Source organism: Tachyglossus aculeatus, chromosome 17, assembly GCF_015852505.1.
Source record: "Tachyglossus aculeatus isolate mTacAcu1 chromosome 17, mTacAcu1.pri, whole genome shotgun sequence".
In the NCBI taxonomy this organism is placed as follows: Eukaryota; Metazoa; Chordata; class Mammalia; order Monotremata; family Tachyglossidae; genus Tachyglossus; species Tachyglossus aculeatus.
Genome location: NC_052082.1, coordinates 41416885 through 41488973, shown reverse-complemented (window position 1 = coordinate 41488973; position 72089 = coordinate 41416885). Strand labels below are relative to the sequence as shown.

The following is a 72089-nucleotide window of genomic DNA, read 5'->3' as shown; positions in this document are numbered from 1 at the left end:
AAGAACTTGGGAAGTACAAGTCAGCAACATATAGAGACGGTCCCTACCCAACAATGGGTTCACAGTCTAGAAGGGGGAGAGAGACAACAAAACAAGTAGACAGGTGTCAAAACCGTTGGAATAAATGGAATTATAGCTATATGCACATCATTAATAAAATATAGTAAACGTGTACAAGTAAAATGAAGAAATAAATATATACAAATATATACAGGTGCTGTGGGGAGGGGAAGGGGGTAGGGCAGAGGGAGGGAGGGGGGCGATGGAGAGGGGAGGAAGGGGCTCAGTCTGGGAAGGTCTCCTGGAGGAGGTGAGCTCTCAGTAGGGCTTTGAATGGAGGAAGAGAGCTAGCTTGGTGGATGTGTGGAGGGAGGGCATTCCGGGCCAGGAGAAGGACATGGGCCGGGGGTCAATGGCGAGACAGGCGAGGACAAGGCATGGTGAGGAGGTTAGCGGCAGAGGAGCAGAGGGTGCGGGCTGGGCTGTAGAAGGAGAGAAGGGAGGTGAGAACATAAGAGGTGTATCAAGAACAGTGCTTGGCACTTGACAAATACTGCAATAATAATAATAAGAAGAAGAAAAAGGATAAAAGAGGGCAAAAAATAAAACAGATACTAGGGAAATACTTCTTGGCGTAGGTGGGATTTCAGGGGAACTTTTTAACTGCTTACTTTTGTGTGGACGTTGTTACTTCTCTGTCTTTTGTTGTAAATTGTAAGCTGCTTGAGGGCAAGAACCACGTGTTTTACTTTGGTTAAATTTTCCCAAGCTTCTGATTTAGTCTTCTGCTCACAGTAGGCACAATAGGCACTCAATCAATGCTGTTGACAGTTCATCCTACTCCTCCGCACATACATCAATGAAACCTTGCCCTTTACATGCTGCATCTTGGTTTCCACAATACTTTTTTTCCCCATCACTGAAGACAACACCACCATCCTTCCTGCCTCAAGTTCACAGTCATCTCTCTCCTTCAACCAGTATATTCAGTCAGAAATGGAATCCTGTAGGTTCTACCTTCACAACACCTCCACGCCCTGCTCTGTCCTTTCCACCCAAACGGTTTCCACACAGGACCAAGCATTTATCCTATCCTGTCTTTACCACCGCATCAGCCTCCTTGCTGATCTCCCTGACTCCAGCCTCTTCCCTCTCCAGTCCACACTTCCCTCTTCTAAGTTTGAGTTGACAGGAGGATATCCAAGTAGAGGTGACTTGAAGGTAGGAGGAAATATAGCTTTATTTGTTCTGATGACTTGACAGCTGTCCACATATTTTGTTTTGTTGTCTGTCTCCCCCTTCTAGAGTGTGAGCCCGTTGTTGGGTAGGGACTGTCTCTATGTGTTGCCAACTTGTACTTCCCAAGCGCTTAGTACAGTGCCCTGCACACAGTAAGGGCTCAATAAATATGATTGAATGAATGAATGAATGAATATGAGCCTGCAAAGAATGTAAGAGCTCAGGGCTGGAGATGTAGATTTGGGTGTCATAAGCATGTGAGCGAATGAGTTTGCCAAGGGAGTGGGTATAGATGGAGAATACAATAATAATTATTATTATGATATTTGTTAAGAGCTATGTGCCAGGGACTGTACTAAGTGCTGGGGTGGATACAAGGTAATCAGGTTGGACACAGTCCCTGTCCCACGCTGGGCTCACAGTCTCAATCCCAATTTTACAGATGAGGTACCTGAGGCCCTGCGAATTCATTCATTCATTCATTCACTCAATCGTATTTATTGAGCACTTACTGTGTGCAGAACACTGTACTAAGCACTTGGAAAGTACAATTCAGCAATGAAGAGAGACAATCCTTGCCCACAAAGGGTTTACAGTCTGGGGGATGGGGGGAACAGACATCAGTACAAGTAAGCAGGCATCAATATAAATAGAATTATAGATGCATATACACATCAAAACAAGTAAACAGGCTTCAATATGAATAGAATTATAGATATATACCAAGGCCAGGAATAGAACCCATGACTGACATGCAGGCCCAAGCACTACCCCCTTAGCCACCTCCCCTTTCTAACTACAATTCCTGGAACAGCTGAGTTTCTCTTTCCCAGAAACCTGCCTCAAACTGAAAGGGAAACACAAAAAACAAAAAGGGGAAGGGGGAGGAGGGGGAGAAAAGTGGGGGCGGACAAGGGAAGGAAAAGGTCAGGGAGGGTGAGGCGAACCTGCCGGGGGAAATCTTGGCCTTTCCCCACTTCCTCTAATACTCCTGCAAGGGGGTCTCTCGGTCCCTGCCACACCAGCTCCGGGAATGAATGAATGATGATGGGATTTGTTGAGCGCTTTGTTGTGCCAAGCACTGTTCTAAGCACTGGGGGTGATACAAGGTCATCAGGTTGTCCCCACGTGGGGCTTGCAGTCTTCATCCCCATTTTACAGATGAGGGAGCTGAGGCCCAGGGAAGTTGTCCAAAGTCACACAGCAGACAAGTGGCGGGGGTGGGATGAGAACCCACAACCTCTGACTGCCAAACTCGGGCTTTCTTGCCACTACTACTATTAATAAAATGATGGTATTTGCTGAGTGCTTACTTTGTGCCAAGCACTGCTCTAAGAGCTGGGGGGCATACACGGTGATCAGGTTCATTCATTCATTCAATCGTATTTATTAGGCACTTACTGTGTGCAGAGCACTGTACTAAGCGCTTGGGAAGTACAAGTTGGCAACATATAGAGACGGTCCCTACCCAACAGTGGGCTCACAGTCTAGAAGGGGGAGACAGAGAACAAAACAAATTAACAAAATAAAATAAATAGAATAAATATGTACAAATAAAATTAGTAAATAGAGTAATAAATACGTATATATATATATACAGGTGCTGTGGGGAGGGCACCTGTGGAAGAGCCGGGATTGTCTTTCCAGGTCCTTCTGAAGCCCTTGCTCTACCCATTAGGCTGCTTCAATATTTTATAGCATCGAATAGTTGATAGCATTGAGGATTTTAGTGTTCAAAAAATACCTCCTATTAATATTTTACTAAGCGAACATTGATTTTATGGGTTTGATTATATATATCTTTCTGACCATCCCATTGCAGGGTATGTGTTTATGTGCATATGTTTTTCTTCAGGGTTCAAAGACAATGCTATCAATGGTGAGGTTTTATCTAGCAGGGTTACCATAGCAAATATACCCAACCATTCCTTACACTTTCTGTACAGAAAGACTACACTGTTGCTCTGTGCACAGTAAGTGTTCAGTAAATACCACTGATTACTTGATTAATTGCATTGGCTATCATTTTTCTATCTGCCTCTTGGTGTCATGATTTTGGCAAAGCCTTGCTCTAAGAAAGTCTTTATATTACCAATCGCCATTTGTTCTACCAGTCATCTCTTACCACTGTACCACTTGATTTTTGAGGTTTTGCTTCATTTAAAATGTGTCTCCTAAACACCCTTCTTTCAGTCCCTCTCCTCCTCCCCCACTTCTACTCACCGTACAGCAGCTATTGGACCATTCTCCTTTGACTCCCCTTCTAAACTCTGTCTCTCCCTCTAGACTATAAGCTTCTTGTAGACAACTTGTTAACCAACTCTACTGTACTGTCCAATCCTTTAGCACCTTGCTCCGCACAGAGTAAGTGCTCAGTTGATTCCACTGATTGACTAATTGGATCCTGTAAGTTTGCTCTGAAGTCGTAACTCTTATGGAAGGTGTATTTGTGCCCTAAAAGTTTGACATATAATCCAAATATTATTACTTTCATCATAGTGAAAGCGGGAACATAGCAAGTGCTGATCAGTGCCAGCAGACAGGAATCAGGCTCTCTTCCTTCCTTCAAGGCCCTACTGAGAGCTCACCTCCTCCAGGAGGCCTTCCCAGACTGAGCCCCTTCCTTCCTCTCCCCCTCTCCATCCCCCCATCTTACCTCCTTCCCTTCCCCACAGCACCTGTATATATGTATGTACATATTTATTATTCTATTTATTTTACTTGTACATATCTATCCTATTTATTTTATTTTGTTAGTATGTTTGGTTTTGTTCTCTGTCTCCCCCCCTTTTAGACTGTGAGCCCACTGTTGGGTAGGGACTGTCTCTATATGTTGCCAACTTGTACCTCCCAAGCGCTTAGTACAGTGCTCTGCACACAGTAAGCACTCAATAAATACGATTGATTGATTGCTTGAGGGGAAGGAGGTAAGGGGGGGGATGGGGAGGGGAAGGAGGGGGCTCAGTCTGGGAAGGCCTCCTGATAGGTGCCACAGTGGGTTGTGAGTATTTAAGGAATTATTCAACACGGCTAGACCAAAGAGGTATTTTGAAGGATATGTAGTGGGGAGATTAGAGATTAAGGGGAGAAGGCCTCCTGGAGGAATGATGATTTCAGAAGGTTGTCCCACGTGGGACTCACAGTCTTCATCCCCATTTTACAGATGAGGGAGCTGAGGCCCAGAGAAGTGATTTACCCAAGGTCCCAGAGCAGACAAGTGGCGGGGGCGGAATTCGAACCCACGACCCCGGGCTCTTTTGCAGCGGGAAGTTCGGCCTGCCGCCCCTCCTCCAAGGCCCGGGGCTTTCTCCCCCCTCACCCGCGGCGACCCCTGCCCCGATTCCCGGCTACTTTCTGGACGGTCACCACGCCACCCGCAGGAGCCGCCCCGCGCAGTCGCAGCTTAAGCAACGTGGCTCAGCGGAAAGAGCCCGGGTTTGGGCGTCACAGGTCATGGGTTCAAATCCCGACCCCGCCACTTGTCTGCTGGGTGGTCACTTCACTTCTCCGGGCCTCAGTTCCCTCCTCTGTAAAATGGGGATGAAGACTGTGAGCCCCCCGTGAGACAGCCTGATCACCTTGTATCCCCCCAGCGCTTAGAGCAGTGCTTTGCACATAGTAAGCGCTTAATAAATCATCATCAATCGTATTTATTGAGCGCTTACTATATGCAGAGCACTGTACTAAGCGCTTGGGAAGTACAAATTGGCAACATATAGAGACAGTCCCTACCCAACAGTGGGCTCACAGTCTAAAAGACTGTGATTAATAAAGATTAATAAATGCCACTATTATTACTATTATTATTACTAATCATAACCGCGGCGCAGGCGTCCCTGTACCTGCATCCCCCGGGTCCCGCGGCAGTCCCGCCCGGTGCGGCTCCTTCCCGGCGGGCTGGGGGTCGGGGGTCACCAACTGAGGCCCACCCTCCATCCTCCTCCCGCTGCGATAGCCGACCACCAAAGAGGAAAAGGGTCTCACGCAGACAGCACTTATACTGGCCGCCTTCCCAAGGCTAACGTCACCCGCCCCCTAATTTGCTTTTCTCTGTGGCCGGTCCCCATTGGTCCTTGTGCCCTCCCACTAACACTTAGAGGGTGACGCCCCCATCCCCAGTAAAACGCCCATCACAGCTCTACCCGGTGGCAGCGAGACTCAGTGGAAAGAGCACGGGCTTTGGAGTCAGAGGTCATGGCTTCAAATCCCGGCTCTGGCAGGTGTCAGCTGGGTGACTTTGGGCAAATACTTAGCTTCTCTGGGCCTCAGTTACCTCATCTGTAAAATGGGGATTAAGACTGTGAGTCCGCGTGGGACAAAAAGGCTGTCCCGTGAAGGAGTCAGAGGTCATGGGTTCTAATCCCGTCTCCGCCACACGTCTGCTGTATGTGACCTTGGGCAAGTCACTTACCTTCTCTGGGCCTCTGTTATCTCATCTGTAAAATGGGGATGAAGACTGTGAGCCCCACGTGGGACAACCTATGTTGTATCTCCCCCAGTGCTTAGAACAGTGCTGGGCACATAGCGCTTAACAAATGCAATTATTATTATTATTACCTCGTATCTACCCCAGTGCTTAGAACAGTGCTTGGCACATAGTAAGCGCTTAACAAATACCTTTATTATTATTATTAATAAACACCGGCCAGCTGTCACCCAGCCAAACCCTGTAACAACTGCATTTCTTCCAATCAATCAGTGGTGTTTGCTGAGCGCTGTAAGCAGAGCACTATGCTAAGTGCCTGGGAGAGTACAATGGAACAGATGGTATATATGTATATATGTTTGTACGTATTTATTACTCTATTTTATTTGTACATATTTATTCTATTTATTTTATTTTGTTAATATGTTTTGTTTTGTTCTCAAAGGTCACCAACCTCCTGCTTGCCAAATCCAACGGCTCATACTCTATCCTAATCCTCCTTGACCTCTCAGCTGCCTTCGACACTGTGGACCACCCCCTTCTCCTCAACACGCTATCCAACCTTGGCTTCACAGACTCCGTCCTCTCCTGGTTCTCCTCTTACCTCTCCGGTCGTTCATTCTTAGTCTCTTTTGCAGGCTCCTCCTCCCCCTCCCATCCTCTTACTGTGGGAGTTCCCCAAGGTTCAGTTCTCGGCCCCCTTCTGTTCTCGATCTACACTCACTCCCTTGGTGACCTCATTCACTCCCACGGCTTCAACTATCATCTCTATGCCGATGACACCCAAATCTACATCTCTGCCCCTGCTCTCTCCCCCTCCCTCCAGGCTCACATCTCCTCCTGCCTTCAGGACATCTCCATCTGGATGTCTGCCTGCCACCTAAGACTCAACATGTCCAAGACTGAACTCCTTGTCTTCCCTCCCAAACCCTGCCCTCTCCCTGACTTTCCCATCACTGTTGACGGCACTACCATCCTTCCCGTCTCACAAGCCTGCAAACTTGGTGTCATCCTCGACTCCGCTCTCTCATTCACCCCTCACATCCAAGCCGTCACCAAAACCTGCTGGTCTCAGCTCCGCAACATTGCCAAGATCCGCCCTTTCCTCTCCATCCAAACCACTACCCTGCTCATTCAAGCTCTCATCCTATCCCGTCTGGACTACTGCATCAGCCTTCTCTCTGATCTCCCATCCTCGTGTCTCTCCCCACTTCAATCCATACTTCATGCTGCTGCCAGGATTGTCCTTGTCCAGAAACGCTCTGGGCATGTTACTCCCCTCCTCAAAAATCTCCAGTGGCTACCAATCAATCTGCGCATCAGGCAGAAACTCCTCACCCTGGGCTTCAAGGCTCTCCATCACCTCGCCCCCTCCTACCTCACCTCCCTTCTCTCCTTCTACAGCACAGCTCGCACCCTCCGCTCCTCTGCCGCTAATCTCCTCACCGTGCCTTGTTCTCGCCTGTCCCGCCGTCGACCCCCAGCCCACGTCCTCCCCCTGTCTTGGAATGCCCTCCCTCTGCCCATCCGCCAAGCTAGCTCTCTTCCTCCCTTCAAGGCCCTACTGAGAGCTCACCTCCTCCAGTAGGCCTTCCCAGACTGAGCCCCTTCCTTCGTCTCCCCCTCGTCCCCCTCTGCATCCCCCCCATCTTACCTCCTTCTCTTCCCCACAGCACCTGTATATATGTATATATGTTTGTACATATTTATTACTCAATTTATTTATTTATTTATTTTACTTGTACATATCTAATCTATTTTATTTTGTTAGTATGTTTGGTTTTGTTCTCTGTCTCCCCCTTTTAGACTGTGAGCCCACTGTTGGGTAGGGACTGTCTCTATATGTTGCCAACTTGTACTTCCCAAGCGCTTAGTACAGTGCTCTGCACACAGTAAGCACTCAATAAATACGATTGATTGATTGATTGATTCTTGATCTAATTTTCCATTTTTCTATATAATTAGGCAAGGCTGCAAAGAGCCATGGCTAAGCAGACTTTTACTGAACTCAAGGATTTTGGACAATTGTTTTAAATGTTGCCTTCCTCTAAGGATTCCCTTCTTGTCTATCACGAGCATGGGGTCATTTGTACACTTCAAAGGGAACTAACCAAAGTAATGTATACTAATCTAGAGACCTGGTTCAGAGATGAGCAAAGCATGGGTCTCTGACTCAGGGGACCTGGGTTCTAATCCTACTCCTCCACGTGACTGTTATATGACCTTGGGCAAGTCACTTAACTTCTTTGTGCTACAATTTCCTCATCTGTTTCATCCCTTAGACATTGAGCTCCATGTGTGACTGATCTGATCATCTTCTATCTACTCCAATGCTTAGTAGAGGGCTTGGCTCATAGTAATCACTAAACAAATACCACACACACACATGTCTACCTATTTTATTGTATTGTTGAGCACAGTAAGTGCTCGATAAATACTGTGTATCACGTTATCATTATTATATTATTATATATTATTATTATTTTATTATTATCATTATAAGCAGCATGGCCTAGGGAAAGATCACAGGCCTGGAAGTCTCAGAATTAGTTCACCACTCAGCACAAAGCAAGTGAGCAGTAAATATCATCACTACTACTACTGCCAAAGCAAGTGAGCAGTAAAAACCACCACATCCAGGAGAAATGGGAAGTCCTGGGGAAATTGACAGCAATCATTGGCCATTCATCCCCCAGTTTTTCTCACCCTAATCCCCATCTTTAAGAAGGAAAGTGAGACCCACTGACTGGAGTTTCCTGAGGTTCCTCACACCTCCCCGTTGCCGACAGGATTCCCGCCAGAAGCCTCTGGGCAGGCACCTGAAGAAATCCATTCATTCCTTCAACCGTATCTATTGAGCGCTTACTGTGTGCAGAGCACTGTGCTAAGTGCTTGGAAAGTACAATTTGGCAACAAATAGAGACAATCCTTAACCAACAATGGGCTCACAGTCTTGAAGCGGGGGAGACAGACAACAAAACAAAACAAGTAGACAGGCATCAATATAAATAAATAGAATTATAGATATATGCACATCATTAATAAAATAAATAATAAATATGTACATATATACACAAGTGCTGTGGGGCAGGGAGAGGGGTAGAGCAGAGGGAGGGAGACGGGGCAATGGAGAGGGGAGGAGGAGCGGAAGAAAAGGGGAGCTCAGTCTGGGAGCTCACCTCCTACAGGAGGCCTTCCCAGACTGAGCCCCTTCCTTCCTCTCCCCCTCCTCTCCCTCCACACCCTGCCTTACCTCCTTCCCCTCCCCACAGCACCTGTATATACGTACATATGTTTGTACGTATTTATTACTCTATTTATTTATTTTACTTGTACATATTTATTCTGCTTATTTTATTTTGTTAATATGTTTTGTTTTGTCGTCTGTCTCCCCCTTCTAGACTGTGAGCCCGCTGTTGGGTAGGGACCGTCTCTATATGTTGCCAACTTGTACTTCCCAAGCTCTTAGTACAGTGCTCTGCACACAGTAAGCGCTCAATAAATGCGATTGAATGAATGAATTGGATGGCCTCCTGAAGGAGATGAGCTTTCAGTAGGGCTCTGAAGTGGGGAAATGTGCTAGTTTGAAATTCAGTAAGAAATCCAGTAGACACATGCTCCCTGCTCCCCGAATCGGAGTGCAGATGCGGACAAATCTGTGCTCAGCCGCCGTGGACAAACCCCTGCTCAGCCTCCACGATCCTTGGAGCGAGGCTGATACAGGATTGTGTGGATTGCTTCTGCAAGCACCTCTAGCCCCCTGGTTTAGCAGCATTGGCCATGCCTTTAACACAACGGAGCTCTGGAAATTCCAAAGCAGAGTTGATCTTCCCTGTGAAGCAACGTGGCCAGGTGGAGAGAACACAGGCCTGGGAGTGAGAAGGACCAGAGTTCTATTCCCAGCTCTGCCACTTGTCTGCTGAGCGACCTGGGACTCTGTGACTCAGTTAGCTCATCTGTAAAATGGGAATTAATACTGTGAGCACCATGTGGGACATGGATTCTGTCCAGCCTGATTAGCTTGTATCTAACCCAGCACTTATTATAGGGCCTGGAACATAGTAAGCGCTCAACAAATACCATAAAAAAGGCTACCAGGCTCCTAAAGTGTTGTTGGGTAGGGACCGACTCTATATGTTGCTGATTTGTACTTCCCAAGCTCTTAGAACAGTGCTCTGCACATAGTAACCACTCAATAAATACGATTGAATTGAATGAATGAATGAATGAATAAAGCTACTTTACAAGTACTGTGTGACTTTGGGCAAGTCACTTCTCTTCTCTGTGCCTCAGTTTTCTTATCTGTAAAATGGAGATTAAACCCTACTCCCCACTACTTAAACTGTGAGCCCCATGTGGGACAGGGACTGTGTCCAACCCAATTGTCTTTTATATACCCCAGCGCAGGGTGCATAGTAAATGCTTAATAAGTATCACATTATCATTATTCTTGTTAATAATGATAATAATAATAATAATAACAATCATAAGACCCCTTGTAATTCTTTAAGGCACCCATAGTGGAACATGTGTCTCTGGCTGTCAACCTCAGTGTTAGAAGAAAGTAACTCAGAAGTCTTGACAGTGAGATAAGGATATTTACAGTCTACACCTTAGAACAGTGCTTGTCACATAGTAAGTGCTTAACAAATGCCATCATCATTATTATTATTACCTAGCAGTGTGACCTAGTGGAAAGAGCATGAGGCTGGGAGTCAAAGGATCTGGGTTCTAATCCCAGCTCTGCCAATTGCTTGCTATGTGACCCTGGGCAAGTCACTCAACTTCTCTGTGCCTCAGTTTCTTTAGCTGTGAAATAGTGGCTCAATACCTGTTCTCCCTCTTACATAGACTGTTAGCCCCAGATGGGACAAACACTGTGTTCAACCTGATGAACTAGGACTTTTCCCAGTGTTTAGGACAGTGCTTGACACATAGAGTGCACTTAACAGACTCAGAAGTCCTGACAGTCAGATAAAGAGAGTTACCATCTGTACTTAGCAGCATTGGCTAGTGGATAGAGCACAGTTCTCAGGGTTAAAAGGACCTGGATTCTAATAATGCCTCCAAAATTTGTTTACTGTGTGACCTTTGGTAAGTCACTTCACTTTTCTGGGCATCGATGACCTCATCTGTAAAATGGGAATTAAGACTGTGAGCACTATGTGGTACAGAGACAGTGTCCAACCTGATTACCTTGTATTTATTCCAGTGCTAAGAACAGTGCCTGGAACATAGTAAGTGCCTAACAAATACTATTAAAAAAACAGAACTAAAGAAACCAACCAAATACCATAGTGGTAATATGGACCGTCAGGTCAGAATTGAATGTAACTTTTTGACCCTTTCCTATCACCATGAGAGTAAACAAAGCTGGGCACCTGAGTGCTTAGTACACTGTTCTGCACACAGTTAAGTGCTCAATAAATACAATTGAATAAAGTACTTTGCTGTTGAGATTATTGTGCTGTCTTCAGTGGACAAGGGACTCATTTATCAAGCTTTATCAGCATTTAATCAAGGCTGCCCTAGACAGCATAATCAGCTGCTGGGTAACTCGTGAGCTTGTGGATCAGAGGGTTGGAAATGGGTTCATGGACTCAAGGGTTATGGGTGATGGAAGCAGGTTTATTAAGATGATAGCACAAAGGACCCGCGATAGGTAACCCTCAGGAGCAAAGTTATTCCTAGGCTAATAAGCAATAAGTACACTGGCCAGCCTGGTAACCCACTTCTAGCAGCTGGTAAGACTGGGAAGGAGACAGCTCACAAACCTTCCCAAACTTCAAGTAGCCCCAGGATGGGCTTCCTTTCAAGTAACCCCAAACGGGCTACCTCTCAAACCACCCCAAACATACTTCATTTCAAGTTCCTAGGTCAAGTTCCTGGAATATTCACTCCTAGCTTCAATGAGGAGGTCCAATCGGTCTCTCGGCACCACACAAGGTCTGATATATTGTTATATTGTATTGTTTATTGTACTTCCCCAAGCACTTAGTACAGTGCTCTGCACACAATAAGAACTCAATAAATATGTTTGAATAAGTGAATGAATGAATGACAGAGTGGGCGTCCCCGATTCTGGGTAGAGGCAACTCACTACATCGGTGACAGAGTTCCAACCTACCACCAAGAGTTTGTGGAGACCCCTCCCAGATAGACCTTGCTACTTCCTGATCCTCTTCCCTTCCATTGGCCATGTTTGGGTGGAAGAAGGATTGTGGGGCTAGACCCAGTGAAATTTTCTCATATTTCATATGGTATTTCGTATGATATGCCAGCTCCTTAGGTTCTAGTGAGCTAAACTCTTTAGCCTGGTCAGGGTGTGACTAGTCAAAGCAAGCAAGTTAGGAAAATGACCTTTCAGTGGCTACCACAAGTGGCCGGCCTGCTCCTGTGTTGATTCTCATAGAAAACTCATCCAATCAATTGATGGTATTTACTGAGCACTTACTGTGTGCAGAGGACTGTTTGAAGTGCTTAAGAGAGTACCATACAACAGACTTAGCAGACGTGTTCCCTGACCATATTGAGCTTGCAGACTAGAGGGGGAATTCAATTGTCTCCATCCCTGGCCTACCTCAGAAGGACTCAGCTTTTTGTCTCCATGGGAATGGGCCCAGGGTAGGCAGGGAATCTATCAACTCTGCTATATCGTACTCTCCCAAGGGCTTAGTACAGTGCTCTGCACACAGTAAGCACTCAATAAATATGACTGATTGATTGATTGATTGATTGACCCAAGGCCAGGGACATTTATCCTTTCAGATTATAAGCACCCCTGAGGGACAGGGACAATGTTTAATTCCCAGATGTGTATTCTCTCCCAGCACTTGAGAGTGTTCTATACATGGTAAGTCCTTAATAAATACTACTACTATTTTTAAAATTAACGTTGAGCTCGGTTCCTGGGGATCTAAACTCTTTCCCTTTATTTTTGCTGATAACTACTGAAACTTCTTTATTTGTTGCTCTGGAAATAACCACCCTCCCCCAAGTCAAAACAGGAAAGAGATGGGCAGCACATTCACAGCGTAAAATAACCATGTAATTTTGAAAAAACAATAGTCTGTGCTTTCATGGCAACACTAGCACTTCCTTTCATCATGCCCCCACTGACATTTTCCTCTCCCGCTCTGTCTTAATAATAATAATTGCATTTATTAAGCATTTACTATGTTCAAAGCACTGTTCTAAGCACTGGGGAGGTTACAAGGTGATTAGGTTGTCCCACAGGGGACTCACAGTCTTAATCCCCATTTTCCAGATGAGATAACTGAGGCACAGAGAAGTTAAGTGACTTGCCCAAAGTCACACAGCTGACAATTGGTGGAGCCAGGATTTGAACCCCTGACTTCTGACTCCAAAGCTCGTGCTCTTTCCACTGTGCCACGCTGCTTCCCTGTCTTCACACAAACTCCACCAAGCTGGTACCCTGTTAGATGCCACTCCCCTCATGTGCCCTCTGGGCATGCAGGCCTCCAGAGCAGAGTGAGCAGGCATCGAGTTCCCCAGGGTGTCTTAAAGGACTGGTCAGAAACTACCACCCCTGCCCTCCTGGAGAAAAGTGGCCCAGATATAAGTATGCGGGGGAATCTCTTAAAGGCAAAAATGCAGATTTCAACAGCTTTTAATTTTCCTTTTTGTCATTTTTCCTTCTTGCTGAGGGCCAGTGGGGGACAAAGGGTAGAGCGGGGAGGGGGCAGGGTGGAGGGGAAGGCCGTGAACTCTGGGCTGCAGGGGCGGCGGGGAGAGGAAGGATGGTGGGGACAACAACAAAGGGGTAACAAGTAAGGATGAGAACGTTTAGCTCTCAAATCAACCTTCTCACACCATCTCAGACCTTCTCAGCCTCCTCAAGCCCCAGGAGATACAGAGGGTCCCAGAAGTGACTGTGGAGTTGGGAATCCCCTCCCTTCCTTCTCGCCATCATGGCTTTGTCCCTACAAGTGTCTCCATCACTCAGGATGTTTGCCGTTGCTCTTTCCCAGTTGCCACATGGTTCTTTGTCGTCCCAGTTCTGTCTGAAAAGTCAGTGTGGAAGGGGTAGATCCATCTTGAGGGGGTGCCCTGTTGTTGGTTGCTAGGGCTCTATACCATAATTGGTTTTCAGGGAGGGTTGGCTTGGGCTCCAGGCACATCTGAGACATTATCCAACTTACAGGACACTCACATGGTGTTAAGACGAAACATTTTTCTGGCAAATCCAGTTAATTTCACTTTCACAGCTGTCCGAATAAACTCCTCTCTTTGACAGCTGAACACAGAAGTCCACATTTGGGCCCCCTGTGATGGCGAACCTATGGAGTTAAAGACAAAATCTCGGTTGAAGCTCACGGGGACTCTTTCCGCTGTCGGAGAATTTGACCTCTACCTCAGTACCTCTACCTTGTCAGGCCCAAGAAACAGAGGTGATCAGGTGGGAACAGAGCTAAGGGCTCAGAATGCATATGTCTGCAGCCTGATTCTTCCCGTGGGGGAATCTCTTCGCACCCCTGGTATATGGTACTTGCCACCCCATCAGCCCCACAACATTTACATACATATGCATAAATTTTGTATTATAAACTATTTATTTATATTAATGTCTGTCTCCTCCCCTAGACTGTGAGCCTGTTGGGATTATGGGTACCAACTCTGTTGAACTGTACTCTCCCAAATGCTTAATACAGTGCTTTGCATTCAGTAAGTGCTTAATAAATGCCACACTTTGATTAATTAAGGAGATATGATTTTTGGACAAAGCAGGAATCGGGCCCTCATTTGTTGTAATGGAGTAGTTGGCAGGAGAATGAGCTGGTTGTCCCAAACTTGCTTATCCAAAGCTTGGGAAGTTGGAATTGTAATAATAATAATAATAATGATAATGATGGCATTTATTAAGCACTTACTATGTGCAAAGCACTGTTCTAAGCACGGGGGAGGTACAAGGTGATCAAGTTGTCCCATGGGGGCTCACAGTCTTAATCCCCATTTTATAGATGAGGAAACTGAGGCACAGAGAAGTTAAGTGACTTGCCCAAAGTCACACAGCTGACAATTGGCGGAGCCGGGATTTGAACCCATGACCTCTGACTCCAAAGCCCGTGCTCTTTCCACTGAGCCACGCTGCTTCTCTAGATCCCAGAATTTCTTCATCTCCCTCCTTTTCTAGGATTACCAGGCATCCAGTATTCCTCAGCCAACCATGGAGAGGCCTCCTTTAAGCTTACCTTTCCCCTTGAATGCTTCCATCAACAGAGGCAAACACACACACACCCATTCTACCTGTATCTGATTTATCTGGAGACAGCGTGGCTTAGTGGAAACTGTTGGGTGTGAGAGACTCGAGTTCTAATCCCAGCTCTGCCACTGGTTTGCTGTGAGACCTTGAACAGGTCACTTGATCTCTCTGGGACTCAGCTGCCTGACTTGTCAAATGGGAATATGACACCTGCTCTTGAGACTCCTTTGACTGTGAGCCTCGTTGGGGATTAGGGACTGGGCCCGATGCCTTGCTGGCCCATTCTTTACTCCTCGCTCTACCAGAGAGCCACCCCCACCAAGCGCTCACAGAGACTGGTTATATGGAGAATGGTCAATCCATGTCCAGGCCGTCCCCGAGGAGGAAGCTCTGAGTCCAATCCAAAACATGGCTCCTGTGAGGATCGTGTTCTGTACAAATTCCTGCAAAAGGGAACCATAGGGACACTTTATGAGAGCAGAAGAGCATGGGGAAGTTCTCTGGCTAATGGAAACTCTGACATAGTACCCGGCTGCACAGATTAGCCCCTTCTGCCTTGGACTATTTCCCTGGAAAGTGAGAAGGGATGAGTTGGAAAGTTTTTCATGGCCAGGAGGTATCATTGAGAAACGCTTATGGGGAAACTCTTTTGGGGAGCCACATAATTTTTGATAATATTAATTGAGAGCTTTCTGTGAGCAAAGAACTGTACTAAACACTTGGGAGAGTGCAGTATAACAGGGGTGGTAGATGTGTTCCCTGCCCACAAGTTGTTTGCAGCACAGAGAGTGGAATGGGGAATGGAATCAAAGAAGCAGCAGGGCTCAGTGGAAAGAGCATGGGCTTGGGAGTCAGAGGTCATGGGTTCTAATCCCAGCTCCGCCACTTGTCAGCTGGGTGACTTTGGGCAAGTCACTTCGCTTCTTTGGGCCTCAGCTACCTCATCTGTAGAATGGGGATTAAGACCGTGAGCCCCACATGGGACAACCTGATTACCTTGTATACCCCCAGTGCTTTGAACAGTGCTTGGCACATAGTCAGCACTTAACAAATACCATAATTAATTAATTAATCAAAGCACTTGGGAAACATGGGAAAGGGTCAGGAGGATGCATCTGCTGAAAACTGCTGGGACCTCCAGCCCGGGGAGTGAGGGAAGCCAGGGGCACTGTAGGAGGTGAAGTGGTTGAAATGAGTGTGGAGGAATCAGTAGGTTTAAAATGGGTTGGGATATAGCATCTGGGGGAAGGGTTAAGCTGGAGGGCTCCAGGTGACACAGTCAAAAGTCAGAGGAGAGGAGTTAGGAGAGTTCTTTCTTGTCTATCTTACTTCCCTCAGCTTGGCCTAGTGAATAAAGCACAGGCCTGTGAGTCAGAGGACCTGGATTCTAATCCTGGCTCTGCCACTTCCTTACTGTGTGACCTTGGGAAGTCACTTCAATTCTCTGTGCCTCAGTTATGTCACCCGTAAAATGGGGATTCGATACCTGCTCTCCATCTCACTTAGACTGTAAGCCCCCTGTGGGTCAAGGACTGCTTCTGACCTAATTATCTTGAATCTATTCTAGGCTGAGGGCAGTGCTTGGCACATAATAAGCTCTTAACAAAATCACAATCATTACTCCATCATTCAATCATATTTATTGAGCTCTTACTGTGTGCAGAGCACTGTATTAAGCGCTTGGGAGAGTACAATATAACAGAGTTGGTAAACAACTTCCCTGCCCATAATGGGCTTACAGTCTGGAGTCCACAGTGACGAAGGCCGCTGAGAGGTTGGGAAGGAGTAGAATGGAGTACAGGCTGTTTGATTTGGCAAGAGGGAGATCATCGGTGACCTTTGAAGGCAGTTTCTGTGTAATGAAGGGAGTGGAAGCCGGATTGGAGGAGGTTAAGGAGAAAATTGGAGAAGAAGTAGATGTAGCAGATGTAAGCTACTTGCTGAAGGAGAGTCTTCTCTCCTATTGAGGGTCCTATTACCAAAAAGTGAATCCACTGCTCACCAGGTCACGTACATCTTGAATCAACACCATACTTGACTCCTTCTCTGTGCAATCTGCTTGACTCTCAGCCCAGTTTTTCTCCCCTCTGGAAAATAGATAGCATTTCCCTTGGTGAAACTTCCACTGGGAAGGGCAGTTTTGTGGCTCAGCATCTTTTGGGAGGGAAAGAACAAAGAGAAAATTCATGAGAAATTCAGAAAGCAGCGTGGCTGGATGGAGCTAGTGGATGAAGCATGGACTTGGGACTCAGGAACTGGGTTTTAATCCCAGCTCCACGACAAAACAGATGTTTTGTGACCTTGGGCAAGTCATTTCCCTTCTCCTCAATGATCTCATCTGTAAAATGGGGATTAAGACTATGAGCCCCATATGAGACATGGACTTTGTCCAACCTGATTATCTTGTATCTGACCTTGGGCAAGCCACTTCACCTCTCTGTGCCTCAGTTACCTCATCTGTAAAATGGGGATTAAGCCCTACATGGGACAACCTGATTACCTTGTATCTCCCCCAGTGCTTAGAACAGTGCTTGGCACACAGTAAGTGCTTAACAAATATCATCATTACTATTATTATTATTATTATTTTTATTATTACCCTAGCTTCTTAGTACAGTGCCTGGCATATAATAAGCACTTAACAAATACCATTAAGAAAAAAAAAGGATGGGAAGTATTATCTAAAATACAGTAGTAGGAATATTTATTGATTGTCCACTGGGTGCAATGCACTGAACTGAACAGTTGGACAACACAAAGGAAAAACACATTCCCTGTCCACAAGGAACTTACAGTAATGGAGGAAGAGAGAAAACAATATTTAGAGTAAACCAAACATCATGTCACATGTTGTCAGTGGTTAACTGGGCATGCACAGAGTTGTTATGGGATCCCTAAGTGAGACATAGATAGGAAACGGCATGGCCTAGTGGAAAGAGCAGCAGCCTGAGAGTCAGAAGACCTGAGTTCATTCATTCATTCATTCAATTGTATTTATTGAGCACTTAGGGTGTGCAGAGCACTGTACTAAATACTTGCGAGCACACAATACAACAATAAAAAGACACACTCTCTGCCCTCAATGAGCTTACAGTCTAGCATGGAAGACAGACATCAATGTAAATAAATATATTCTAATGCTGGCTCTGCCACCTGCCTCCTGTGTGACCTTGGGAAAATCACTTCACTTCTCTGTGCCTCAGTTTCTTTCAATTGTAAAAATCTACTCCCTCCTGCTTAGACTGTGAGCCCCATGTGGACAAGTGACTGAGACCACTTTGATAATCTTGTATCTACCCCAGTGCTTAATAAATACTATAATTATTATCAATTATTAATATCACTAGTAATGTTATTGCACATACATCCCAACAGGCTTAAATCCAGCAAGACAAACTTATTTTGCTACAAGGAAACGTTTCCTGGCTATATGTAAACTCATAGGCAAACCTAGAAAAACAGGAACAACATTCCAAGTGTCTGTGACACATCAGAGAAATATTCACTGAAAATAGGAAGAAAGTCAGTGGGATAAGAATGAGAATGACTAACAATTGGTACAGTTTCCTGTGACTTATAATAAGAATATCCACCCTTGTAGAGGTTCCTAGGAGCAATAACCATCTGTAATGAATCAAGCATCACGCTCAATGCAACAATCAACGGTATTTATTGAGCACTTACTCTGTGCAGAGCACTGTACAAAGCACTTGATAGAGTACAATATAACAGTTGGTAAACATGTTCCCTGCCCACAAGGAGCTTACAGTCTAAAGGGGGAGACAGACATTAATATAAATAAAGATGCTTTTTAACTCTCTTGGGCCCAAGATTCTAAAATCTCAGGAATTTGCCTATATTTTCTTCGAACAATCAGTTATACTGCATGAGATGTTTACTGAAAATGATCAGACTGAGTCATTAGGGAAACATGAAATTTGGGTAAGAGCAGATTAAAGAGGGACTGGTTACCTGCGGAGCTGGAGTTTGTAGTGTTTGCGTTGTTTAGATAATTACAACCGGCTTGAATTTTGCTTGAAGAGAAACTTCTTAGGTAAATAACTGATCCGTGAAAATAAAAGGGTAAAATTAAGTAAATTCTAAAGAGCAAAACTTTTGGAAAAGAGAACTGAAAAAATGAACCTTGGTTATTAAATGAATGTTCTTTTTAGCTCTGCAACTTAAAGTCAGGTTGTTCAAGGAGTTTAATGTAAACAACTAAAACTCCACCACATTCTTATAAAACACAGTTACGGTGGCTTGGTAATAATTGTTGCAAGGGGAAGAATAAATCCATCAATCAGTGGTATTTATTGAGTGCTTACTGTATGAAGAGTACTATAATAAGCCCTTGGAAGAGTAAAATAAAGTAGACAGGATTCCTACCTTCAAAGAACTTACAATCTAGCAGAGGAAATAGATAGTAAAATGAATTACAGGTAGGGCAAGCAACGGAATATAAGGATTTGGACATAAGCGCTTATGATTGATTGATTGGAGTACAAACTCCAGTGCATAGGTGAGGCGGTAGAGAGGGAGGGTAGGGTTGGGAGGTGAGAGATTAGTCTGGGAAGAGTTCCTGGAGGAGATATGATTTTAGTAGTGCTTTGAAGCTGGGTAGAGTGGTGGTCTGGCGGATAAGAATTCAAAACAAAACTGAAATGGGATCCCGAGTTTCTGAAAGGTTCATGTTACACCTTTCTCTTTTCATACAGTTAGAAAAATGATCTAACACAACTCACCCCAGGTGCTCAGCCCTATCACAGCTGCAATGAGTATAATGATTCCAGAAGCTAATAATTTCAGAACAGTCAGATGCGCTGAGGAATCCTGAAAGGAGCCTGTGGAGGTGAGATTTTGGAAATGGGCATTGACAAATGAGGACATTTCTCAGTGGATTGGACCAAGCCCATGAATAGGCTATGTAGTATTCATTCATGGGGATTGGTAAGGAAAGAACGAGTAACCACTTGTTCGGTAGAATTTCATCAAACACCTTCATTCCCCCACTCAGACTGATATGAGAAAGAAACAGTATCCAATCTCATTGTCTTGTATTTTACCCCAGGGCTTAGTACAGTACTTGTCACTTAGCAATCACTTAACAAATGCCCAAAATAATAAATGCCTTCTGGTGGTAGTGGACTGGACCAGCGATCATTTGACCATCTTTCCAATTGATTACTCACTGGTATTTATTGAATGCCTACTGTGTGCAGAGCACTGTACTAAACACTTGGGACAATACAATACCACAGAGTTGATAGACACATTCCCTGTCACCAACGAGCTTACAGGCTATCAATAAATCAATCAATGGTATTTATTGTGTGCTTATTCTGTGCAGAGTACTGTACTAAACACTTGGGAGAATACAATACCACAGAGTTGACAGACATGTTCCCTGTCATCAATGAGCTTACAGGCTATCAATAAATCAATCAGAGGCATTTATTGTACGCTTATTCTGTACAGAGCACTGTACTAAATGCGTGGGAAGGTAAATACTACAGAATTAACAGATACGTTCCCTGCCCGTAACAAGCTAACAGTCTAAAGGGGAGACAGACATTAATATAAATAAATCAGTTATGGATACGTACATAAGTTCTGTGGGGTTGAGGGTGGGGTGAATATCAAGTGTTTATGCAGGTTTTGGGTGTGATGATCTCCCTTTTTTATTACAAGACTGTAAGCTTGTTGTGGGCAAGGAATATGTCTGCCAACTCTGTTATATTGTAGTTTCCAAAGTGCTTAGTAGAGTGCTCTGCGCAGAGTAAGCGCTCAATAAATAGCATTGATGTTTATGGTGATGATGATGAGTTCGGTACTTTAGAATGTCCACTAGATGGGGGCCCTGGCCCTCTTCAGTTCCTTACCCATCATGATATTGTAATTAGAAAAAACTCAGACTATTTCAAATTAATACTGTCTAATGATGGCAGCAGTAATTGTTTCAGCATTTTGCACAACATAATCGTTTAAAGGAAAGAGACTGATCAGTTATTTTATATAGCACCTAGCCAAGATTTTATGAGTCAAACCTTAAAAAGCTATTTTCTTATGATGGTAAAAGATTTAAAACAATAATAATAATAATTTTGGTATTTGTTAAGCGCTTACTATGTTCTAAGCACTGGGGGAAGATACAAGGTAAAACAAGCCTCTATAACTAAGTCATCTGAATAACCCAGGCTACAAACTATTGCTGCCTGCAGTTTTGAAAAGAAACTGGAAGCACAAACAATTCGCAGTTCAATCAACGGTATTATTGAGTGTTCATTGCATGCAAAGCACTATGTTATTCATTTTAGAGAGTACAATACAAATAGTAGACACAATCTCTACCCTCGGAGAGGTAATATAGCATGCAAAAAGATGATAATTAATATTTGTTAAGCACTTACTATGTTCCAAGCACTCCACTAAGCGCTGGGGTAAATACAAGATAATCAGGTCCCACATGAGGCTCACGGTTTGAGTACAAGAGAGAAGAGGTGTTGAATCCTCATTCTGCAGATCAGTGAACTGAGGCACAGAGTAGTCAAGTGACTTACCCAAGTCACAGAACTTCTCCTCCATACCAAATAAAAAACTCCTCACCATTGGATTTAAAGCCCTCCACCACCTTGCCCCCTCCTAGCTCATCTCACATACTTCACTCCCTTAGTGCTAACTTTCTCACTGTGCCTCAATCTCACCTGTCTTTCATTCAATCTTATTTATTGAGGGCTTACTGTGTGCAGGGCACTGTACTAAGCGCTTTGGAAGTACAAACTGGCAACATATAGAGATGGTCCCTACACAGCAATGGGCACCGCTGACCACTGGCCCACGTCCTACCTCTGTCCTGGAACACCTTCCTTCCTCAAACCAGACAGACAATTCAAAGCCCTACTGAAGGTACACCTCCTCTAAGAGGCCTTCCCAGACTAAGCCCCATATTTCCTCAACTACAACTCCCTTCTGTGTCAGGGTGACTTGCTCCCTTTGTTTCTTCCCCTGGATCCCAGGCCCACAGCATATATATCTATGTATATGTATATCTGTATATCTATATCTATCTATATATCTATATATATCTATATATATATATCTATATATATATATGTAATTGTATTTATTTGTATTGATGTCTGTCTCCCCTGCCTCTAGACTGTGAGATCACTATGGGTAGGGAATGTCACCGTTTATTGTTGTATTGCACTTTCCCGACCACTTAGTACTGTGCTCTGCACACAGTAAGCGCTTAATAAATAAGACTGGATAAAAAAATGAATGAAAATAAGCGGCAGAGCCAGGATTAGGACCCAAGTCCTCTGATTCCCAAGCCCATGCTCTTTCCGTTAGGCCAGGCTGCTTCTCAGAACTTCACTTATCACTGTGTCTGATTTTAGACTACCGTGCACATAATTTTCGCTGCATGTCTGATACAGAATCAGCATGACCTAATGGATAATGCACGGGCTTGGGAGTCAGAAGGACCTGAGTTCTAATCCCAGCTCTGTCACTTGTCTGCTGTGTGACCTTGGGCAAGTCACTTCACTTCTCTTTGACTCAGTTACTTCATCTGTAAAATGGGGGATTAAAATTGTGAGCCCCATGTGGGACAAGGACTATGCCCAACCTGATTATTTTGTATCTACTCCAGCACTTATAACAGTTCCTGGCGCATAGTAAGCACTTGACAAATACCATAAAAAACCCCCAAACTTATACCCATTGACCATAGTTGTCACAAAATATTTGACATCAGCCAGTAGACATGGGCTCTGGCAATTACTAAAGAAAAAAATGACTACTTGACTACCCAGGAAAGTTTATCACGATCCTAATATTATGCCGCTCCTCTCAGGATCGCAGCTGGAGAGTTTTCAGTGATCTCCAAGCCAGGCTATGGGAAGGAGAGTCAAGCAGAGGCCTACCCATTCCATTCCTAGCTTGGCAGTGGCTAGCGAGTGGAAGGCAATCTGCTACAAGTCAAAACTCACCGGTGCTGGACAGAAGTGGTAAAGGAAAGAGTTGAGGGCAGAGACTCAAGTTTACTGCGTGGAAGGCGGCAATGGTAAACCTCCCATGTATTTTTATCAAGAAAATCTATGGATACACTGCCAGAATTATTGCAGATGGGATTCTGGCGTTCTGGGAGAGATGTGTCCACGCAGTCGTTATGAGTCGAAGACGACTCCAAAGCATCAGACAAGATGAGGCAAGGTTATGCCACGTTGGCATGACTAGCCACAGCAAAATCAGAGGGTACTTTCATGTCTGGAATTTATTTTAATGCCCATCTTCCCCAGGAGATTATTAGTTCCTTAAGCATAATAATAATAATTATTACGGTATTTGTTAAGTGCTTACTATGTGCTAAGCACTGTTCTAAGGTAATCTGGTTGTCCCACGTGGGGCTCGCAGTCTTAATCCCCATTAAATCAGAGGACCTGGGTTCTAATCCATGGTCTACCACTTGTCTTCTGTATGATTTTAAGTAAGTCACTTAACTTCTCTATGTCTCAGTTTTTTCAACTGCAAAATGGGGATTGTCCCTCCTACTTTGACTGTGAGCCCCACGTGGGACAGGGACTGTTTCCGGCCTGATTAACTTATGTATCAACCTCAGAGCCTGAACAGTGCTTGACACATAGTAAGTGCTTAACAAATACCATAAAAACAAGCAAATGAAAAAAAAAACCTAACGGTTTGTTTCTGACAGTGCCAACAGAAAGTTTGGAGAACTCATGTAATGGATGCTGGCCTTGGTATTGATTCTAATGTTTAGGAATGAGCCAAATAAAATTCCTAACTTTTTCCCTCTACATTTCAGACAGAACCTCTTGGAACCACTCATCTATCCCTCTCAAATGCCCCAATATTTTCTGTCTGTGCCACCTCCCACAGAAATTAACTGCATACGCCTCCCATCCACTGTGTGAAGAAGTTTTGTTTGACCCTACCAGGCTCCAGGCTCAATAGATGTCTGATCACCCTGGGGCTATGGAGTTTAGTGAAGAGTAGTTCTGTGTTTGCCTGGACCACACTCTTCATGACCCAATAAGTGAGGCTGATTTCAGGCAATAATCAAGGTAAGCCTTTATCTCAAGGTACAGAGTAGTAAGGGTGAGTGCAAGGACTACCCAAAGAAGGCTGCTGCTTTAGGACTGAAATGATAATGGAGCATAAATTGGGATCTTCAGGCCCACCTGTTGGGGGTAATTGTTTTAGAAACAGCTCTGGCAGTGATATGATTGAGAAGCAGCAGGTCTAATCCCAGTTTTACCACTTACCTGCTTTGTGACATTGGGCAAGCCACTTCATTTCTCTAGGCCTCAGTTACCTGCTTTGTAAAATGGGAATTAAGACTATGAGCTGCATGTGGGACAGGGACTGTGTCCAACCTGATTGGCTTGTATCTTTCCTCCGCTTCATACAGGGCCTGGCACATAGTAAGTGCTTAACAAATAACACAAAAAATGGGAATATCCAGCATTCTCTCTCATACCTGATTCTGTAATATGATTATAAGCTCCTTAAAGGCCGGGGCTAAGTCTAGTCGGTCTATTTTTCTCTTCCAACTGCTTAGTACAGGGCTCTGCACACAGTAGACACCCCATCAACATTTCTGATTGACTGGTTACTGCAGTGGCTGGTGAAATAAGTCTTAGAGTTCTTGTCATGCTCTGCGTCTCCCAACTACAGTTCATACTTCCCTCCTCTGCCCGGATTATCTTTCTATAGAAACATTCAGGACATGTCACCCCTGCTCCTCAAAAATCTCCAGTGGTTGCCCATCCACCTCTGTATCAAACACTACTCACCATTTGCTTTAAAGCACTCCCATCACCTCGCCCCCTCCTAGCTCACTTTGCTTCTCTCCTCTACAACCCAGCCCACATACTTCACTTCTCTGTGCTAACCTTCTCACTGTGCCTCCATCTCCCCTGTCTCACTGCCGACCACTGGCCTACGTCCCGCCTCTGGCCTGAAACGCCCTATCTCCTCCTCAAATCCGACAGACAATTACTCTCTCCTGCTTCAAAGCCTTACTGAAGGCACATCTCCTCCAAGAGACCTTCCCAGAGTAAGCCCCATTTTTTCTCATCTCTCACTCCCTTCTGCTCCCTTTCTCCCTTTGTTCTTCCCCCCTCTCCCGGCCCCTCAGCACTTATGTATATATCTGTATATTTCTAGACTGTGAGCCCACTGTTGGGTAGGGACCGTCTCTGTGTGTTGCCAACTTGTACTTCCCAAGCGCTCAGTACAGTGCTCTGCACACAGTAAGTGCTCAATAAATACGATTGATTGATTGTAATTTTATTTATTTATACTGATGTCTGTTTGTTTGTATTGATGTTTGTCTCCTCCCCTGTGGACTGTGAGCTCATTGTTTGCATGGATTGTCTCTCTTGATTGCTATATTGTACTTTCCCAAGCCGCTTTAGTACAGTGCCCTGCATACAGTAAATGTTCAATAAATAAGATTGAACAAATAAATGTGGGTGAATGGAATTAGCACTTGTGACATTTGGTAAGCACTGGGGTAGGTACAAGGTTATAGGCAAGGAATATGTATTGTAATTACCCCAGCATGTAGTACAGTTTTTGCCACATAATAAGCACTTAAAAACACCACACATTATTACTGAATACGGAGCTTTGAAAAGACAGAAACCAAAATGGGTTTCCAGAGACATCTGTGAGCCCTGTGTGGAATCAATCACTCAACCAAATTTATTGAGTGCTTACTGATTGCAGAACACTGTACTAAGCATCGGGGAAAGTAGAATATGGATTGTGTTCTGTCTGATTCTCTTTCATTAATTTAATCTTATTTATTGAGTGCTTATCATGTACAAAGCACTGTACTAAGCTCTTGGAAAGTGCAATTCAGAAATAGAGATGATCCCTGTCCACAACGGGCTAACAGTCTAGAAGGAGGAGACAGACATCAAAACAAGTAAACAGGCATCATAGCATCAATATAAATAAATAGAATTATAGCTATATACACATTAAAACAAGTAGAGAGGCATTAATATAAATACATAGAATTATAGATATGTACATATGTACCCAAGTGCTGTGGGGCAGGGATGGGGGGGTAGAGCAAAGGGAGCAAGTCAGGGTGCTGGGGAGCGGAGAGGGAGCTTAGGAAAAGGGGGGGCTTAGTCTCGGAAGGCTTCTTGGAGGAGGTGAGCCTTCGGTACAGCTTTGACAGGAGGAAGTGTGATTGTTTGGCAGATCTGAAGAGGGAGGGCATTCTAGGCCGGAGGTAGGACTTGGACCAGGTTTCGATGGTGGGCCAGGCGAAAACGAGGCACAGTGAGAAGGTTCTCTTGTATCTATCCAACTTGGTTCATAGTAAGTTCCAATAAATATAATCATTATTAAGAAAATTTAGCCAGGCTGAAGTATTTTGGAAATTGACTTTATTTTTTATGAACTTCCCCTATCCAACTGGTCAGGCCTATCTGGGCATGGAGATCGGAAGAGCAGATTCCCAGAGTTGGGTGCCATGTATATTTTGGTGATTTGGGAGAATGATTGGGAGAGTATAATACAATGGAGTTGGCAGATATATTCCCTGCCCACAGTGAGTTTGCAGTGTAGAGGGTGAGACAGACATTAAAAAAAATTTACGATATATAATTTAAAGATATGTACATAAGTGTTGTGGGGCTGAGGGTGGGAGAATATCAACTACTCAAAGGTCACAGATCCAAGTACGTAGATGATGCAGAAGAGACAGGGAGTCAGGGAAAAGAGAGACAGCATGGCCATGGATAGAGCCTGGTCCTGGGAGTCAGAAGGAGCTGGGTTCTAATCCCGGCGCCGCCACTTGTCTGCAGTGTGACCTTGGGCAAGTCATTTAATTTCTCTGGGCTTCAGTTACCTCATCTGTATAATGGAGATTAAGACTGTGAGCCCCACGTGGGACATGGACTAGTCCAACCTGATTAGCTTGTATCTACCCCTGTGCTTAGTACAGTGCTTGGCACATAGTAAGTGCTTAACAGAGCACCATAAAAAAAGAGAAGGCCTCTTGGAGGAGATGTGACCTTAATAAGACCCTGAAGGTGGGGAAAGTGGCAGTTTGGCATATATGGAGGGGGAGAGAGTTCCAGGCTAGGGCGAGGATGTGGAAAAGGGGTTCGTGGCAAGATAGGCGAGATAGGGGGTACAGTGCAAAAGGTACAGGCGGATTGTTTTAATTTGCCAAATAAATGAACTGGCCCCACAGGCTGTAGCTGTTCCTCAGAACTAATGTTCCATGAATGACTCAGAGGAAATTCAGCAACCGGGCCTCCTTCCCCCCGGCCCAGACCATGTCCCCTCCTTCCCCCATGAAGAGAACTCCCCCTCACCAACCTAACCCACTTCCTGCCCCTTCACATCACCGTTCAAGGCTTCGTCTGTGAAGCCCCATCCCTCAATCCTCTACCTCCAGCCTGATCCCAACCTGACCCTCCTCCTCAGCGGGCTGTACTATTGGCCTCCCATGCCTGTGCTGCCCGGTTCAGGTGCCAGGGTCATATGAGACCATTGTGGCAAGTGGCCTTCATTAGTGTCTGTAGCCCACAGGCAGGTAAATAATTCTATTTATTTTGATGGTATTGACACCTGTCTACTTGTTTTGTTTTGTTGTCTGTCTCCCCCTTCTAGACTGTGAGCCCGTTGTTGGGTAGGGACCGTCTCTATATGTTGCCAACTTGTACTTCCCAAGCGCTTAGTACAGTGCTCTGCACACAGTAAGCACTCAATACATACGACTGAATGAATGAATGTGAAGAAATACGCTTGGGTCCGCACGGTTGAAGAGAAGATACTAACAGGAAAGAACAGAGGAAACTGGGGCTGTATAGCATAGAGGAGAGAAGGCTGAGGATATCAGGAGGCCGAGGGAGGGGAGTTGAGTGTCTCATAAACCAGACACCCTTAAAACAATGGCTGTCACCCCCATTTTGGATCGGCCGTGTTTTTAGTTAAGGATGGAGCGTCCTCCCTCCTCTCAGTGGCCGAAAGTTCAGAAGCAGCACAAACCAGGAGAAGGATGAGGTGGACATCGGTTGACTAGTGTCCACATCCTGTACGACTTCAGTTTTCTGCCTTCCAGTCCCACGGGATATCTGGATTTTCCTGGCCTCTCTGGTTAGGGTTGTCCCTGACTTGTCCCTGGAGCTGAGGGATTTGGGGAGACTGGATCAGTCTAGACACCTCCAGAACTGTAGGTGCTATGTTGCAAGACTTCAGGCCCAATGGTGGTTAAGCGCTTACTATATGCCAAGCACTGTACTAAATTCCAAGGTAGAAACAAGACAATCAGGTCAGACACTATCCCTGTCCCACATGGGGCTCACTGTCTAAGGGGGAGGGAGAACAGGAATGGAATTTTACAGATGAGGAAACTGGGGCACAGAGAAATTACGTGACTTGCCCAAGGAGATACAGCAGGCAAGTAGTGGAGGCAGTATTAGAACCCAGCCCTCTGGGCTCCCAGTGCTGTGCTCTATCTACTAGGCAACACTGCTTCTCACCTCCGGCAAACCTGGAACAGGGTCACTATAAACTCGGTCTCTCCACTCCCAGAAATTTCCAGTGGCTACCCATTTCCATCTGAATCGAACTGTGTGGTCTAGTTACTGAAATGAGCCTGATCACTGATTAAAGCAGCCTGGAGTGGAAAGTGCATGGACCTGGGAATCAGAGGACCTGGGTCCTAATCCCAGCTCCACCACTTTTCTGCTGTGTGACATTGGGCATGCCACTTCACTTCTCTGTGCTTCAGTTACCTCCTCTGTAAAATGGGGATTAAGACTGTAAACCCCAAGTGGGATAGGAACTGTGTCTAAACCTGATTAGCTTGTAAATACCCCAGCACTTAATACTGTGCCTGGTACATAAGTGCTTAACAAATGCCATTAAAAAAATAAACACATAGTAACAATCCACCAGTGCTGGTTGAAAGTTTTTGGGGGGGTCTGGGTCGTATAAAAATTGTTGGGGAGGAGGGGGGACAGTGAAGAGAAGAGAGGGAATAATGTGGGGGGCACAGAGAAGAGGAGGAAGAGAGGGAGGAAAGGAGGAAGGAGGTGCTAACCCGTGATGGAGCGGATAAGCTTGGGCTGAATTCGCTGGGTCTGGCGGCAATGGCTGGACCTTTATTTGGTCTCGGGAGTAGTTAGTGGACCACCGGCTGGCCGACAGTGGCCCCGAGCCCGGACACTTGACTGGCTCTTTAGAGAAACAGCACGGTGTAGCAGATACAGCAAGAGCCCGGGAGTCAGAAGGTTATGGGTTCTAATCCTGGCTTCGTCACTTGTCTGCTGTGTGACCTTGGGCAAGTCACTTCACTTCTTTGGGCCTCAGTTTCCGCATCTGTAAAGTGGGGATTGAGACTCTGAGCCCCACGTGGGACAACCTGATAACCTTGTATCTTCCCCAGTGCTTGGAACAGTGCTTGGCACACAGTAAGCACTTAAATGCCATAGTATTATTATATACTATTACTCACCCAAGAGCTTTTTACAGTGCTCTTTGCACAGTAAATGCTCAATAAATATGATTAATTGATTGAAGGTGGGGAGTGGGGCTTCCCTTCTTTACCCCCATGGAGCCACCAGGCCAGATCACATCCTGTCCCCCTCAGTGGCTGAGGGGCCTGGAGCTCTGGACCTCTGAACCCCCTCCCCATAATCCACCCTACAATCGACTCTCTCTCTAAAATTTTCTCCTTTGCTATGAGCACTTCTCCACTGGGCTCTCCAACACCCTGAGAGATGCCCCAGCTTGGACACTTACTGCCTCTTTCTGGCCAGAGGATAACCAGAATTCCTCACTCTCCACACTTTCTCCCTTCCAGTGATGGTTTTATTCCAGTGGAATGAGCACAGGACTAACAGTCAGGAGACCTGGGTTCTAATCTGGCTCCACTGCTTGTCTGCTGTGAGACCTTGGACAACTCGTTGCTCAGTGGAAAGAGCCCGGTCTTTGGAGTCAGAGGGCATGGGTTCAAATCCTGGCTCCACCACTTGTCAGCTGTGTGACTTTGGGCAAGGCACTTCACTTCTCTGTGCCTCAGTTCCCTCATCTGTAAAATGGGGATTAAGCCCATTAGCCTCACGTGGGACAACCTGATCACCTTGTAACCTCCCCAGTGCTTAGAACCGTGCTTTGCACATAGTAAGCACTTAATAAATGCCATTATTATTATTAAGTCACAACTTATCTGGACCTGTTTCCTCATCTGTAAAGTGGGTATTCAATACCTGTTCTCCCTCCTAGTTAGATTGTGGGGCAAAGACTGTGTCCAACCTGATTAACTTGTATCTATGCCGGCGCTTAGAACAGTGCTTGATGCATAGTAAGTACATAACTAATGCAACAATGACAACAATAAGAAGAATAAGAAGAATAACAATAATGAATCAATGGCATTTATCACATCCTTACTCTGTGCAGAACACTGTACTAAGTGCTTGGGAGAGTATACTGCAACAGAGTTGGTAGAAACGTTCCCTAAGAACTTAAGCATGGTGCAGTGGGGTAGAGCACGGGGCTGGGAGTCAGAAAGTCATGGGTTCTAATCCTGACTCTGCCACTTGTTTTTTGTCTGGCCTTGGGTAAGTCACTTATCTTCTCTGTACCTCAGTTACCTCATCTGTTAAATGGGGATTGAGACTGTGAGCCCCATGTGGGACAGGGACTGTGTCCAACCCAATCCACCCCTAGCACATAGTAAGCATTTAACAAATATCATAATAGTAAGAATAATAATAATTATTATTATTAACAAATACCACAGTTATTGGTAACTATTATCAATGCAGTTCCCAATCCAGAACAAATCAACCATTGCCAATCGATCAATTGATCAATCAATGGTATTTATTGAGCGCTATGTGCAGAGCACTGTACTAAGCAGTTGGAAGAGTACAGCATACTTAGCAGACATGCTCCCTGTCCAACAGTTGGGCTTGGCCAGGTTGTCTGGTCATGGCAATGGGGCAGACAGACAAAGCACCCAACCTGCACTTTCCCCAGAAAAGCAATGTCTAAACTCTGCACGGTGGGAGAGAAAGTCCCCAGGGATTCATTCGATTCAATCGTTATTTACTGAGCGCTTACTGTGGACAAAGCACTGTACTCAGTGCTTAGTCCCCAGGGATGAAAGGAGCAGGGCCAGCCATCCCTAGCATGCCAGTCCCGATGCCAAGGGGGCAATGAGGTCAACTTACCCTGGGGCTGGCATGGGTGTGGCGGTCTGGAGGGTGAAGGTTCTTCCAGGAAGTTCAAATCAGCGTAGACCAACCCATTTCTATCCATGGCTGGAGGATGAAAAGTCGGTTCTCCAGGCAGCCTTGGGTTATCTCTGAACCAAGGGCAGAATAAGGAAATGCCTTCACCAAGAGGGTGTGATTTCCGTCACCCACCTCGAGCGCAAGATCTTCATTCTTGAAGGACGTGAGAAAACCATGCACTATTACCAGTAGCAACCTACGTCAATGGTATCAACCAACAGCTCATAGGCAGCTGCAGCAGATACCTCGGTTAGGAAGGCTTTGGGTCCCTGAGAGCATACTTTTTTTAACATTTTATTGCTTATGGGGTAATTGCTTTAGAGCAATCATTTTTCTAACTTTTGGGGATAAACTGTAGTTCACTGTCTTTGTTGCATTATTTAAACACACCTGCCTCATCTTATCTTGTGTGTGACATGTTTGTGTGTGGTGCATGTGTGTGGGTGTGGGTGGTTGTGGTACTTTATCCCACCAGCCTGATCATACCATATTTGTGTGCGTGTTGCATGGGGGAAAGTATGTGTTATAGTTTACCATATTTGCCTGCTCTAAACGTGTGTGTGGGGGGGTGTTGTGGAAGGAGGGGGACTCTTGTTATTTACCTCATTTCCAGGCTGGCCTGAAAAGGACTGAAGCTGGGTCAGTCTAGCCTCCAGAGAAGTGTTTCTTATGTACTATTACTACTAACAATGAGTCTATCCTTACAGCTGAGTTTGTCCCTTAATTAGTTTCAAAACACTCATCAGCTGAAGAAATGAAGAGAGGTCACTGTCCCAAGAGAAACCAAATAAAATTCTTACCAATCACCCAAAGGTGAAAGGGGCAACTCTGAAGCCTGGTGTGATGATCCTATTCCTTCCTATCAAATCCTGAAACAGAAATGGAATGATGAGAGAGACCAACCACACACCAGGATCAGGAAAACAAATTCATCTGCATGATCCATCAATCATTCGATGCTATTTATCCAGAACTCTCTATGTGCAGAGCAGAAGCAGGTAGCAGAGCACGGCAGCATAAGTGGACAAGATCCTTGCCCTCAAAAAGCTCCCGTCCAAAGGATAATTCAAAGTCAGACCGTCACTCCCATAAAGCACCCATCTCGCCGCAAGACAGTTGGAGTCTAGGGAGAAAATTTCTGGGTTGGACCTCTCAGGAATTCCTCCAATTCAGTGGCTGACTCACTCAGCTGCTCTCTGACTCAGTTTCTCTGCCTAGAAGAATGAAATACTCCACTGAGCCCATTAATCACAACTTCTGGGATGTGGTTGGGAAGCATCTGTTGGTACTTTGACCTGTTCTTCAGAAATGAACACCTGCGTGTTTCTGTTGGCATTGTGAAGAGATTAACCTAACTCCTTTCATAGCAGACAGGTATTTTTCCATTTCCCATGCAGAAGGCAGTTCTTTCCCCAGCTGAGGAGATTCTGGTCAGTTTATCTCTGGGAGCAGTTCACACTCTTGATGGTAATCAATCAATCAATCAATCAATTAATTGCATTTATTGAGTGTTTACTGTGTGCAGAACACTGTACTAAGCACCTGGGAGAGTACAATTGAGCAGAGTTGGTAGACCCATTCCCTGTCCACAACAAGTTTACAGTTTAGAGGAGGAGGCAGGTAATAAAGTAAGTGTTGCGGTGCTGAGGGTGAGGTAATATCTAGACTTTGAGCCAGTTGTTGGGTAGGGACCATCTCTATATTGCCAACTTGCACTTCCCAAGCGATTAGTACGGTGCTCTGCACACAGTAAGCGCTCAATAAATACGATTGAATGAATGAATGAATCAGGTGCTTCTAGACTGTGAGCCTGTTGTTTGGTAGGGACTGTCTCTATGTGTTGCTGAATTGTACTTTCCAAACACTTAGTACGGTGCTCTGCACACAGTGAGTACTCAGTAAATACGATTGAATGAATGAATGAATGAATGAATGAAGTGCATAGGCGACACAGAAGGGAGCAGGGAATTAAGCCTTAGTCCGAGAAGGCCTTAAGGAGGAGATGTGACTTTAATTAGATTGTGAAGGTGGGGAGAGTGGTGGTCTGTCAGCTATGAAGGCATTGAGAGTTCCAGGCCAGAGGTAGGATGTGGGCTGGGGGTCAGGGTTGGGGGTTGAGATAATGAGACTAAGATACCGTGAGTTGGTTGGCAATAAGAGAAAAGCAAGGTTGTAGAAAAGCAATGAGGAAAGACAGAAGGGGGAGAGCTGACTGAACACCCTTAAAATCCATGGCAAGAAATTTCCCTTTGACGCAGCAGTAGATGGGCAGTTCATCGATCAGTGATATTTACTGAGTTTTTACTGTGAGTAGAGCACTGTATCTAGCTCTTGGGAGAGTACAATAGAGTTGATTGATATGATTCCAGCCCTGGAGGAAGTTATAGTCTAGGAAGGGAGACAGGAATTGGAATTAATTACAGATAATGGAAGCAACCGAGAACAAGAATGTATGTGGAAGTGACATGGGCATTGCGGAAAACACCTAAGTGGGATTAAGGAGGGATTAAGTGCAGGGGAGATGGCATAGGGAGGGAATATAGGAACCTGGAATTGCAGAAAGCAAAGAGCCATTTCTCCAAAATAGCCCCAGATGTTTCAGTTCGAGGATCACTTTCACTTCTGCTTAAGGAGGATCCCCTGATGAGGGGTAACCTCCGAAACTCAGATCTGGCAGATGACAGACCTTTTTCTCAGAAGTGATTAAGGAAGATTCACATAACCATCTGGTGTGATAGTAGCATCGGGCTTCATGGCCAGGCTGCGAAATGTCAATCGAACCTGTGAATAGCCTAAATGAGAGCTTGCGCCCACACACAAACCACACCAACTTCACGGTTGTCATCGGCATTTGTCAGGTGCCTAACCATATTCTGAGCACTGTTCCAGGCTCTGGGAGAGTAATTTGAGAGTAGAAGACCCAGCCTCTGCCCTGGAGCTTACAAGAGACCCTCAGAATCCTATCAGGGGTCCCTAGGTCCTGAGTGGAGTCTACCTGCTGAATACAGCACCTGCCTCCTGGCTGACTTTACGGCCTCTGTGCTCCAGTCTGTACTTCACTCTGCTCACGGATCATTTATCAACAAAAACGTTTAGTCTTTGTCTCCTCACTCCTCAAGAACCTCCAATTGCTGTCCATCCATCTCCTTGCCCCTGGCTTTAAGGCACTCAATCAGCTCACCTCATCCTATTTTGCCTCACTAATCTCCAACTACAGCCCAGCCCACACAGTCCACTCCTCTAGCGCCACAAAATCACTGTTCCCCGATCTTGTTTATCTCACGACAGACCCCTTTCCCAGGTCCTTCCACTAGCCTGGAACTCTCTCCCCCTCCATATATGCCAGACCACAACTCTCTCCATCTTCAAAGCATTGTTGAGGTGACATCTCCTCCAAAAGGCCTTTCACCAGCTCACTCTCCCTTCTAGAGAAGCAGCGTGACTCAGTGGAAAGAGCCCAGGCTTTGGAGTCAGAAGTCATGGGTTCAAATCCCAGCTCTGCCAATTGTCAGCTGTGTGACTTTGGGCAAGTCACTTCACCTCATCTGTAAAATGGGGATTAAGACTGTGAGCCCCCTGTGGGACAACCTGATCACCTTGTAACCTCCCCAGCACTTAGAACAGTGCTTTGCACATAGTAAGCATTTAATAAATGCCATTATTATTATTATTATTATTATTATTATTATTATTATTCTGTGTCTATGCACTTGGGTCCGTGACCTTCGGACATTTGATATTCGCCCCACCCACAACCCCACAGCACTTCAGCACGTCTCTTTAAATTACATAAGTTATTTATTCATATAAATGTCCATCTTCCCCTCTAGACTGTGAGTTTATTATGGACAGGGAACATGTTTGCTAATTCTGTTGCATTGTACTCACCCAAACACTTAGTACTTTGCTCTGCGCAGAGTAGACAATAAATACCACTGACCGATTGACTGATTGATATCTTTATACCAAGTGGCTTCCCCACCAGCAATATATTTCCCCTACTAGGCTGTAAGCTCCTTGAAGTCAGGGATCATATCAACCTGCTCCATTGTACTCTCTCAAATTCTTAGTACACTGTTCTGCCCACAGTAAGTGCTCAATTAATACCATAGATTGATACGAACTCTATTGTATTGTCCTAAATGCTCACTACAGTGTTCTGCATAGAGTAGTGTTCAATAATAATAATAATGATAATAATAATACTAATGATGGCATTTGTTAAGCACTTCCCACATGCAAAGCACTATTCTAAGCGCTGGGGAGGTTACAAGGTGATCTGGTTGTCCCACAGGGGGCTCACAGTCTTCATCCGCATTTTACAGATGAGTTAACTGAGGCACAGAGAAGTTAAGTGACTCGCCCAAAGTCACACAGCTGACAATTAGCAGAGCCGGGATTCAAACTCATGACCTCTGACTCCAAAGCCCTGGCTCTTTCCACTGAGCCACGCTGCTTCTCTCAATAAATACTACTGATAGTTTGAGCCACAAGACCCTGTATTCTGCTCCTCTAGTGATAATCCGTCTGGCTTTTTGTTTTTATTCTGTGCATTTGTCCTTGAGTTTTATGTGGTTTTAGGGTTTTATCAATCTATCTTCCTTTATGTGTCTATTTCCAGTGTCCCCTTTCTGCCTTATCTAATTTCCAACATTGTTTACCTTCCCAGCATTTAGTACAGTGCTCTGCACATAGAAGCACTTAATGACTACTACTGCCAGTCTACTATTATTGTTGTTCTCTGTCATTCATCAATACCTCTGGCGGAAAGTTGGGCAATAAGATTTGTGATGGTCCCAGCTCCTCCTCCATCCCTTTGCTTGTAATTCCAGGCCTCCTTCTTCCCAGAGCCTGAGCTGGTCTCCTCTGGGCTGGCGTCTACCCAGGTGTTAACAGGGGGCTTTCTTAGAGAGTCTTTAGCTGCAGTCAATCAATCATATTTATTGAGTGCTTACTGTGTGCAGAGCATTGTACTAAGTGCTTGGGAGAGCACAATATAACAGACACATTCCCTGCCCACATCGAGCTTTCAGATTAGGGGGAAAACACACATGCATTGGCCAGGAATTGAATGCAGGCCTCTTGTGTGGCAGGGGAGAAATCTACCACTGAAACAAGGAAAAGTCCCCTATTAAAAATAATAATAATAATAATTGTGGTTTTTGTAAAGCATTTACTATGTGCCAAGCTCTGTACTAGGCGCTGGGGTAGATAAAAGACCATCAGATCCCACAAGGAGTTCACAGCCTAGGAAGGAAAGAGAACAGGTATTGAATCCTCATTCTGCATATGAGGGGACTGAGGCACAGAAAAGTTAAGTAATAATATAATAATGATTGCATTTGTTAAGCACTTACAATGTGCAAAGCACTGTTCTAAGCTCTGGGGCAGATACCAGGTAATCAGGGTGTCCCACGTAGGGCTCACAGGCTTCATCCCCATTTTATAGATGAGGTAACTGAGGCCCAGAGAAGTGAAGTGACTTGCCCAAAGCCACCCAGCTGACAAGTGGAGGAGCCAGGATTAGAACCCATGACCTCTGACTCCCAAGTCCGGGCTCTTTCCACTGAGCCGGTGCTTAGAACAGTGCTGTGCCATTATTATTATTATTTTCAGCATGCTTGGCTGCTTCTCAGCACTGCTTGGGCAAGTGACTTGCCCAAGGTCACACAGCAGCTAGTCAGTTACTCAGTCAATTATATATATTGAGCACTTACTGAGTGCAGAGCACTGTACTAAGTGCTTGAAAGAGAATATAACAATATAATAGATTCAATCCCTGCCCACAATGAGCTTACAGTGTAGAAGGGGAGACTGATATTAATATCAATAAATAAATGACAGATAGGTACATATGTGCTGTGAGGCTGGGAGGGGGGATGAATAAAGGGAGCAAGTCAGGGTGACATAGTAGGGAGTGGAAGAAAAGGAAAAGAGGGTTTAGTCAGGGAAGGCCTCTTGGAGGAGATGTGCCTTCAATAAGGCTTTGAAGTAGGAGAGAGTAATTGTCGAATATGAAGAGGGAGGACAGTCTAGGCCATGAAGTAGGTGGCAGAGGTGGATTATATAGGCTTTGAAGGAAGAGAAAGAAAGAGATGGGGGAGATGGGATGGTGTGGAAGCAACACTGGGGCAGGAGAAGGAAGCCAACACTTTCCCCTTTCCCAGTGAGTCTGGGGGAGTGGGTGAAGATCAGACCCACTCTGGAGAGAGCAGCGGGGGAGATCAGGTCATCTGGGGAGAGCCAGCTTTCAGTGATGGTGACAAGGAGCGGTGACTGGATCAGGAACAGGTCAAGGATGAAGGGAAGCTTCCCCATGATGGAGTTGGGGGGTTCCACGGGCTGCACTTGGCTGAGGCTGTGTGGGGAGTTCTAGGGGAGGGGGAGGACTGGAATGGGCTGATTGGAGGGTGGGGATTGAGGGGACATAATGGGTCAGGGAAGTTTAACATTGTAGGTGAGGTAATCAACAGCAATAACTACTTAATCTGGTAATTCCCTGAGGAGATTGTTGAATTGTGTGCTCACCTTGGGTCCTTGAGTGAAGAAGCCAGCGTTTAGGAGGAAGCAGGGGCTGGGTTGGTGTGAAGGCAGGCGGAGGTTGATATGTAAAAATGCAAAAATCTGGGTCACTGTCACCTAGGGGTTAGGAAGTCACACCCTGATCTGTGTGGCAGAATGGAATTAGAACCCAGATCCTCTGACTCCGGGGCCAGTGCACTTTCCACTAGGTCATTGCTGCTTTTCTGCCACTAACTCAGCTTTGACTCCTGAGCCAATGGGTAATCCATTCCCTACCAGCTCACACAACACTGGCGCGCGCACACCGCCCCCCCAACGTCTGATCAACTTACATCCTGTATTTCAGCTAATTCTGTAGGGGAAATTTTGAGTGCCAATTCTTCATAGGCAGTGACCAAATCCAGCCTCCTGAGTGGCTGCCCTCAGCTATTTCCAGTGTATTTGGCAGCAGTAGATTTTCCATGTCCGCAGGGAGAAACCAAAAGATGCTATCGTGTTTCCTCAGACATCGCACTGTATCTAATCTATCTGTAAGCTCGTTATGGGCAAAAAACGTGCCCATTGTATCGGTGTGTTGTACTCTCCCAAATGCTTAGTACGGTAAGCCCTCAATAAGTATGATTGATTGATTGATTGATTTAGAGTTTCCATCCCTTACAGCCACACAAGTTCTGCACCAACAATATTCTCGGCCCCTTAAGATCCAGACTGTGGCCTTGGCACACAAATAACGTTAAGGAATAAGAGTATGCTAGATTTGGTAGACACTATCCCTGTTCTTGGAGGGGGCTTACAATCTAGTGGAACTACATGAAGATGTCTTACTGATACAGCTCACACTCTGCTAACACAGACGGTAAGTTTGGGAAATTAAGACTTTACTTGGATTTTCCTAGTTCATGAGAGATGCACCTCCCCACCTGGATTGAAAGCCCTGTGTGGGAGAAAGATTATGTCTGATCCATTATGTTTGAGAGAATACAATACAACAGAGTTGGTGGACACTGTCCCTGCCCATAATGAGTTCATAGTCTATGGTTTTAATAAATGGTTATTGAAGGACTGACCAATTTTGATATTCAAGGTGGGAACCCAGCACTAAAGCTCAGGTTCTGGAGGATTTAGGCTGGCTTTCATTTACTCAAAACAAAACTCTGACTTCTCCCCGTGGATGCCATCTTTTGGGGAAAGAGGATCTTCTCTAAGAGAAAAAGCTCACCTTCCCTAAGAAAGTGGCACTCACAACAAGCTGGAGGGGAAGTAGCTACGGGTCCAAAGTCACCCTTCTGTCTCCTCTTGCTTTCTCTTCTCCTTTCCCAGTGGAACCCCTGCTCAGAGCCTGTCCCATCGACTGGCTGTGGAGCTGGGAGAAATGCTACTGGTTTTCCAAGGAGTTCGCTTCCTGGAGTAGGAGCCTGGATGACTGTTTGACCCAGAAGTCGGGCCTGCTGGTAATCCAAGACCACGAAGAGCTGGTGAGGGATTTGGGAGGATCGTGCTGGGGCAACCCAAAATTTCAGTCAGTCATAACAGGGACCTGACCCTCCCCTTCACTGACTCATTCAATCAATCAATCAGTCAATCAATCAGTGTATTTATTGAGTGCAGAATACAGTACCATTCTATTCTCCATCTGTGCCCACTCTTTTGGAGAACTTCATTCACTTCCTTGACTTTGACTACCATCGCTATATAGATGATTCCCAAATCTACCTCTCTCCTTCTCTGCAGTCTCATACTTCCTCCTGCCTTTAGGACATGTCTACTTAAATGTTCCTCCAACATCTCAAACTTAATGTCTCCAAAACAGAACTCCGTATCTACTCCTCATCTTCCCAGCAAGAACCTGCCCTACCCCTGACTTTCCCATTCCCGGCGACAGCACTGCCATCCTCCCTGCCTCTCAAGCCTTTAATCTTGGCATTATCCAAACTGCTATCGCTTTGATCCAAGCACTTATCCTATCCTGCCTTGATGAGTTCACCGGCCTCCTTGCTGACCTCCCTGCCCACTGTCTCTCCCCACTCCAATTCATACTTCACTCTGCTGCCTGGATCAATTTTCTATAAAACCATTCAGTCCATGTTTCCACACTCTTCAAGAACCTCCAGTGGTTGCCCATCCACCTCCGCAACAAACAGAAACTCCTATTACCCTTAAAGTATGCAATTACCTTTCCCCCTCCGACCTTACCTCTCTGATTTCCTTCTACAACTCAGAACAGTAACTTCACTCTTCTAACACCAACCTACTCATTGTACCTCAGTCTCCTCCATCTCACCACTGATCTCTCGCCCACTTCTTGCCCTCACCTTGGAACTCCTGCATCCTTCATATTCAACAGACTACCACTCTCCCCCTCCTTCAAAGTCTTATTAAAATCACTTCTCCTCCAAGAGACCTTCCCCAACTAAGCCCTCATTTTCCCCACTCTTTCTCCATTCTGCATCTCCATTTCACTTGGCGTTGTACCCTATTCATTCATTCCTATTGTATTTATTGAGCGCTTACTGTGTGCAGAGCACTGTACTAAGCGCTTATACTCACCCACTCTCAGCCCCACAGCACCCAAGTACATATATATAATTTATTTTAATGTCTGCTTCTCCCTCTTGACTGTAAGTTCCTTGTGGGTACTGAATGTCTATTAAATCTGCTATATTGTACTCTATGTAGTTAGTACAATGCTCTGCTCACAGTAAGCCCTAAATAACTATCATTGATTTATTGATTGATTATAACTAAGTACTTGGGAGGGCCTAATACAGTAGGGTAGGTAGATGCTATCCCTGCCCACACATTCAATTCAATTCAATCATATTTACTGAGTGCTTACTGTGTGCAGAGCACTGTACTGAGCACTTGGAAAGTACAATTCAGCAATAAAAAAATACAATCCCTGCCCACACTGGCTTACAGTCTAGAAGAGTTTATAGCATGGCGGAGTGGATAGAGCACAGGCCTGGGAGCCAGAATGACCTGCTCCACCATTTGTCTACTGTGTGACCTTGGGCAAGTCACTTCACTTCTCTGTGCCACAGCTACCTCATCTGTAAAACAGGGATTAAGACTGTGAGCCTCACGTGGGACAGGGACTGCGTCCAACCTGATTACCTTGTATCTACCACAGGGCTTAGAACAGCGCTTGGCAGAGAGTAAGCACTTAAGAAAGACCATCATCATCATCTAGAGGGGAAGACAGACATTTTGCTAAGTGGGGAGATGGACTGCCCCAATCAGGATCAGCCTCAGCTACTGTAGCAGAGGGGACGCATGGGTTCAAACATCATTCCATGGACAGCATTCATAAGCTGGGACCAGTTTCTTCCATCTGCATTGTTTTCCTCATCAACAGCACTATGCACTGGTTGGAATTGCCAAGTACTTTACTAAGCCTTGGGATAGATTCAATACAAGCAAAATGAGCATTCTGCTCAGCATTTGAGAAAATTGGACGGAGTCTTCATCATCAATAGCACTTAGCCCTGGCTGTAATTGTGCCACTTGAAAATAATAATAATAATTACTATAATAATTTTTAAGCACTTATTATATGACAAGCACTGTACTAAGTCAGTCAGCCAATTGTATTTATTAAGCATTTATTGTGCGCAGAGAACTGTACTAAGCATTTGGGAGAGTACAATATAACAATGTAAGACACATTCCCTGCCCACAAGGAGCTTACAATCTAAAGACTAGGTGCTGGGATATATACAATCTAAGCAATATAAGCCCTGTAGTCAGCATTTGAGAATATACAATAGAAATTAGATGTAATTTCTGTGCTCCTGAGGAGCTTACCATCTAATGGCAGGGATGAGCCCCTCATAAATTGTTAAACAAATAAGAGGTTAAAGGGAAAGAGTGTACAAACACAACAGACATTTATATATTTGAATCCATATAAAGAAACAGTTATACCAATTAGTGCTAAAGTGGCTGACAGGTGACATGGATAAGAAGGTGAGGGAAAATCAGGAGAAGCTTCTTGGAGGAGGTGATTTTTTTTAGGATGGAGAGGGATATGATTTGGTGAATCTGAAAGGGACAAGGGAGTTCCAGGCAAGCATTAGTTGGTCCCTTAAAGAGTTAAGAAGGAGGAACAGGACAAGGTGAGTGAAGGTTGGATCGAAAGAAGTATGTGAGCTGGGATCTAGAGGGAGAAGAGAGAGGAAAGGTAAAAGGGAGAGAGAGTCAATGGAGGATCTTGAATCCAGACCTTGGTCCAGAGTTTTTTTTTTTATCACAGAGAGGCAAACCTCTCTGCCAAAGCAGAAGGAGAGCTCTTCTTCTTCTGGAAAACTCCCTTCTAATCCTCAGACTCCAAAAAAATTTTATATACATTTACTTATATTAATTAATGTCTGCCTCTCCCTCTAGACTGTATACTCATTGTGGGCAGGAAATGTGTCTACTAGCTGTGTTGAATCATACACTTTCAAATGCTTAGTATAGTGCTCTCACACAGCAAGCGCTTAATAAATACTACTGATGATGATAATGAAGATGATCTTCTCTCCATCCCAACTTTCCTAGCACATGTCTAAGCCCATTCATTCCTCCCCACCACTCCAATACCTTGCCAACACTCCAGGTTGTTCATGAACAGATGTTGAAACAATCAGGGTATTGTCACTGCATCTACTCACCTAGCTGTGTTGGCATCTCCTTGGCAGGATTTCATACTGAGTCAGATTGAAGATGGGATGTTCTTTTGGATCGGCCTGAACGTCTTCTCCCTGGAGGGGACCTGGTCCTGGGTGGATGGCTTCACTTTTGATCCTCAGCTGTGAGTGTTTGGTGGGGTTTTATATCTGATGGGGAAATGCTTGCTGGTTTCATCCAACTCTGGAACTGAGAGAGAGGAACAGAATCCAGGGCTGCTTTGTTTCAAAGTATTCTCTGGTACCCAGAGTGGGACAAATTGCCTGTAGAGCCCCGGGGCAGAAAGTTTCATGTCAAATGACCAACAAGTCCTCAAAGCGGTGGATGGTGGTAAGGGTTTGAGATTCCTAGAGCCTGAATATTGTTTGGAGGGGTGGTCACTCCAGGCTAATCTAATCTAATCTCCCTGGATGCTGAATTTAAGTCCTGGATGCTTTTGGCTGCCCTGGATTAATAATAATTGTCATTTTTGTTAAGCACTTACTATGTGTGAGGCACTGTACTAAGCACCAGGGTGGATACAAGCAAATTGGGTTGGACACAGTCCCTGTCCCACATGGGCTCACAGTCTCACTCTCCATTTTATAGATGATGTAACTGAGGCCTAGACAATTGAAGTGACTTGCCCAAGGTCACACAGCAGGCAACAGTGCTATTATTATTAAGTGATGGAGCTGGGATTAGAACCCATGACCCTCTGGCTCCCAGGCCCATGCTCTATTTACTACTTCATGGGGTTTGGGGCAGTTGTAAAAACCTCTAGATTTACATGAGACCTACCTTAACTCTCTCCAGCTGCCCCAAGGTATTATACTTGTTATAATAATTGTGCTATTTGTTAAGCTCTTCCTATGTGCCAAGCACTGGGGTAATCAGATTGGGCACAGTCTGTGTTCCACATAGGGTTCACCATCTAAGGGGAGGGAAGAACAGCTATTTAATCTCCATTTTATGGATGAGGAAACTGAGGCGCAGAGAAGTCAAATGACTTGCCTAGTGTCATAGAGCAGGCAAGTGGGGTTGTCAGGATTAGAACTCAGGTCTCCTGAGTCCTAATCCTGCGCTCTTTCCACTAGGCTACTGATGAAGGGCAGAGTGTACTAGTGGAAAGAGCATGGGCTTGGGAGTCAAAACCTGAGATCTAACCTCAGTTCTGCTGCTGACCTGCTAAATCTCATAGTCTCTCTGTGCCTTAGTTTCCTTATCAGTCAAATGGGGATAAAATTTTTTATCATCCTTTCAGTCAACACCAGCACTTATGAAATTGCTCATATCAAATATGATAATAATAATCATTGATTTATTGTTAAGCACTTACTACATCCCAAGCTCTTAGAATACTAAGAGCTGGGGTAGATAAAGTTAATCAGTTTGGGCACAGTCTCGGTCCCATATTTTTTTTAATGGTTCTTGTTAAGAGCTTACTATGTGCCAAGCACTGTGCTAAGCACTGGAGTAGGTACAAGATAATCAGGTTGGACACAGTCCCTGTCCTACATGAGGCTCACAGTGTAATTGACCCTTCTTCACACTCATGTATACGTGTCTGCCCAATTTATTCATTTTTACCACTCTATTCTTAAAGATTTTTATGTTTGTTTCCCGTTAGAGTGTAAGCTCCTTGTGAGCAGGGAATTTCATTATTCCATCTAGTACAGTGCACTGCACCAAGTGGGTGCTTTATGAATTTCCACTGTCAATCAGTGGTATTTATTGCTACCTTACTGTGTGCAGAGCACTGTACTAGGCTCTTGGAAGAATATTGCAGAGTTGGTAGATGTATCCTGCCCACAAGGAGCTTACAGTCTAGAGGAGTACCACTAATACTAATTAGTACGACTAATATCAGTCAGTGAGTCAGTAAATCCTATTTACTGAGCACTCACTGTGTGCAGAGTGCTAAGGAGAGTACAGTATAACAATAAAAAGATACATTCCCTGCCCATAACGAGCTTACAGACTTTAGAGGAGGAGACAGACATTAATATAATAACAATAATCATGGCATTTATTAAGCGCTTACTATGTGCAAAGCACTGTTCTAAGAACTGGGCACTGTTTTACAGATATGTACATAAGTGATGCGGGGTTGGGAGCGGCAATAAATAAAGGGAACAAGTCAGGATGACACAGAAGGGAGTGGGAGAAGAGGGAAAGAGGATTTAGTAAGGGTGGAAAGGTGGGCTTAGTCCGTGCTGATCTTCCTGCTTCTTACTTGGTGAGCCCAACTGGGATAGAACCTGTGTTAGATTGTGTCTGTGCCCCAACACTTAGCAGAGAGTTTAGCACATACTGAGATCTTGGTAAATCACATGACTGCCATGCCTGGGAACACTGTAGATTTCTGTTGGACATCTGAGAGCGAGGTTAGAGTCAGACAAGTTTCCTTGCTGTGAGGAAAGTCTCTTCTTCCTCCAGCTGTCAGATGAGGTGAGTGGAAGATGGGTGAGAGGGAAAGTAAGTTTAAGAAAGATTTCCTCTGGTTGGTGTACAACCCCTGTCAGATTGAAGGTTTAAGGTAGAACCTAATGGAAAGATCAGAGGCTTGGGGAGTCAGTGGATCTGGATTCTAATCCCAGCTCCATCACGGGCTTGCCGGGATTAGAAATCAGATCTCTTTCCTCCCAGGCCCCGGCTCATTCTACTAGGCCACACTGCTCCTTTAAATCCTCACCTTTTCCCCCACCCTTCAGGGATCTGGATCTTGTGGCCAGGGTGGAAAAAAGGACCGGAGAAGCATTGTGACCTAATGGATGAATATGGGCCGGGAGTCAGAAGGACCTGGGCTCCGCTGCACTTCTGCTGTTTGACCTTGGTCAAGTCACTTTACTTCTCCATGCCTCAGTTCCCTCAACTTTAAAAAATAGGTATTAAGACTGTTAGCCCAATGAGAGGCAGGGACCGTGTCCAACTCAATTACCTTATATCTACCCCAGCACTTAGCACAGTGCCTGGCACATAGAAAGCGCTTAAGACATGCCACAGTTATTATTATTGTTATTATTATTAACTTCTCTGTGCCTCAGTTACCTCATCTGTAAAATGGGGATTAAGATTGTGAGCCCCGTGTGGGACAGGGACTGTGTCCAACCAGATTATTTGTATCTACTCCAGCGCTTAGAACAGTGCCTGGCACATAGTAAGCACTTAAAAAACCATAAATAACAAATGGGACCTGGGGAAGAAGCAGCCCAGAGGGAAGACAAGCTGACAGGATGAGGGGAAGATGTTATATTCCCTGCGGCTGTCCTCTGAACTGCAAAGAGATTGTACTCTTCTCCTCTTCAGGTTGCCTATCATCGGCCCATCTGATCGCAACAGCTGTGCTCAGAGAAAGAAGAAAGGGGTGTATTCGGAGGAGTGTCAGGCTGCGGTCAGCTGGATCTGCCAGATGAAAGTTGCCCCCGGTCTCCCGCTCAAATAACCCCACTCTCCTTTTGGAGGATACGTGTTTCCCATTCCTCAGTGACTTGGTCGTCTATGCGTTAGCTGTGCTGCTGCTGTTGCAAAATGAGTCTTCGCTGGCATACCTGGTGCAGAATCCTGCATCTGCAGGCTAATGGCCTGCAGATTGCTCTGCAGCTCCCCTGCTCCCCTCAATTCCCCTCAAATCCTCCGGTCAATCAATCGATCAGTAGTATTTATTGAGTGCTGACTGCATGCAGAGCACCGTGGTGGGTGTTGAGAGAATATAATAAAGACAGTTGACCCAACCCCTCCCCTCAAGGAGCTTAAAATCTAGCAGGGGAGATGGGCACTGAAATAAATTACAGATAACATTTATGCCCCCACTCCCAACCACACCCACCTCTAAAACTCCAAACTCTGCAGCAGCTCCTGTGCCGGTGAAGGAGCACGGTCTAGTGGAAAGACCACGGGACTGGGATTCAGAGGACCTGGATTCTAATCCCGGCTCCGCCGCATGTCTGCTGGCTGACCTTGGGAAAGTCGCTTCACTTCTCTGTGCCGCAGTTAACTCATCTGTAAAATGGGGAATAAGACTGTGAGCCCCATGTGGGACAGGGATTATGTCCAACCTGATTATCTTGTATCTACCCCAGGGTTTAGGACAGTGCTTGGCACGAAGTAAGCACTTAACAAAAGCTGCACTTTATTATTTTTATTATTGTTATTTTTCACCTTGCCCTGCTCCTGTTTCCCCTGCCCAGTGGGATCCTTCCAGCCCGGGCGAGGTTTGAGGGGTGGTGTTCCCCTCACTGCCCAGACCCCCTGGCCCAGTTGCTTTCCTCCTGTGGCAACAACAAAATGTGCTCGGCATAAACTTCCTCGAGAGCCACATACAAGAACACTGCACAGAAGAAGCTCAGTTGTAAAAAGTAGGGTTGGGTCTTGGCAGACAAATTAGACTAACTCTCCAGTTTCATTTCTTCCCCGAAACTTGTGTTCAAACCACAGTTGAAGATGCACAAACTCACAGATGCCCACAAACCCACAGACACATACACACACCCATCGTCACACACAATCTCACAGATAATCACATGAATTCATTGACACACACACGCAAACCTACAGGCACACACACACACCCACACACAGAAATCCATTGATCTCCACACAAGCCAACAGGAACATGTACAAACCCAGAGACATCCACAAACTCTCAGTTAAATACACAAATCCATTGACACACACAAACCCACAGACACAGTCACATACACACCCAAATCCAGGGATGCACACGTAAACCCACAGGCACATATACAAACCCACAGTCACACACACAAATCCACTTCCATACACACAAACTCAGATACACACTAACTCACAGGCACACGCACAGAAACTCACAGGCACACACAAACCCACAGACACGCACATAAACTCCCAGACACACACACAAATCCACCGATACCCACACAACCCCAGACATCCATACAAAGCCACAGACACACTCTTATTTTGCACGCAACTATGCTCACAGAAGCACACAGGCTCTCTCAGTCTGGGGAGGGGCCACAGCTGCAGTAGGAGAAAGTCAGAGGAGCTACTAGAGAATTCCAGCCCCTCCCGGGGAATCCTTGTGCCCCCGGCCGACCTAAAGTGGGCAGGGAATGTGTCTGTTTATTGTTGCATTGTACTTTCCCAAGCACGTAGTACAGTGCTTACACAGTAAGCGCTCAATGAATATGATTGAATGAATGAATGAACCAACCTGAAGTCCTGGGTCTGTAGCGAAGTCAAAGTGGGCCTCTTGGTTGTTGGACAGAGAACAATGTCTTTTACTGCAACACTTTAATGTCCAATCAGCTCACTCATCCTCACTTAAACAGGTACTGTTTATTCCGATCGGGCGATAGCCAAGAACAGGCCTCCCAGCCCAGGCACTGAACTAAGCATTGGGTAGAAACAAACTAATCAGACTGGACCCAATCCATGTCCCACATGGGGCTCACAGTCCCTATTTCTCAGACGAGGTAACTGAGGCACAGAGAAGTGAAGTAACTTGCCCAAGTTCACACAGCAGACAAGTGGCAGAGCTGAGATTAGAACCCAGGTCCTCTGAATCCCAGTCCCATGCTCTTTCCACTAGGTTACACTGCTTCCAGCATGGGTGAAACTCTCTTTGTCTCAACAATAGCCATGGATGAAATTTCACCCTCACCAACATTTTAAAAATATTTTTTAAATTTTTTATTTTTTTTTAAATAGCATTCATTAAGCCCTTACTCTATGCCAGGCATTTAACTAAGCTCTGAGGTAGATATACAACCTGATCACCTTGTATGCCCCCCAGTGCTTATAACAGTGCTTTGCACATAGTAAGCGCTTAATAAATGCTATTATTATTATTATTATATAACATGAACAGGTTGAACATAGTCTATGCTCCACATGGGGCTCACATTCTTCATCCCCATTTTACAGATGAGGGAACTGAGGCCCAGAGAAGTGAAGTGACTTGCCCACAGTCACAAAACAGATGAGCGGCAGAGCCGGGATTAGAACCCAAGTCCTTCTGACTCCCAGGCACGTGCTCTACCCACTGGGCCACACTGCTTCTCACCCACTAGGCCACACAACATCCTTCATGAATCCAAAGGGCAGTGGTCGGTCTCTAAATAGACTGCTCGTTCTTTTGGGTTTCATGGTTTTTGAGGGTTTGCTTAATTTGAGGTCTGAGTTAGCAAGACACGAGCAGAGGATATAAAAATTTCCTGACATGATCCAGGAGACACATCTACCAACTCTGTTATATTGTACTCCCCCAAGTGTTAGTATACAGAGTGCCGCACACAGTAGGTGTGCAATAAATACCATTTAGTCATTGATCTACTAACCAGATAGAGAGCTAAGGGCTTTGCTGCAAATCCACCTCTTCTCTATGAACTGCCTAGCGTTGCTGATGCCATTTTCATTCAGGAAGGAATATTCTCCTTCTCCTCTGATGGCAAACCTGGAACAAAGCAGAAGGGACAGTCACATTTTGGCCTGCCAATTCCTGTGAGACAGACAGCAGATACTAGCCCCAACTATGTGTTGAAGCTAAATTTAAAAAATGAATAAATGTATTGACTCATTTCCCTTCCCCCCTCCACCACCCATACATGAAATTATCCTTCTTTTCTACTGCAATGACTTCATCCTTCAAAGTCTTGGGTAATAGGGAGTTTTTAATCCCCAAGACTGGATGAATAGGTCTCTCTAGATCACTACTTGCTGTGTATGGCCCTTTGGGCAAGTGACTCAACTTCTCTGTTCATCCATTTTCTCACTGATAAGATGGGAATAAAATTCTGTTCCCCCTCCGATTTAGATAGAGAGGCGTTTGTGGGATTGTGTCTAATCTAAATATCTTGTATCTACTGCAATGCTTATTACAGTGCTGGTTCCATAGGAAGTGTTTAATAAATACCAGCAACATCATCATCATCATCATCATCACTGCGTCCTTCTGTGTCTCTGGAACGCCAACACTTAGTACAGTGACTGGCACATAGTAAGAACTTAATCAATACCATTAAAAAACAACAACAAAAAGAAAAACCCCTCTAGTTCCATTAAGCCTCATGGACTTTCATTTTGGACATTTCCAATTCTATTGCACTGTACTCTCCAAAGTGCTTAGCACAGTGCTTTGAACACAGGAAGAGCTCATTAAGTATCATTGATTAAATAACTGATTTGTGGAAGAGACTAGAGGAAGCAGAATGGTGCATAGGAATGATTAATGGACTGGAAATCGAGGAGATCTGGGTTCTAATCCCAGCTCTGCCACTTGCCTGCTATTGTCACCTTGGACAAGTCACTTGACTTATCCATCCATTCCTTAGTTTCCTCATCTGTGAAATGGGGATTTCTTATCTTCCCTGTATTCCCTTTCCTTTAGACCTTGAGTTCCAGGTGAGACAACTGGGGAACAGGGACTGTGCCCAACCTGATTATCTTATAATAAACCCTGTTTTTAGCACAGTGCTTGGAACATAGTACGCACTTTATTATTATTAATATTATTATAAGGTAGCTCCCAAGAAATTCCCTTTAAATATATTTTCCCCATCCCCAGTCTTCTCCCAACAGTTCAGAAAAAAGCCTGGACCATCTGACCCTTCCCTCAGGCTATTCTGCCTTCTGCCTTTGAGGTCTCAGTTCTCCCCTTTCAGAGGTTCTGAAAATAATTCCCACCGAACCAGGCAAATTATCGACGGACCCCTCAACCTTGCTTAGCTGGACTCCTCCAAGTTTCACTCCAAAGTCAAATTCTGGTTCAGCTAAATGGTCTTCTGTATCTCCCTGTCCGATCAATCAATGACATTTATTGAGCACTTACTGTGTAGAGCACTGTACTAAGTGCTTGGGCGAGTACAATAAAACAGAGTTGGCATACAAATTCCCTGCACACAAAGAGCTTATTGTAGAAGGAAGCTGGACTCACAGTTTGGACTCTCAATCTCACTTTTGTCTCCACAAGTCACACAGCTGGCCCAAAAGTGGATTGCATCACACCACATTTTACTTAGTCATAGCAAGAGTAGATTTGGCAACATTCCCTACTGGGAAATGAAGGTCTCCCTCCTTTTCACAGAGGAAGGGAGCAGGTCCTAGGGCATATGCAGGGCTCTTCTGGGAACACTGCTCAGTGTGTATGATGGACCAGGAAAAAGAAAAGATTGGTATAATAATGATAATAATGATAATTATGAGTAAAATTTGTTAAGTCTTTTCTATGTGCCAAGCACCGTACTAAACCCTGGTATACATGCAGTAGGAGCAGATCGGACGTAGTCTCTGCCCCATATGGGATTCACAGTTGAAGGGGGTTAAGAGTAAGGTTGGGGAGGGAAGAGGAAGATGGGTGGAGGAATAGTAGAGGGATGGGTTGGGTCTGTTCGTACAGGCCAGGGAGGGGAAGGTAGGGAAGCTTGCCAAATGGTTACTCACTTGCCAGAAATGCAGTCAAAAACATGACTGTGACTGCCTGGACTCAGATGGTGGTTTTAGAGTCATGCAGGAACTGGGTCTGAGCCATAATCTCCAGGAGGAAACTAGAGGGCCTGAGAATCTGAAAAGCACAAAGCGGCAGAGCAGATGCTGAAAATCAGGCTCCTCTGCAGCCAGCCACAGTCACAGTCATTGTCACAGCTATAATCACAACCACAGTCACTGTCACAGCCACAGCTACAACCACAGCCACAGCCCAGCCAAAGTCACACTCACTGTCACTGTCACAGCTACAGCCACAGCACAGTCACAGACATTGCAACTGTCACAGCCACAGCCACAGCCACAACCACAGCCATAGTCCAGCCACATTTACAGTCACTGTCACTGTCATAGCCACAACCATAGCCAAAGTCACCGCCACAGCCTTAGCCCAGCCAGTTACAGCCACAGTCACTTTCAAAGCCACAGTCACAACTACAGCACAGTCACATACACTGTAACTCTCACAACCTCTGGCCTGGAATGCCCTCCCTCCTCATATCCAACAGACAATTACTCCCCCCCCCCTCCTCCCGGCCTTCAAAGTCTTATCGATGGCACTTCTCCTCCAAGAGGCCTTCCTGACTAAACCCTTCTTTCTCCTTTTTCCACTCCCTTCTGCATCCTCCTGACTTGCTCCCTTTGTTCATCCCACCTCCCAGCACTTACATACATATCTGTAATTTACTTATTCATATTCATGTCTGTCTCACCCTCTAGACTTTAGGCTGGTTGTGGGCAGGGAATGTATAATAATAATGATCACGTTGGTATTTGTTAAGCGCTTACTATGTGCCAAGCACTGTTCTAAGCACTGAGGTAGATACAAGGTAATCAGGTTGTCCCATGTGGGGCTCACAGTCTTCATCCCCATTTGACAGATGAGGGAACTGAGGCCCAGAGAAGTTAAGTGACTTGCCCAAAGTCACACAGCTGACAATTGGCGGAGCCAGGATTTGAACCCACAGTCTCTGACCCCAAAGCCCGTGCTCTTTCCACTGAGCCACGCTGCTTCTCTATCTGTAATGTATCTGTATGTATCTAACGTATCTGTTTATAGTTATATCGTACTCTCCCTAGTGTTTAGTTCAGTGTTCTGCACATGTAGACTCTCAATAAATACAATTGACTGACTGACTGACTGACTGACTGAGCCCTCAGGAGGTTTAGGATGTCAGGAACCACGTCACAGGGAAGGGTCCGGTGAGGGCAATGGGACAAATTTCCAAATTAAAAATCCACAATTGACAAGACAACTTTCAGTAGTGGCCCTTCAGGAGGCCCTGGAGTGCCAGGAGTGTGGGGGCAGGCAGATGGAGCAAGGGGTGGGGGTAAGAGAGGGTGGGGCAAGCAGGGATGAGAGACGAAGGGAGGGCAGGGCAGGGGAGGGCACTGGGCAAGGAGAGGGCACTGCTAAGGCAGGGCGTGGGCGTCAGCCTGGGGCATGTGGCTCTGTGATGGAAAGAGATTAACCCAGCCATGAATTCCCTTAATTAGATTTTAGTGGGCACAAAACTAGAGTGCTAACCAATCATGATGTTCAAACCGTCCTTTAAACTCACTTCCTGGTGACCCACAACTACCTCCTGCTTCATAGCCAACAGAACAATCAATCCATTATATTTACTGAGCATTTACTGTTTGCAGAGGACTGTACTAAATGCTTGGGGGAGAACAACACTTGCGGTAGAGCAGCATGATGTAGTGGATAGAGCACTGGCTGGGGAGTCGGAAGGTATTGGGTTCGAATCCCAGTTCTGCCAATTTGTCTGCAGTGTGGCCTCGGGCAAGTCACTTCATTTCTCTGAGCCTCAGTTACCTCATCTGTAAAATGGGGATTGACACTATGAGCCCCATATGGTACAGGGACTGTCTCCAACTCAATTTGCTTGTATCTACCCCAGTGCTTAGAGCAATGCCCGGCGCATAGTAAGTGCTTAACAAATACCACAACTTTTACAACAAAACAGGGTTGGTGGACATGTTCCCTGCCTGCAAGGAGCTTAGTCTAGAGACCACTGTTCTCCCCACTTTCAAAGCCCCACTAAAATCATATTTCTTCCAGGAAGCCTTCCTTGACTAACCTCTCAACTCCCCAACCTATTTCCCCTTTTCTGTATCACTTTTGCACTTGAGTCCATACCCTCTGAATAATAATAGTAATAATAGTGGCATTTATTAAGCGCTTACTATGTGCAAAGCACTGTTCTAAGTGCTGGGGAGGTTACAAGGTGATCAGGTTGTTCCACATGGGGCTCACAGTCTTAATCCCCATTTTACAGATGAGGTAACTGAGGCACAGAGAAGCTAAGTGACTTGCCCAAAGTCACACAGGTGACAATTTGTGGAGCGGGGATTTGAACCCATGACCTCTGACTCCAAAGTCCATGCTCTTTCCACTGAGACACGCTGCTTCTCTGATGCACTTAGCTATTCCCCAACAGGTTCTCACCAATCCTCCACCACTTACGAACTTATCTTTATACTCGGCTCCTTCCCTTACCTGTTTTTTGTTAAGGGAAAGGATTGTGTCTACTTTTTTTGTGGTATTCGTTAAAAACATACTATGGGCCAGACACTATTCTAAGTTCTAGGGTAGATGCAAGGTAATCAGGTCCCACACTGGGCTCACAGTCTTAGTCCCCATTTTACAGATGAGTTGGCTGAGGCCCAGAGAAGTGAAGTTACTTGCCCAAGATCACACAGCAAAGTGGTGGAGCGGGGATCAGAACCCAGGTTCTTCTGATTCCTAGGCCTGGGCTCTATCCATTAGGCTATGTTCCTTCTTGATTTACTCGAGTGTACGCTCCCAAGCACTTAGCACAGTGCTCTACCCACAGCAAGTGATCAATCGGTACAATTGATCGATCGATTGATTGATTTACCAGAATATACACTGAGGCCAGTTCCTCGAAGTTAGGAAGACCTGCTGTTTCCCACTGGTCCCAAAGGAGGAGAGTGACAGAGCAGTAAAGGGGAGAGTGAGCAGATCTTGTTCTCATCAGGCCTAGCCCTGGGGGACACCATGCTGTGAGCCCAGCTTCATTCAACTGACTCTGACCCCATCCAGAGAAAACCTTCCATCACCTTTACCTTCCTAGTGGCTTCTGGGGAATCTCTCCCACTTCTTTTTTTCACAATGCTGAAGCAGAATGGCTTAGTGGATAAATCACTGGCCTGGGAATCAGAAGGATCTGGGTTCTAATACCAGTTCTGCCACATGTTTGCTGTGTGACCCTGGGCAAAATCACTTAACTTCTCTGGGCCTCAGTTCCCTCATCTGTAAAATGGGGATTAAGAGTGTGAACCCCATGTGGGACAGGGACTGTGTCCACTTTTATCTACCCCAGGGCTTAGAGCAGTGCTTGGCACATTGTAAATGCATAACAAGTACTATAATTATGAAAAGCCCTGTTGTCCCTTTATTCATCTCCCCTCCCAGCCCCACAGCACTTATGTACATATCTGTAATTTATTTATTTATATTAATGTCTGTCTTCCCCTCTAGATGGTAAGCTCATTATGGGCAGGGAATGTGTCTATTATATTGTTATATTGTACACTTCTGTATTTTTACCAAGAAAACTCTATGGATACACTACTAGAATAATTGCAGATGGAGGTGGGGTGTTCTGGGAGAGATAAGCCCATCATGTCGCTATGGGTCGGAGACGACGAGACAGCATAAGACAGAGACTTTCCCAAGCGCTTGGTAAAGCGCTGTGCCCACACTAAATGCTCAAAAAATACGACATTGACTGATTCCCCAGTCAGCTCGGATGGGACCTAGTTTCGGCTGGATTCAACCAGTGCTCTGTTTCGCTTTTAACCCCCTTTCCTCCCTCAAATGTTACAGGCCAGGAGAGAGGAGTGACATACCTGGCTTCTTTTTGTATTCACGAAGACCAAACGCGCTGACTGGACCTTGATTCATTTCTATTGGTCCGAAATTAAGTAGCCTGCATCGTATTTGATGCCCATTTCTCTGTGCTTCTTGAACAGATTGTGTTTGAATCAGTCAGACACGTAATTCCTGGAGTCAGCAGTCCACCCCTCAGCCCAGTGAATTCATTAAGCAACGGGTTGCTTTGGTTTCTTCATATACACACACATACCAAAGAAAACCATACGGCAACATATACAAATGATCTGAGTATTAGTTTAGATAGTATTTGTTAAATATTTACTATGTACTAAACACTGTACTAAGCACTGAAGTAGATACAAGATTATTGTCATACACCATCCCTGTCACACATGAAGCTCAGAATCCAAGGTAGAAGTAGCTTTTTTATGGTATTTCATAGGCACTTACTATGTGTCAAGCACTGTTCTAAATGCTGGGGTATGTCTAGTACAAAAAAATCAAGTCTCAGGAACACAGCACAAGGGGATTTTTATTGCAATATTTAATACAGATCTCTATGGATGAGGACACAAACAATCTTTTGCCCTAAAGACAGTTCAACCTCATCACAGAGAGGAGGGAGAGGGAGCTATTTATAGTGGGGTGTTTCTTCACAACTACAACAGAATCCAATTACACATGGCTTCAGTTTTCTTAATGGGTCACGGTGTGTGGCTGAAATTGATGACGGGGGAGAGTATGGTTGAAGCATGATTTAGGAGAACAAGGTAGATTAATGCGAAATAGAAACTGAAAACAAAATGGAGTAATGCTTGTAAAGAGTTGGTTTCCAAAGGCAGATACAAATTAATTAGTTCCTTATCCAACATGAGGCTCACAGTTTAAGTAGGAGGGAGAATAGGTATTGAATCCCCATTTTACAGTTGAAGAAACTGAGAGACAGAGACATTAAGTGACATCCCCATGGTTTCATATCATGCAAGTGGCAGAGCCAGGATTAGAACCCAGGTCCTCCTATTCCTAGGCCCATGCTTTTTCCACTAGGCTATGCTGCTTCTCTGCCATGCTGCTTCTCAGTCACACTGCTTCTCAGGTTGGTAATTGAGACCTAACATATGCTTTAGCCTGAATTTCTCATTCTCATGGCTGGATATTTCAGATAAGTGAGACCGAAGCCTAACTAGAGAATCTGTGATTGTGTGTGTGAAATATGCAATACCCAGATCATCTGGCTCGATAAAGCTGTATGTGTGAGTGAGTCACAATGTCATCAATGTTTACCTGTGGTTGTGACTGACTGAAAAGGCTATTGTGATCATACAGGTTTTCTCTCACAGTTCTGAACATTTTCAGTCACTGTCAACTACTGCCCCCACCCCGCCCCCCAGGCCCCACCTCCAACTTTATGAACTATTTTGATCCCTTCCTCAATTCCTTCTCTCTTTCTCTATCCCTAAGCTGATCCCCGGGGACTTCAATATCCATGTGGATGTTCCCGATGACCCTTCCGCTTCCTCTCACTCTAGTGACCTCCTCCTCCTCCACCCCATTTCACCCACTCACCAACTTGGACACAAGTTCAATCTCATCATCATCTCTGGTTACTCTACGATCTCTACTCTCACCAGCTCTGAAATCCCTCTATCTGACCACAATCGCCTCACTTGCCTTCTCTCCCACGCACCTTCTCTGCACAGATCTGTCCTGTTTCCCACAGAGACCTCGAATCTTTTTACCACCTCCAATTTTCTAAATCAATCAATCAATGGTATTTAGTGAGCGCTTACAATGTGCAGAGTACCGTTCTAAGTTCTTGAGAGAGTACAATACCACAGGATTAGCAGACCAGTTCCCTGCCCTTAATGAGCTTAAAAGTCACCATGCCCCATTTTGTCTCCCTTCTCAACCTACTTTTTCTTACAGCCAAATCAATGCCTTCAAGCCCACCCTTTCCACTGAACTCAGCTCAATCATTCCCCTGTCCCTCCACCGATCTCATACTACTAACCTGCAGCCCTGGATCACCTCCAAAGTATGCTTCCTCCGTTCTTGTGCATGAGCTGAGAAGTGCAGAAATTCAGATACCAGGTCGACCTTGGCCATCTCAAATTCAAAAATGAAAAATAAAACAAAGAACAACAACAGAAGCAATAACAATGACAACAGAAGACTGTCATTATCCTCCAGATTGGACATAGTCAATGTCCCACATGGGGCTCAACATAGTCTATTGTCCCACATGGGGCTCACAGCCTTAATCCCCATTTTACAGAAGAGATAACTGAGACCTAGAGACTTGCCCAGGGTCACACAGCAGCCAAGTAAGTGGCAGAACCGGGATTAGAACCCAGATCCTTCTGACTCCCGGGTTGTGCTCTTTCCCCTAGGCCATGCTGCTTTGCTGTTTACAGTGACCGGTGCTTAGTATAGTACTTGGCACAGAGTAAGCACAATGATTATTACTAATAGTCAGTGAATAAATCGTATTTATTGAGTGCTTACTGAGTGCAGAGCACTGTACTAAGCGCTTGGGAGAGTAAGCCAAAACAATAGACACATTCCCTGCCCACAATGAGTAATGTTTCAAGGAGCAGTATGGCACTTTTCTGAGCAATTTTCTGACTGCAAACCCAACTCAGATTGTTACTGCTCCCATCAAACCTCTCTGATGCCAGGAGGCAACCAGCTCCATGAGCCATCCCACAGTAGGCCATAAAACTTGGCTCTGGGCTTGGATATTCATTCCTGTGTTTCTCCAGGGAACTTCATTGTAATTGTTTACTAATTATCAACCTGATATTGGTCTTCTGCACATGGATAAAATAGTGTTTGAACTAGAAGAGCATAAAAATCTTTATAAATAGAACTATAGAGAATATTTTTGTAGTAGTCATAGTATTTATTGAGCTCCTACTGGGCATTCATTCATTCAATCATATTTATTGAGCACTTACTGTGTACTGAGTACTGTACTAAGTGCTTGGAAAGTACAATTCAGCATCATGTGCTGTACTAGTCAGTCAATCATCTTTATTAAGTGCTTACTATGTGCAGAGTACTGAACTAAGTGTTTGGGAGAGTAGAGTATAACAATATAACAGACACACTCCCTGTTCACAATGAGTTTACAGCCCAGAGGGGGAAGCAGACATTAATATAAATAAATAAATTATAGATATGTACACAAGTGCTGTGATGCTGGAAGGTGGGGGGGGGCAGTGAATAAAGGGAGAAAGTCAGGGCAATGCAGAAGGGAACGGGAGAAGAGGAAAGAAAGGCTTAGTTAGGGAAGGCCTCTTGGAGGAGATTCACAAATGCTGAGGATAGGAATAAATAAATAAACACTAGAGGTTGCTGTTTGGAATGGCTTGTTTGGGGATATTGGGAATTAATTAGAGTTGGTTTGTTAGAAAAGGTGGGATTTTAGGGGAGCTTTGAACATGGGGAGGACTTTGTGGCTTGTCAGATTTGAGGAAGAATGACTTCCAGACAAGGAGTGGAGTGTGAGCAAGGATACAGGAGAAAAGGTGGGGAGGGGAGGGAGATAAGGTAAATAGAGAGGGAGTTAATGTTACTTACCTAGATAATGATAATATACCACTGCTACAGTAACTAAAAGAACCCAAGTGAGAGCAGAGGGCTCATAGAAATTTAAACAGCAAACTTCTAGCAGTTTTTTCAGATGAATTTTCCAGTCTCCTGTCACCGGAGAAGAAATATTAAATTTCATACAATATGAGGAAATGTTGTATATAAATGTGATCCTCGCCGACCATGATTTTTCTGTCTGTAGTATTCTGTCTGCCATTTTGGCACCACCATATTCAGTTGGGACTTCATTCATTCTTTCATTCAATCGTATTTATTGAGCTCTTACTGTGTGCAGAGCACTGTACTAAGTGCTTGGAAAGTACAAGTTGCCAACATATAGAGATGGTCCCTACCCAACAGTGGGCTCACAGTCTAGAAGGGGGAGACAGAGAACAACACAAAACATATTAACAAAATAAAATCCGGTACTGCATTTTTCTGTAGCCATGTAGCGTGCCACCTATCCTTTCACACTTGCTGAGTCCTCGCAGCCCACCGTTGACACCCACGTAACACCATATTTCATGTGGTAATCACATCATTCATCTGTTAACATAGCATAACTGTGAACGTTAAACCCTGAATGTAATTACCGGAACTTCAAGGGGAAAAAGCATGGGCCTGGGAGCTAGAGGACCTGGGTTCTAATCGCACCTCTGCCGATCGCTTGCTGCGTGATCTTGGCCAACTCACTTAATTTCTCTGTGTCTCAGTTTCCTTATCTGTAAAATGTAGACTCCACATCTGTTCTCCCTCCTGTTTAGACTGTAAGCCCCACGTGGGACAGGGACTGTGTCTGATCTGATAAATGTATATCTACTCCAGCATTTAGAATAGTGCTTGGCAGATTTATACTGGCATATATAGTAAGTGCTTAACAAATACCAGAATGATTATTAAATCAGTGAGGTAAGAGAGGAGGGAGCAAGGTGATTGAGTGCTTTAAAAGCAATAGTAGGGAGTTTCTGTTTGATGTGGCATTAAACAGGCAACACTGGAGATTCTTGAGAAGTGAAAAAACTTGGATGGTGCTGTAGAAAAATGATCTGGGCAGCAGAGTGAAGTATGGCCTGCACTGGAGAGGGACAGGAGGCAAGGAGATCAGCAAGAAGGAGAGATAGGATAAGCAGTCTGGATGGAGAAGAAAGGGTGGATTTTAATGATGTTGTGAAGGTTGAACTGACCAGATTTTGTGACTAACTGGATATGTGGATTGAATGAGAGAGATGAGTCTAAAATAATGCCAAAGTTATGGACTGTGTGAAGTTTGTTGTGGGCAGTGAATGTGTCTGGTTCTATTGTTATTTTGTACTCTCCCAAGCACTCACTTTGCACACAATAATCTTTCAATAAGTACAATTGAATAAATGAATGAATACTAGCTAATCTGTTTGGACACAGTCCATGTCCCCTAATGGGGCTAGCAGTCTTAATCTCCATTTTACAGATGAGGTAACTGAGACCCAGAGAAGTGACGTGACTAGCCCAAAGTCACACAGCAGACATGTGGAAGAGCTAGGATTAGAACCCAGGTCCTTCTGACTCCCAGGCATGTGCTCTACCCACTAGGCAATGCTGATTCTTTGACTTAACTCCCTCCTACTTATACTGTAGTGTGAGCTCTACTGGGGACAGAGATTGGGTCCAACCTGATAATCTTGTATCTACCTCAGTTCTTAGGACTGTGCTTAGTACTGTAATTGTGAAAAGGGCTCTGTTCTGTGTCTGGGATGGCAGAAATTCAATTAGAGCTAGACAGAAGGCAATGAAGCTGCAGGTCTGTAAGAACTCTCAGCAGGATGCGGAGGTAGGGGGTCGGCATTTGCGGGGAGAAAGGGGGAGAGTTCGCCAAATGTTGCAATCCTGAGCCACATGCATTCCCTTAGCTCCCATCCCCGGGGCTAGGGGCTGACCCACTTAAAATGTGATTGGAATGGGCAGGGAACATGTCTGCTAATTCTGTTGTATTGGACTAATAATAATAAATAATCATAATTATGGTATTTGTTAAGGGCTTACTAGGTGCCAGGAATTGTTCTAAGTGCCAGGTGGGTACAAGCTAATTGGGTCAAACACAGTCCCTGTCCCACATTAGGCTCACAGTCTTAATCCCCATTTTACAGATGAGGGAAATGAGGCACAGAGAAATGACTTGGCCAAGGTCACACAGCAGACAAGTGGTGAAGCCAGGATTAGAACCCAGGTCCTTCTGACTCCCAGGCCCACGGTCTATTCACTAGGCTATGCTGCTTCACTATTTTATTCTACTGTACTGTGTTGTACTGTCCCGAGTGCTTAGAGTGCTATGCACATTCCTTCCTTCCTCTCCCCCTCATCCCCCTCTCCATCCCCCCATCTTACCTCCTTCCTTTCCCCACAGCACCTGTATATATGTATATATGTTTGTACATATTTGTTACTCTATTTAGTTATTTATTTATTTTACTTGTACATATCTATTCTATTTATTTTATTTTGTTAGTATGTTTGGTTTTGTTCTCTGTCTCCCCCTTTTAGGCTGTGAGCCCACTGTTGGGTAGGGACTGTCTCTATATGTTGCCAACTTGTACTTCCCAAACGCTTAGTACAGTGCTCTGCACACAGTAAGCGCTCAATAAATATGATTGATGATGACGATGCACATAGAAAGTGCTCAATAAATATCATTGATTGATTGATTGATTGAAATGTTCTGTAGCAAATTGGCAGCTTGTAGCTTAGAAGTGGCATGGCATAGTGGAAAGAGCACAGGCTTTGGAGTCAGAGGTCATAGGTTCAAATCCCAGCTTCGTCAATTGTCAGTTGGGTGACTTTGGGCAAGTCACTTAACTTCTCTGTGCCTCAGTTACCTCATCTGTAAAATGGGGATTAAGACTGTGAGCCCCCAGTGGGACACCCTGATTACCTTGTAACCTCTGCAGCGCTTAGAACAGTGCTTTGCATATAGTATGTGCTTAATAAATGCCATTATTATTATAGAAGGTCAGATGGGGCCAAAGGCCAAAGGCCAGCTCGAGAGGAAGGCAGTCCTCTTAGGATTGTGGCAGGAAGTCTGGACAGTGGCTCCCCTGTGGTTGCCTGAATCCTGGCCACTCGGCTGGCGAGCTGCGAAAGAGGCTTGTCTGGAACTGCTCCCTCCTGCGGGTGAGGAAACAGTTTGCCGGTGGAGTAGAAAAGGGACAGAGGGAAAACTCAGAAGGAATTCCTCAGGATGAGGGCGGGAAATCACAAATAATAACTGAAACCCACCAAAATAGGACACCTTGTCACCCTCCCTACTGAGGGGCAAGCCCAAAGGTAATCTAATTAATTTATCTATTTGATAGCATTTATTAAGCAGCAACTGAGGATATTAAGTTCTATACTCTGCACCTACAGTGTGAGAAGCACTGTGCTGAATACCTACTGTGTGCAGAAAACTATACTGAGAACCTGCTGTATGCAGAGCATTGGCACATACTAAGTGCTTAACAAATACAGTTTTTTTAAAGAGTGGAAGAAGAGGAAATAAGGGTTTAGTCTCTCTCTTTCATTCTCCCCCTCTTCTCTCTCTATCTCTCCCTTCCTTTTCCTCTCCCTCCCTCCCTCTCTCTCTCCCTTTCTTTTCCTCTCCCTCCCTCCCTCTCTCTCTCCCTTTCTTTCCATCGATCCTTTTCTCTCTCTCGACTTAAGAGCTATTGTCTCCGTAACTGCCAGCTTTGTGTCTCAGGGAGCACGAGATGGCAGTGCTAGGCTGGCAATGCCCGGGGGAGCTCTTTGTCCTCTGGGTGACCTGCCTATGATGAGAAAACCCTCTACTTCCCGGAAAGTGGTCAGCTTTGCCTGCTCCTGGAAGCTTCTGTCTGTTCCCGTAGGTTTGCCGGAATCGACAGCTAGGAGGCATCTATTTGATGGCATTTATTAAACAGCAACTGAGGATATTAAGTTCTATACTCTGCACCTACAGTGTGAGAAGCACTGTGCTGAATACCTACTGTGTGCAGAAAACTATACTGAGAACCTGCTGTATGCAGAGCATTGGCACATACTAAGTGCTTAACAAATGCAGTTTTTTTTAGAGTGGGAGAAGAGGAAATAGGGTTTAGTCTCTCTCTTTCATTCTCCCCCTCTTCTCTCTCTATCTCTCCCTTCCTTTTCCTCTCCCTTCCTCCCTCCCTCTCTCTCTCCCTTTCTTTTCCTCTCCCTCCCTCCCTCCCTCTCTCTCGCTTTCTTTCCATCGATCCTTTTCTCTCTCTCGACTTAAGAGCTATTGTCTCCATAACTGCCAGCTTTGTGTCTCAGGGAGCACGAGATGGCAGTGCTAGGCTGGCAATGCCCGGGAGCTCTTTGTCCTCTGGGTGACCTGCCTATGATGAGAAAACCCTCTACTTCCCGGAAAGTGGTCAGCTTCGCCTGCTCCTGGAAGCTTCTGTCTGTTCCCATAGGTTTGCCGGAATCGACACCTAGGAGGCATCTAATTTCCCCCGTGTACTATTCCCAGATCTTAGCATGGGACTCTGTACACAGAAAGGGCTTAAGAAATATTATCACCACCCTAACAGCATGGGCTGGGCAGGCATGCCCAGGTGTTTATGTACTGCGAGTCCATTGTTGGGTAGGGACTGTCTCTATATGTTGCCAATTTGTACTTCCCAAGCACTAAGTACAGTGCTCTGCACAAAGTAAGTGCTCAATAAATACGATTGAATGAATGAATGAAATGAAGTTCTGAAGTGGCAGCAGGAGGGATTAATCGGAAAAAGTCACTTGGAGGAGAAATGGTTTCAGAAGGGCTTTGAATATAGCTCCATTCTAGGATCTCTGACCTTTGGGCTCTGCACACAGTAAGCGCTCAATAAGTGTGATTGAATGAATGAATGAATAGATAAGATTGGATGGTGCTAGAGAAGTGGAGTGTGAGGGTTTGGCTGTAGTAGCTGATCAGTGAGGTGAGATAGGAGGGGGCGAGCTGATTGACTGCTTTAAAGCAGATAGTAAGGAGTTTCTGTTTGATGTGGAGGTGGATGGGCAACCACTGGAGGTTCTTGAGAAGTGGGGAAGCATGGACTGGAGTGGGGAGAGACAGAGGCTGGAGGTCAGCAAGGAGGCAGATGCAGTAATAATAATAGTAATAATAATAATAATTGTGGTATTTGTTAAGTGATTACTGTGTGCCATCCACTGGACTAAGCGCTGGGGAGGATACAAGCAAATCAGGTTGGACACAGTCCCTGTCCCACATGGGGCTTACTGTTTCAATCCCCATTTTGCAGATGAGTAATTGAGGAAAGTGAAGGAAAGTGAAGTGACTTGCCCAAGGTCATGCAGCAGACATGTGGCAGAGCTGGGACTAGAATCCATGACCTTCTGATTTCAAGGCCCATGTTCTATCCACTACAGAAGGTGAGATAGGGTAAGGGCTTGGATCAGCATGGTAGCAGTTTGGATGGAGAGGAAAGGGTGGATTTTAGCGATGTGAAGATCGAGCCGACAGGACTTGGTGACAGATGGAATAAGTGGGTGGTTAGATCTCCCAGTGAGGGAAGGTGGGAGATTATTAGCTGGGCCCCTGGTGCTGACAAGGGCAATTCCTGGACCAAAGTCTGGGCCAAAATCCAGGCCAAACCTGCCTCAGGAAGCAGGAATTCCAGGGCTGAGTGGGAGGGTCAGGGTGGGAGAGCATGGCTGTCCCTCAGCCTAGTCTTCCCTACCTGCTCCTTGAAGTAGAACATTTGGCTACTAAGGGGGAGAGACCTCTAGGTGCTGGACTGGCTGAGCTCATTTCTCTGGGGAATTTCAATTCCTTCCCCCCCCCAGCACTCCCAAGATAGGCGGCCACCCCTTTGGCTTTGAGTCTGAGTCTGGCCTTTGAGTCAGGCCAACCCCGGCTGAGGTTGTACTGTTTAGACCGTGGACCAGGAATGGGTCCCCTCACCCCAGAGCCAGTCGGCGCTTTTACTGGGTGGCAGCACTGACTGCTTTCCTCAGGGGGAAGAGAAACTGGGAAATTCCCCAGGATCCCCTAGAACTCTGACAGCCTTCCAGCCTCTCCCCCAACCGCACCCAATCCACACACACTTACTTTGTCTCTGCCACCAATTCCTGCTAAAAATGGCCCCAGTGGCCTGAAAGGATGGATGGGTGTGGAGCGAGGAGGGTGTGGGATTTCCCGAGAGGGTGGGGAGGGATTCCAAGCATGACAGAGAAGCAGCGTAGTCTAATGGATCGAGCCGGGGCTTGGGAGTCAGAAGGACCTGGGTTCTAATCCCAGCTCCACCACTTGTCTGCTATGTGACCTTGGACAAGTCGCTTCACTTCTCCGTACCTCAGTTACTTCACCGTAAAATGTAGTAATTGTAATGTTCACACCTTAAGGCACTGGTCTTTTGTCCAGAATGGGTTCTGTTTCCTGGTACCAATTTGTCCTAAAATGGAAATCATTTTTCCTGGGAATTTAATTTCTTGACAAGTTAATCTGATTAACTTTCATCTACCCCAGAACTTGGAACAGTGCTTGGCATACAGTAAGCACTTAACAAATACCATAAAAAAATTCAATAGCATATGCCCTTCATATACAAAAGATAAATGATTTCATTTTCTTCTCTGTGACCTATTGTTCTCACCTTGGCTAGTGAAAAGAACCCAGGCCTGAGAGTCAGAGGACAGAGCCTGGCATTCAGTAAGTGCCCAGTACATGCCATTAAAAACCCCGCCAAAAACAAAACCTGAGTTCTTGTGAGTTTGGTGACTGTTTGGAACTGAAACTCTAGCAATGAGTTATTAACTGATCCTTTTGTTCTCACCTTGGCCTAGTGGAAAGAATGTAGGCCTGTGGGCCATTTACCCAAGGTGGTAAATGAGGGCAGATAAGGAGGGATAGGATAGGGGGAAGAAGAAGAAGAGGAAACAGTACTTCCTAGGGTAGATAGAAGAGGAAGGAGAAGAAAGAAGCTGAAGACAGAGAGAGGCCCAATTCAGGTTTTTGTGGTTGAGCCTCAATTTTAATATGAATCAAAGAATTAGAAATCAAGTGTACGATTGGTTTAAACCCTAAAGATCCAAATTCCAAGAATTTATAAGAGGTAAGAACTAGGTAAAAGCTGTAGTCCTAGATGAGGATTCATTAAGTGTGATGGGACCCTGAACCATTACAAGTTGTCTGTCTGTCTGCCTCTCTATCACCTAAACTACGTAGCACGAAAAGCAGTCTGGCCTAGTGGAAAGACCATAGGCCTCGGAGTCAGAGGATCTGGGTTTTAATCCTGGCTCTTCCAAGTTTCCTGCTGTGTGAACTTGGGCAAGTCATTCAACTTCTCTGTGCCTCAGTAACATCATCTGTAAAATGGGTATTAAGACTAGGAGGCCCATTTGGGACAAGAACTGTGTTCAATCTGATTAGCTTGTATTTACCCCAGCGTTTAGTGCACTACTTGGTATGTAGTGAGTGCTTAATAAATACCACGATTAGTAACAAATTCCACAATTATTTTTAAGAGCTTTCTTTACATAATCACTTCTATGGTTGTGGACTAAGTCTAGCATTTCCTATTGCTCTTTAAACCATTTCAACATGGTGGATTGTTTCTCAAATCACTAGTTATCCTTGAAGACCTGACCAGCGGTATTTTAAGATTTTTTATGGTATTTGCTAAGCATTTATTATGTGCCAAGCACTGTTCTAAGCACTGGGGTGGATACGAGATAATCAAGTTATCCCATGTAGGGCTCACAGTCTTCATTTCCATTTTCCAGATGTTGTAATTGAGGCACAGATAAGTTAAGTGACTTGTCAAACACCACACAGCAGACAAGTGGCAGAGCTGGAATTAGAACCCTCTTTCTCTGACTCCTAAGCTCTTTCCACTAAGCCACACTGCTTCTACCTTTTAAGTACCCTGGGACCTTACCTAGAAAGATTAATATTGCTGATGTCCACAAAGGTTTAGTGCTGAGAAAGACCAACTTTGTATTTTATTAGGTTGAAATGCCTTTATGTCCCACTCTGATTCCTTGCCCCGAGTTTAGGCTTAAAGGAAAGATCCTGGTCCACATGACAAGGACAAACTAACTGCAGGGCACGGGGGCAAAGAATAAGAAGAAGAAGAACCTTGAAATGTCTTTGTTCCTGAGGGTCAGTGGCTCGTCTTTTTTGTTAAACCCAAGAATAAGGCAGGGAAGCTCCCTTCCTCTCCAAAATGTAAATGCAAATAGTGGCAGGACATCAAAACTGTAGTTTCCCTGGACAAGACAGTCACTGTTCCTCTTTCCACAAACCGCAAGTGACCCCACAAAGGAAACATGAGGCAACTAATACTTCTGGTGTGGCCACCACCACACCAGTGATGTATTGCCTTCTCCTGTAGAGTTTCCTTTGGGTAAATTGCTAATGTACAGTCAACTGCCATTTGTACTCCTCCAAGCGCTTAGTACAGTGTTTTGCAAATAATAAGCGCTCAATAAATTCGATTGAATGAATTAATTTTTGCTTAGTTTGACCTGATGTGACGGCCTCCAGGCCGGAGGGAGGATGTGGGCGAGAGGCTGGCATCAGGATAGGTAAGATGGAAGTACAGAGAGTAGGTTGGCATTAGAGGAACAGAGTGTGTGGATTGGGTTGCAATAGATCAGCAAGGTACGGTAGGAGGGGAGAGCATTCGGGAAAGTACAATGGCACGGAGTTGGTAGACATGATTCCTGAAGCAGCATGGCATAGTGGATAGAGCACAAGCCTGGGCGTCAGTAGGTCATGGATACTAATCCCGGCTCTGCCATTTGTCTGCTGTGTGGCCTTGGGCAAGTTACCTCACTTCTCTGTGCTTCAGTTCCTTCATCTGTAAAATGGGGACTAAGACTGTAAGCCATGTGGAACAGGGACTGTGTCCAACCCAACTTGCTTGTATCCACCCCTGCACTTAGTACAGTGCCTGGCACTTAGTAAGTGCTTAACAAACAGCACGATTATTAAGGAGTTTGTAGTCTACTGGGGTGCAGGCCGGGAGGAAACATTAAAATAAATTACAGAGAGGGGAGATGGTAGAATGCCACACCGATTCTGAAATTCCCAGAGACTTTTGGATTTGTTCTGCCACCACACCATTCTATCTAGTGGCAGAGTTGACGATAGAATCACCTGTCAGGAATGATAGCTGAACCTCTGTCCTGAAGTTTCAATACCAAGAACCCAAGCGAAGGAATTGTTTGTAGTGCTAGAAGTTTGAACAGTTTCCCTCACACTCTCTAACCCCTCCTGGTCCTGGACCCCTTGGGTAGATAGGCAAGGGTACAGCACCTCTATACTTTATTATAAGGGTAATAATAATAATTATGGTATTTGTTAAGTGCTTACTACGGGCCAGGCACTGTACTAAGAACTGGGGTAGATACAAGATAATCAGGTTGGACAAAGTCCCTGACCCACACTGGGCTCACAGTCTTAATCCCCATTTTACAGATGAGGTAAGTGAGGCCCAGAGAAGTTAAATGACTTACCTAAGGTCACACAGCAGACAAGTGGTGGAGCTGGGATGAGAACCCATGTCCTTCTGACTCCCAGGCCTGTCCTGTATCCACTGGCCATGCTGCAGGCTCCTCCTCCCCCTCCCATCCCCTTACTGTGGGGGTTCCCCAAGGTTCAGTGCTTGGTCCCCTTTTGTTCTCGATCTACACACACTCCCTTGGTGACCTCATTCGCTCCCACGGCTTCAACTATCATTTCTACGCTGATGACACCCAGTTCTACATCTCTGCCCCTGCTCTCTCCCCCTCTCTCCAGGCTCGCATCTCCTCCTGCCTGCAGGACATCTCCATCTGGATGTCTGCCCGCCACCTAAAACTCAACAGGTCCAAGACTGAACTCCTTGTCTTCCCTCCCAAACCCTGCCCTCTCCCTGACTTTCCCATCTCTGTTGACGGCACTACCATCCTTCCCGTCTCACAAGCCCGCAACCTTGGTGTCATCCTTGACTCCGCTCTCTCATTCACCCCTGACATCCAAGCCGTCACCAAAACCTGCCAGTCTCAGCTCCGCAACATTGCCAAGATCCGCCCTTTCCTCTCCATCCATACCGCTACCCTGCTCGTTCAAGCTCTCATCCTATCCAGTCTGGACTACTGCATCAGCCTTCTCTCTGATCTCCCATCCTCGTGTCTCTCCCCACTTCAATCCATACTTCATGCTGCTGCCCGGATTGTCTTTGTCCAGAAACGCTCTGGGCATATTACTCCCCTCCTCAAAAATCTCCAGTGGCTACCAATCAATCTGCGCATCAGGCAGAAACTCCTCACCCTGGGCTTCAAGGCTCTCCATCACCTCGCCCCCTTCTACCTCACCTCCCTTCTCTCCTTCTACAGCCCACCCCGCACCCTCCGCTCCTCTGCCGCTAATCTCCTCACCGTACCTCGTTCTCGCCTGTCCCGCCATCGACCCTTGGCCTACGTCCTACCTCTGGCCTGGAATGCCCTCCCTCTGCCCATCCACCAAGCTAGCTCTCTTCCTCCCTTCAAGGCCCTACTGAGAGCTCACCTCCTCCAGGAGGCCTTCCCAGACTGGGCCACTGCCTTCCTCTCCTCCTCGTCCCCCTCTCCATCCCCCCATCTTACCTCCTTCCCTTCCCCACAACACCTGTATATATGTATATATTTTTGTACATATTTATTACTCTATTTATTTATTTTATTTGTACATATCTATTCTATTTATTTTAATTTGTTAGTAAGTTAGGTTTTGTTCTCTGTCTCCCCATTTTAGACTGTGAGCCCACTGTTGGGTAGGGACTGTCTCTATATGTTGCCAACTTGTACTTCCCAAGCGCTTAGTACAGTGCTTTGCACACAGTAAGTGCTCAATAAATACGATTGATGATGATGATGATGCTTCTCAAAGGGTACTTTGCGAGAAGCACTGTGGCAAAGTGGAAAAATCCTGAGAGTGGGTTCTAATCCCAAATCCACCATTTATGTGCTGTGTCACTTTGGACAAGTTACTTCTCAGGGCCTTGATTTCCTCATTTTTAAAATGGGGATTATATCCTACTTCTTCCTATTTAGACTATGAGCCCACTGTGGGGCAGGGACGGTGCCCAATCTGAATATTTTGTATGTAGCACTGAGCTTAGTATAGTGCTTGGCACACAGTAAGTGCTTAACAAATGCCATTAAAAAAAGGGTCTTTAGCTGCTGGACCCCTTATGGCCAATGTGACCTCAATGTAGTGTGACGCTGCCCTGAAACTTGTTGATCAATGAGGCAGCCACTTTGGTAAGTAGTGCGGTGTGTAACCACCCACGTTTGCCTGCTATTTTTCAGGATTCCTGCCATGCGGCCGAGAACACTCCTTCAGCTCAATCCTCTTTGTCTCCGGTTGTGATGCTATAAATATAACATGCTGGGGCCTGGGGGAGGGGATGATAGTGAAACCTGTTCGGCTGCTCGCCTTTAAGCCGTTTCCCTCTGGGGATCAACTCTGTGTCGCTGGCAAAGGCAACCTCTCTCCCTCTGCAATAAGTCTGTGTTTCCTGGAAACTGCGGTGGCCCCTGATATTGGGTAACCTGGGGAATTCCAGTTCTGATCCTTTTGTTTTGTCATAATCGGTACCTTTATGAGTTGGAGTTAGGTCAGGCTGGGTTCATATGTAACCCAGAACAGTGCTTTGCACATAGTAAGGGCTTAATAAATGCCATTATTATTATTATTATTACATGTGCGTGTGCAAGGTTAATCATTGTTTCTGTTTCTCCGGTATTCATTCTTTCATTCATTCAATCATTCATTCATTATTGAGTGCCTACTGTGTGCAGAGCACTGTACTAAGTGCTTGGAAAAAGATAGTACAACAATAAACAGACACATTTCCTGCCCATTTGAGACTGAAAGAACATCCATTAGTGGATTAAACTAATGGTCCATTCTTCCCAGATTTAGTAACTTTGGGCAGAAACCCCAGACTCAGGGGTCCAAAGAGGAACCAAGCAACTCTAATTTACCTTTGCCCACAATCATTACATTATTATTATTATTATTACTTTTGCATTTGTTGGACGGTTACTATGTACCAAGCACTCTCCTAAGCACTGGGATAGATACAAGTTAATCATGTTGGACACAATCCTTGTCCCGCATGGGGCTCACAGTCTAAGTAAAAGGGAAAACAGGCACTGAATCCCCATTTTACAGATGAGGAAACTGAAGCACAGAAAAGTGAAGCAACTTGCTCAAAGTCACACAGCCGGTAACTAGCAGAGCTGGGATTAGAACCCAGGTCCTCTTATTCTCAGGCCTGTGCTTTTTCCACTAGGCCATGTTATTCCTTAATATTAACAATAGTAAAATGATAATAAAAAAGGTATTGCTATGTGCCAGGCAAGTGCACTCCCAAGTGCTCTCCCAAGTGCTCTCCCCAGTGCTTAATACAGTGCTCTACACATAGTAAACACTCAATAAATACCATTGATGATACAAGACAATCAGGTTAGAAACAGTAAATATATAAATTACAGATGTGTACATATGTGCTGTGGGACTGCAGTGTGGCTCGGTGGAAAGAGACCGGGCTTTGGAGTCAGAGGTCATGGGTTCAAATCCTGACTCCGCCAACTGTCAGCTGTGTGACTTTGGGCAAGTCACTTAACTTCTCTTGGCCTCAGTTACCTCATCTGTAAAGTGGGGATTAAGACTGTGAGCCCCCCGTCAGACAACCTGATCACCTTGTAACCTCCCCAGTGCTTAGAACAGTGATTTGCACATAGTAAGTGCTTAATAAATGTCATTATTATTATTATTATTATTATTATTATTATTAATAAAGGGAGCAAGTCAGGGTGACACGGAAGTGAGGGGGAGGAGAGGAAAAGGAGGGCTTAGTCAGGGAAGGCCTCCTGGAAGAGATGTGCCTTCAATAAGACTCTGAAGGTGGGGAGAGTAATTATCTGTTGGGTATTAGGAGGGAGGGCATTTCGGGCCAGAGCAGGATGTGGGTGAGAGGTCGGAGGTGAGATAAATGAAATCGAAGTACTGTGAGAAGGTTGGCATCAGAGGAGAGAAGTGTGCGGGCTGGCTTGTGTAGGAAAGTAGCCAGGTGAAGTAGGAGGGGACAAGGGGATTGAGTGCTTTAAAGCCGATGGTGAGGAGTTTCTGTTGACTGTGGTTCAGGTATTCAGGTCCTCGACATTTCTCCCAGGGCAGAGTAGAAGTAGTCGTAGTAGTAGTACTGTGTGCGGGGTGGATGCTGAGCGCTTGGGAGAGAGTGGATCAATCAATCAATCAATCAATCGCATTTATTGAGCGCTTACTATGTGCAGAGCACTGTACTAAGCGCTTGGGAAGTACAAATTGGCATCACATAGAGACAGTCCCTACCCAACAGTGGGCTCACAGTCTAAAAGGGGGAGACAGAGAACAGAACCAAACATACCAACAAAATTAAATAAGTAGGATAGAAATGTACAGGTAAAATAAATAAATAAATAAATAAATAGAGTAATAAATATGTACAACCATATATACATATATACAGGTGCTGTGGGGAAGGGAAGGAGGTAAGACGGGGGGATGGAGAGGGGGACGAGGGGGAGAGGAAAGAAGGGGCTCAGTCTGGGAAGGCCTCCTGGAGGAGGTGAGCTCTCAGCAGGGCCTTGAAGGGAGGAAGAGAGCTAGCTTGGCGGATGGGCAGAGGGAGGGCATTCCAGGCCCGGGGGATGATGTGGGCCGGGGGTCGACGGCGGGACAGGCGAGAGCGAGGTACAGTGAGGAGATTAGCGGTGGAGGAGCGGAGGGTGCGGGCTGGGCAGTAGAAGGAGAGAAGGGAGGTGGGGTAGGAGGGGGCGAGGTGATGG

General features: G+C 45.3%; 2 protein-coding genes across 4 annotated transcripts in view; both read right to left on the bottom strand.

Moving 5' to 3' along the window:
• The window catches only part of LOC119939264 (C-type lectin domain family 2 member D-like), a 9851-nt gene extending 4648 nt beyond the window's left edge, over positions 1–5203 (bottom strand). The window contains exon 1 of the mRNA XM_038759167.1: positions 5082–5203. Within this exon, the coding sequence (XP_038615095.1) occupies positions 5082–5175 (94 nt within the window). The 5' untranslated portion in view covers positions 5176–5203. The remainder of the gene's footprint in view (positions 1–5081) is intronic.
• Positions 5204–13300: 8097 nt separating this feature from the next.
• LOC119939569 (killer cell lectin-like receptor subfamily B member 1) lies at positions 13301–47651 on the bottom strand. 3 transcript variants are annotated; one of them, XM_038759669.1, is made up of 9 exons: positions 47550–47651; positions 42358–42562; positions 31984–32052; positions 31121–31254; positions 19631–19729; positions 18861–18950; positions 16891–17042; positions 15219–15331; positions 13301–13965 (listed from the first exon to the last, which is right to left on the bottom strand). In XM_038759669.1, the coding sequence occupies exons 4-9, from the start codon at positions 31206–31208 to the stop codon at positions 13845–13847; spliced, it is 663 nt and encodes a 220-aa protein (XP_038615597.1). In that variant the 5' UTR covers positions 31209–31254; positions 31984–32052; positions 42358–42562; positions 47550–47651; the 3' UTR covers positions 13301–13844. The 3 variants fall into 3 exon arrangements, with proteins under 3 accessions (XP_038615597.1, XP_038615596.1, XP_038615598.1); XM_038759668.1 differs by lacking the exon at positions 47550–47651 and adding an exon at positions 46182–46228; XM_038759670.1 differs by lacking the exon at positions 47550–47651 and adding an exon at positions 46182–46228 and having other exon boundaries at positions 16903–17042.
• Between the last annotated feature and the right edge of the window lie 24438 nt (positions 47652–72089).

Coding starts and splice junctions, on each gene's coding strand:
- LOC119939569 (XM_038759669.1), bottom strand. CDS start 31,208: ATGGATAGAAATGGGTTGGTCTACGCTGATTTGAACTTCCTGGAAGAA. Junction 18,951..19,630: donor GATAGGGCTGAGCACCTGGG/GTGAGTTGTGTT, acceptor TTCACGGATCAG/TTATTTACCTAAGAAGTTTC. Junction 15,332..16,890: donor TTCAAGATGTACGTGACCTG/GTGAGCAGTGGA, acceptor TCCCTTTTGCAG/GAATTTGTACAGAACACGAT.